Source organism: Homalodisca vitripennis, chromosome 1 (genome assembly GCF_021130785.1).
Source record: "Homalodisca vitripennis isolate AUS2020 chromosome 1, UT_GWSS_2.1, whole genome shotgun sequence".
Lineage (NCBI taxonomy): Eukaryota > Metazoa > Arthropoda > Insecta > Hemiptera > Cicadellidae > Homalodisca > Homalodisca vitripennis.
In genome coordinates, this window is record NC_060207.1 from 211,293,984 (window position 1) to 211,366,072 (window position 72,089).

Genomic DNA, 72,089 nt, shown 5'->3' on the forward strand with positions numbered 1-72,089 from the left:
AGTTTCCAAAAGCTTGTAAAAAGAAAAGTTATCTCGTATGTTAGAGAATCTATATCTTGTTGAATATTTCGGCAGTCAAATTCCTAATAAGTATTTTATAAATTTAAAACATATATGGAGGCAACTTTTCTAATATTAGTTTTACGATATTTTAAAAATTATACTCCTCAACGTAGAGAAAATTTTAACATTAATATAATACGTTGCTAGTATAAGTTTGTTCAAGAATAGTAACCTAATTCTGCTCAATAATGCAACATAAAAATATCGTGATATATGCATATACAGGGTGTCCAGCAACCATTCGAACAAACTTTGCCACATTGTTCAGCAGGCCAAAACTAACAAATAATGCAATATAACAGGTGCCCTATTTCACTTCGTTTAGCGTCTGTCTGTCTGTATGTGTTTTTTGGGAAAAAAATTACTACTCAAAAACCACTTAAGATACAGAATTCAAACTTAACAGTTATGTTAACCTAGTGTTGGTCCTTTTCAGTGAAAAAAAATAAAACAAATATCTCATTGAATTTCAAAATGGCGGCCGTTCAAAATTTTCAAATTGTATTAGCTTTGAAACAGCTACTTTGACAACAAATTCACCAGGATAACTTTCTTTAGCGTATTTTATTACCAATTCAACAATTTTTGTTTCAAAAAGATCGAATAACAAATAAATGAGTTACAGCACCAAACGTAAAAACAGGTTAAATCCATGCATTGCAAATACATACAACAATGTAGTGGATTTTTACGAATAAACTTTTTAAGGTTCTTTATTAAAATACTGAACAATATTATAACTTGAAATTTAATATTTATTTTTTAAATTTGTTTTAAGGTAAATTTAAAAAAAAGTTCTTAACCAATTGTGAATCCTGGTTTTTAAATCTTAAAACAAATGTTAATAGGGCTACGTTATGGTTTGGGTACAGGGTTTTCTTACATGGCAGTTGTGTGAAACAGCGTAATTAATTTAATGTGTTTGAAAAATTTTATTGAACATGATGATATTTTTTTATTAAGAAATCAATGATTACATTACTCTAAAACTTTCATAATCGTTGCTCAAAGTGGCGTCCTTGTAACTCGTTGCAGGTTCTGAAGCGTCGTAAGCACGATTCTCTCACCCCTTCAAAAGGATTACTGTCTTGAATAACTGCAGCAGCCTCAACAACTCTAGCTACTAAATCCATTTCATTCTGTATGGGAGTGGTATACACTAATTGCTTCATGTGTCCCCACAAGTAAAAATCAATGGGTGTGAGGTCAGGTGACCGTGGAGGCCAAGGGACGGGACCTCCACGTCCAATCCAACGATCTCCATACACTTCACTCAAATGTTGTCTAGCAATCAGGGAAAAGTGGGCCGGTGCTCCATCGTGTTGGAACCACATTCTTTGTCTAGTTTCAATAGGAACATGTTCCAACAGCTCAGGTAAGATTTCCCTCAAAAAACTTCATAAGTAGGTCCGTTCAGTCTGTTTGGTATAATGTGTGGCCCAATCAAATATCCGTCTACTATTCCAGCCCAGATATTGATAGAAAATTTGTGCTGAAACTTACGTTGCACAATTTCATTAGGGTTCTCTTCAGCCCATAAATGGCTGTTTCGGCTATTAAATATGCCATCTCGAGTAAATGACGCTTCGTCAGTAAAGAGAACATACCTTAAAAAATCGGGTTCATCAACTAAATTGTGAAGGAACCAACGAGAGCAGTCTACCAGAGAGGAAAATGTGCAGGTTCTAAGGCTTGTACTTTCTGATGTAAGGGCACAAACGTTCTTCATTTAATACTTTCCACACAGAACTTTTGCATACATCCAAATTATGAGCAATAGCGCGAACGCTGGTGGAGGGGTTTTCTTCTACGAATAATAAAACCTCTTCTACAAAATCAACAGTCCGTACGGATTTTATCCGTTCTACAACATTACAGTATTTTTCAAATGTCCAGTTTCCCTAAGACGAATATGAACTGCACTGAAGACGCTATGAACTGGGTGCAGCCTATCTGGAAAGCGCTCTCTGTACAATCTGCTAGCTAATCTGGCATTGCCTCCAGCAAGTCCGTACACAAAGTGAATATCAGCATACTCTTCAAAAGTAAAACGGTTCATATCGTACAAGAAACAAAGTAATAAAAGAAATTTAAATTAACAGGAAAAACTAACAGGAATTACAAAGAAGAACAGAACATTTAAACAGTGACAATCACGTTCAAAACATAGACTTGCTCAACAATGTCTTGATAGTTTGTTTATTAGTTTTTCTTCATTTAAAACACCTGATTTGGTTGCTGATTGTTGGTCAGCTGTTTTCATGTAATATTATGCTATTGTTTTTTAAGAGCATTGTGAATAGTTTGTTTCTTTTTTATTTGTGTGTGTGTAACACATTGATTACTGTAACTGGAACAAAAATGATAGTAATATTTTTTTAGGTTATAATAATTGTTCAGTATTTTAATAAAGAACCTTAAAAAGTGTATTCGTAAAAATCCACTACATTTTTGTATGTACTTGCAATGCATGGATATAACCTGTTTTTATGTTTGGTGCTGTAACTCAGTTATTTGTTATTCAATCTTTTTGAAACATAAATTGTTGAATTGGTAATAAAATATGCTAAAAAAAGTTATCCTGGTGAATTTGTCGCCAAAGTAGCCGTTTCAAAGCTAATACAATTTGAAAATTTTGAACGGCCGCCATTTTGAAATGGAATGAGATATTTGTTTTATTTTTTTTCACTGAAAAGGACCAACACTAGGTTAACATAACTGTTAAGTTTGAATTCTGTATCTTAAGTTGGTTTTTGAGTAGTAATTTTTTTTTCCCAAAAAACACATACAGACAGACAGACGCTAAACGAAGTGAAATAGGGCACCTGCTATATATCACATTATTTGTTAGTTTTGGCCTGCTGAACAATGTGGCAAAGTTTGTTCGAATGGTTGCTGGACACCCTGTATATATATATATATGAATCTGTATGGGTATAACCATTTCGTTATGCATTGAAACAAAAAAGTAACCGATAGAGATTACAAGTGAAGTTTGCTAATCGTACTTTGATCCACTTGACGACTGACTCTCTTTCTCTCTTCGGTAAAGGAAATGTCAATTGTTATAATCGCTCTTTAAAACCCTCTGCATTCATTATGAATTACAAACTCAACCTTTAAAATCTCCATTTTGAGTGATAATATTTTAAAAATTTTCATTGGCTAATAATTTTTATCTATAATTTCATTCGATTTAGATGTTTTTAACAAGGTGACAGTTGTTTAATGGATTACTATATTCCTTTTGCGACCTTAAAGTTAAAAAATTACAGAATCATTAAAATGCATAAAACAATTGAAGTGATACTAAATAAAACTATGAGTCTGAAAATGCAAAACCTACTATACAAATAAGTCTGAAGTCTTACTATTTTATTTAAAATAGCAACTTGTTCTGTTACGCAAAATTTTATTTAAATATTTTAAACTGAATTGAAAATGAAAAGCTGGCATGCAAGCATTAGATTAATTTTTTCATTGGAATTTTCAGTGATATGCTTTAACATTGTTTAGTTTATAATAAAAACCTACACTGTCGTTAAAATGATTAAATATTTGTCATAAACTCATTACTGTATAACGAATGTATGAGTAAATCGCAATTTCCCATAATCTATATATGGTAAAATTAATATGTAAAATGTAAACTATCGGCGTAAAATATTTATTTACTTTATAAATATTTATATTTCATGATATAAATAATCAATATGTTTACTTTCTATGATAAGTTACTAAAAATGTTAGTTATCTATGGTTTAATCAAGGTATAGTAATGACATACAATTATGTGTTACATAGCAGAGAAATGCCTACAAGTACGCGTGTAACAGCGCTAAGTAGGCTATGTGTTTGGGACTCTGCTTAATCACGTTAACACTCCGAGCAGCGAAACACATTGTGTTTATCTAAACTTCTGAGTAGTCCGGAATGTGTCCCTGGGGTTGGTGGTTTTCTCTCAGTAATTATTAGCTTATATAAGCATTACGAGGTATTCCTACCGTCAAATTATTTCTCTCATATTGAAAGAGTGATCTTTAATTCACAATATAACTATAAGAATTCAGTGTTTTTACTATCGCTGTTTTGTCTAACAAGACTTTTTTTGCGTTCATCCCCACCATTTGCAATAAAAAGTGCCTAGTTTTATATTCAGTAATATTTTTAAATGATTTAATTTCATACTCCTAAGATTCACGTCATCTTTAAAGGTGTTTATAATTACCGTTAAAGGTGGTAATATGACAAACACTAAAAATTGCCTTTCATTATGTTTTAAGTGTATTTTTATGCAATAAAAAACAAAAAATAAACCGTATAAATCTATTTTAAATGTATATTTAAGGCTTGAATTAATAACCTGAATTTAAAATTTTTATTAGAGAACCTTTTGTTGGTAAAACATAATAACCTGTATAGAGCTATAGATAGTGTTTGTAATTGTAATTTACAATATATTACACCTTAAAAGATTTACTTAGGCTGCTTGCGACATTTCTAGTCTAAATACTCATGTTTAAATAGCTCATGATTGCACTCAATTTATTTACACATTTGTGAGCACAATACTTTCTCGTCGCCATCACAGCCACCCGTAAAGATTTCGTTAATCTAGTGTATGGGTCAGTTCGCTTGCGAGATTTTGTGCGGCCAGACAAGCAGATAAACATATAAGCTATTTCACCCACACAAGTAACAACACTCGATAACGCTTTGTTAATAACAACTAAATATAAGGATATTAAGTGTAAAGAATGTCTGTTGGTAAAACAGAACTGAATATAATTAAGATTTCCGAGCGTAAATGAGAAAATATTAATTTATATGTTATAAACAAAATATGAATATATAGAAATTATGAGGGTATGTTTGTATGTAGTGGGTACTTGGAGTTTTTCCAACTTGAAAATGTATTGCTTAGAAGAACATTTGTGTGACATTAATTAAGAATAAAAAATTTGAAAAATTAATATTTGGTACGGAAATGTTGAAATATATTCTTTATAAACTCCATTGACATTCCGTTATCTTTTTTAATCGCCATAAGTATTACTTATATACAAATATGAATTAGAAATATTTTTCTGGAATTGAGAAAATCCATAATTAAGAAAAATTTTAAATTATACCTTTTGTAAGTTGATTCAAGAGGCAACAAAACGTCTTAATCGCAACTCTTATATTTTGAATAGGCAATCTGTGATAAATGACACTTTAGCTTTGTAGCTTATGTACAGAACGTTATTTGCACATGTTTTATCTCTTAACTTCAGCCTCGAAACGTTTAACTACATTACTTCTAATACAATATATGCCCACGACACAATCAAGCCTAGTTGTATGTGTCGAGGACAATTAAACCTCACGTTGAAGCCAAAGCCGTATTTGCATCATTGATTATATTTTTATCGTTAATTTTAAAATTTTGAATATTTAACGTAAAACTAACTGTTTTTAGATACGTTTAATGGAAAACATAAAGTGTATAAGTAATTTTTTTTATTGTTTGAGCATATAGCTCCTAATAAATTAAAATATCTTATACTTTTTTTGACAAGATTACTCAATATTTGTCAGACTGCAGGAAAACAAACGCATGCCGATTGAGATTCTTCAACCTAACAGGGAGTAATATTTGGTAATATTTATCCTCGCAACTAATATAATATGTTCTTAATCAAATAATTAACGAATACTTTGAAGGGAAAGAGAGTGTAAATAAATATTTCGATTAAACATAAGACTCAGTGTATTTATCTTTGAAAGTAGAAAAGTTAATATACAGAACAAATTGTAAACTAGAAAAGTTTATAACAGCTCAGAATATCTGTCGCTTTAGGGCAGAGGCATAAAGTAAATATTAAACACAAACTAACTTTCTTCCTTATTTTGTTGATAAAGAAAAATTAAATAACAAATGCTCCATACTTTTCATGCCCAACAATAAGGATTAATTAAAAAAATACGTTTCCCTTATAACTATACAATTTATAAAAATATTAGCTTATAACATATTTTAGTGCCAAACGCAGACTTTCTGTTGGTAGTCCTGGACCCAAGTAAGCTCCGAAGTCCTTACTTTAACAATATTTTAACTAATACGCTCTTTGATCCATATTACTCATACAACATACTTTTTTTAACTGAATGACTGATTCTGACTCAACTGACACTTTCTTGTAGGAATCAAGTCTAAATCAAAAACATTACTCAAAGAAACTGATACAACAGAGTTTAAGAGCCGACAAAACGTACCAAAAGACGGACTGCAAGACTAGCAGACTACCCTTCAATCTTTTAACCTCAAAAAATAGTATTAATTATATGACTGTGAGAAACATATATTTCGAAATTAATGCTTCTAAGAAATTTCTATAAAGAGTTATCACATAAGCAGACCTACGGTCAACGACACGATTATAATAAGTATGTGTCAGGTGATTCACTACAATGTGCTGTCAACAAAGTTACTACAGCATAAAAATAAATATTTTCCTAAAATATTTAATCTAAAAAATGTATAAAAAGGTATATTTTTTAAATTTAATTGGATATTTCAATGCTTGACTAGTATTCTGTATTAAAACTAAGACTATTCTCTCTTTTCTTAGTTATACCACATATTTAAATTAACTCATATTCAGCACAATTGAATGATTAAATGTTTCCAATTTAGTAGTGCTTATCCATGTTTTCAAAATCTCATCCTAGAATACAGTACAAACATACAGGTTTTGCGAAGGGTTGCACTGTACCAATGTAATGTGTTTGATTATTTGTAACGTTTTCTACATATTTTTAAAGATTCATTTAATAAATTTCCTATGTTATTATTTCAAGGAGCACCTTTTCTAATAATTAAAATATTATAAATAGCCTCGTACCACTTTTAAAATACGTCAGCTAATTTAAGAATTTTAAAGTTTAATTTTTGCTTACATTAATGTTAACAGAAAATCATAATTTATTGGAACTGGTAAATAAAGTGATTTAGTGGTATGCTTTTTCATTTAGAAGTGTTCAACAAATTGACAGTAATTTAGGTAACAAATAAAGATACTGCATTCCTTTATATGTTATTAAATTATTATATATAGGTATTATATAACTGAAAAAATTGCCCAGTGTCTAAGTCATACATAGTTACATTTTGAATATTATATACATAATTTTACATTATGCATTTTAATTATGAAGAAAACATTAGAATGTTTATAATTATATATCAATTTCATTAAATAATCCATTCAACTAAGTAATTGCATTTTGAATTCATGTGAAATATTGGAAAACTGTTCATCAAAATAATTAAAGAAAGGTAAAACGTTTTTGCTATTACGTTATTCTTACAAACTTAAATACTGGTTAGTACAGATTATACGCTTTAAATATCGGAAAACAAAAACTAGAATATAAAAGGTATATTTACTATTATTTACGATTACATTTAAAATGTTACATTATATACCTAATGTTCAAATTGAAAATAATAAAATACAGAATTATGCTTTACGATAAATATACTATGCTTTAGAGAAATTGTTTCAATACAAACATTAAAATATTATTTTATCTATACTTATACTGGCAAAGTTGTGTGCGAAGGCTACATTTAATGAAAAATGTCACTAGAAGCAGACTCAGCAATTGCGCTAAAAGCTCACCCAAAGCTGTCATTTTCATTTATTAGCAATCACACACCAGGGAGTAATTCCAGAGATTTTATAATTATTCTTTGTGAGACTCCCTATGGATAAAATTGTACTCTTTTTTGTGTGTGGGTTTTTTTGTATTCACACATATGCATTTAGCTATGCAAATAAATAGGAATTTCAAATTATGTTTGTAAGAACCAGTTAAAAGTGAAGATGAACTATATTATAAAATGGTATATTTTTTACAATTTTGGAAGAGACGTTTATTTTGAATTATTGTATAAAAATTTTATTACAATGATAAACAAATAGTATTAAAATCCAGCAACTCCTATGTATTTGAAGTATATTTAGTAATTTTTTATCTAAAATGAGTATATAGAAAAGATACTTAGAGCACACATTCAGTACAGTATTTTGTGGAATGTTACAAAAACTACATTTTGTTCCCTTGCTATTGTTTTTATCAATTGCAAAACATTTCTCTGACTGTGACCTACAATTTGATGTTAATGATACATACAAGTAATCTATAGATAGCTGACGTAGCTTAGCTCAGTAGAAAGAAATCGGTGATGCACAGAGGGGGGTTAAATATAACACATCCTTAAACCTCAGCAAGATGTACTTCCTTATACTATTCAAACTAATAGGTACTTTATATAGTATGGGAATAGTAACGCTAAAATAAAGAGAGGACATTCGGCAGAATCTTGACATCTTTCAGTTTCAAACCTGATGTTATTTGATCAATTAAGCAACATTGCAAAAGTGTAGTTTTGGGTCTTGTGGTGTGGTTCAAGCAATTTTCAAAGATGAACATTTTTACGATATGCTTTAAATATTCTGATTGTTTTATCATCTTAATAACATTACCGTTGTGTTATATCGTAACCCGAAGCTATTCAGATATGTTTTTAGATTAAATTCATATAACATTACTTTGTTGCATGGTCTGAAAATTCCATAACGGGTTGGAGTTAATGTCGAAAAAACAAAAACTTCCTGCACTCAGCCTGATTTATATTACTCTTGGTTTTTGTAGTGTTCTTTATTGTAACAATCAATGAGAAGTCATTAAACACTGTACAGACCCAGATTTATCTTGTAATACTTATGAGATAGTTATTACCATGTTATAGTAATTTCAATTAGATTTTCTTGAACTGCTGTAATCCTTAATGTTTCCGAGAGTTTCCATTAATGATTTAATTTGTCACTTCTAAGAAGCGTGAATAAAATCAGATTAACTGTGAAATCTTAGACAGCCAAATTGTTTTAATTTATGGTAATTTTTCGAATTGTCATCTTTTTGGGCCACAGGGCTGTTTTTATGCACTTGATTTTTCATTAATTTCACGAATAAATTTTTATTAGGAATTGAAAGGACCGATGAAATATTATTATAATAATATAATACTATGATATTATTATCAATATTTGCAGTTTGTAATTCCGTATGTTAAATGATGATTTTCCACTCATAAATAAGCTAGCTAAAACAAATTTTAAGTAATAGTATTGAAACTCTTAAGAACAGAAATAGGTATTCGCATATTCAAGATTAGCAGAATAACATTTGCTCCATAAATAAGTGATATTGCTCATACCTAACAAGTTGTGTCGATGGTCTGCGGAGCTATAGATGTCCGTGAACATTTATTATGACATCTTCGAATGTGTATTTTGTCATTTATACAAATATGATTCTAAGCTTTACTAAGTCATAGTTGAAAGAGACAAAAATAATGTACTGTACACCTAAAAATGTTTAGTTTCTCAATCCAATCAGGGTCGAAACTTCACTTATACAAATATATACTTTATACATTTCCGTTTTACAATGGAGACTACTATCTTTATTCAACATATAACAAACAAAAACTACCACAAAAACACATTTGCATATAATACATGTTTTGAAGAGATCAGAGATGGAACATTTGTTTATTGTTGTATATAGCTTAAGCATTAAACAACCAATTGTAAAAATCATTGATCAGTATTTTTTCTTTATCACAGATATTCATTTTGATAATTTCACGCCATATTCTTTGTTAAAGTTACTAAATTGTTAATTGTCTCTTATTATTCTAGTATAATATTACAGAAATGGTGCAAGTGCTTTTAATTCAGCATATTATATTCAACACGTTTGTAAATGTGGTCAGTAACAGTGTAAATAGTAGGGCACAGCCTACATTTACAATATAATATAATACATAATATTATATTTGTACCCAAGTGTAATGTGTAATACCTCATTACTGTTACAGACTAATGAAAGTTTTCTTGTACTCTAGTTTACTGGATGAGCTATTTTCATGTTTCGTAAGCTACGAAAGTACTTACTCCAACTGTTTAATAAAGTGTCCAATATTAATTTATAATCACAGATATTCATTTTGATAAAGTCACGCTTATAATTCTTCTTTTTAAACACCTATGAAACAATACATATAAAATTGTATAATAAAAAGAGAATAATGTATACAAAATAAAACTAAGTTCATAACTCTGAGTTTTTTTAGAATTGAAGCTCTAGGCTTTTTGATTTGAAGCCATTAGTAGAACTTAACTGAACGTTATAGCAGCTAGCTAAAACTATTTATTCAAAGTTGATGAAATATTTTGCAATTCACGACGAAGTCTCTTTCTCTTGAAGATTTCTGATATAATTATATTTGATTAAAGATAGCTAATTTCTCTTATAAACAACTTTTGCCTTAAGTAAGCTATCATATTCCACAAGCAGAGAAGTATGACGCCAGACGTATAAGTCCCTAACATTGTACAGACACAGGGCTGAATAATTTTATATTGTAATCTTTCATTTGTAAAATCTAAAGTATATTTGCAAAGGATTTAATCAAGTATTACTCGAATTCATCGTGAGTACATTTGAGCCTGGGCGTAATGTATGTGGTTAATCATCATCATGTCACCTCAGCCCGTGATTTGTTTCGCTTTTTGAGGCGCGGTTCCTCTCATATAAGACAAAGTAAGAGTACACAGCATCGAGAAATGGAAGATATGTTTACATCCTGATATTAGTTCTACACACATCTCGCCTTTAAGAATGCTTAAAATCAGGAAATTCTGCTTTAGTAACTAAATAATTATGATATTGTTATGAACTAATTATCTTTTTCATACTATTATAAACATGTATATTGTAAACTTCCTTAAAAACTTCATGTAAACTTTAAAATTATAATGCATTGTTTTCATAGATGAAGCATATAAATAACTATACTAATTTTTAATTATTAGAAAAAGGAATGTTGCATATACCATGCTTAATATACTGTATTGCATCATTTGAATATGGCTAAAATAATGAGAAATACTTTACTTATTTATTGATTATTATTTTAGAAACTTCATTTTAAAATGGCTTTGATACTTAGGCTATGATCCACTGTTTTTTTTTTCTCGATAAAATACTTACGATAAAAACTTTAAAAATAAACACATTTGTTTTACAGTTACAAGAAAGTTTTAAGTATTTTAAAAACTACCAGACTAAAGTTGAACTACAGAATTACAATGAAGAAAACTTTTAAACTAATTTCTGTACAATACAATTAATATATGTTATGAAGTGAAATACTGTAATTTATTTAAATTAACGAGATTTCTGAATTATTGTACTATCTGTAAATTAATTATTTAATTTATAATGTAAACATACCAAGTTATAACATTTTCCTAATCTAGGAATAAATATGTGTTATGTAATTCAAGATGACCCTAGAACTAACTGTTTTCGATTATAAAGATTTTGAAAATAAATATAAAATAATTTAAACAGTCGCTGTAAACGTTCCATGAAACACACGCATCATATAAAGAAGTTTATTCTTGTTTGCTTGATATTTAATCAAGCAAGATATTTTATTTTATTTATTTTAATTTAATTTTTTTTTATTTTGATATTTAATTTAAAGAATCTTTGATAAGCGTACTCGATACTGCATCCAAGGATTCTTTCGTATATCTATTGGTTACATAAAATAGTTTAGAAAATGTCTAAAATTTGTAAATTAAAAAAATGTGGATTGAAGATTTTTATACTTGTAGCATTTTTATAAGAAAGATATTAAAAAAACATTAATGTTGTGTAACACACCGAATTATAAACCTACATGATTTCATACCAAATACAATTCAACACTCGCTTGAGTTGTTTCTATCATATACTGTTACAGCTTACTTATGAAGAGTGTCATTTTCCAACCACGACATCCCGCGTCAGTGGACAGACTTCGAATTTTAAGTCGAAAAATAATAACGTTGTTGTTGATAACATACACTTGTATTGCTTCACACGTGGTCAAATATAAGTTTTTAATTCAAGCGAACGAGATAATTCCTGGAATTACAACGAAACTGACATCCATATTGGATTTACTTCATAAAGGATTATGTGCTCACAGCTATCGAACACAATCTGTCGTTTACCTTATCAATGTTATCGCACAATGTTTTAATATCGAAAAAATACAAATTTCCTATCAAGATCTAATCTTATTTATCAAAATATGGTTTTTAATATATATTAATGACATACTTCTAGGTTTAAATAAGTGAATTTTCACTTATTTTAATAAAAATTACAATATAAATATGTTAACTCCAAGAACACCTAAGTAAACATAGGTTTGGAGAAGCCCATAACTCAGTGGATTTAAAATAGATCGTTATTTTATTGCTGTCTGTGTGTCTGTTTGTCTATATGAGTTACCACACGATATCTCAAGATTTATGATTCATTTAATTTCTATCCAATTATGGTGCATGATACTACATAATACTCTAAAAGCTCCTTGCTCAGTAACAATAAAGTATATTTTTTATGGACTTTTAACCGCTTCTCGAGAGACCGTCCCAACCACCCGTCACAGCCAGAGGAGTTCAAAATAATGGGCGGAAGACAGATCAAGCCCTTGAGTTCTCCAACTGCAACCACTATCGACTGCCTTGCAGCCACCAGCCGCATCTGAGCCCCGCACACTTCCTGTATGAATCCTTTGCGGAAGCAGTAAAATGCCGCTCACCGGTGCGACAAGTCGGCCCATCAAGCACTATCACAGACACAACGGAGCAAAAAAAACTGCTTTCCTCTAAAGTGTCAAAAAACAAAATAAAAATAACAGAATTGGGGTACAATAAGTTCAGAAAACCAGACAAAAAACGACAAGCAAAACAAAATCAAATTCACAAAATTCCAAATTTAACTCGTGCAGTTTCCGTCGTGTATCAAAATGCGCAGTCTCTGCCACCAATAAAGTTGATGAGCTAATGCTCATGGCAGAAGAGCTGCACCCCGACATATTTGTTGTTTCTTCTGAACATTGGCTTTCACGGCTGAGACCGTTTCTATGTTCAGAATTGACAATTATGAAATTGGCTACAATTTTTCACCGAACAAAATTTTAAAGGAGGTTGGTGTGGCAATTTTTGTCAAATCACGATTGAAATTTCAACCCTTCAGGATGGATTACTGCTGTGATCTAGACTTTGAGGTGGGGGGAATTAAAATTGATACAAATTCCGCGGACAAAATTATAGTGATTGGCTTATATAAATCCCCAAATGGATGTAACGAAAACTTTTTTGAAAAGTTTGAAACTTTACTAAATTTTCTCAATTCAAAATCGTTGAAGTTTCATCATTACCGGTGACTTCAACATCGATGTGTTAGACCACACCAACCCTCTGACCCAGCGATTACGGGATATTTATCAGTTCTTTCGGCTTAATTTGGTCCGTGAACTCGCCAACTCGAGTGACCGCTTCGTCGAGTACAGCCATCGACAACGTCATTACCTAACGTAATAGACTGTTCTGTTTCTGTCATAGATGCGGCCATCTCAGACCACTACGCACAGGAAGCCGTAATATTACACCATAACCCAAAATTTGAAACTCTGTCAATAAAAAGAAAACGGGATCTAAAGCCGGCAAACATAGAGCTTTTTAAGAAGTTTCTAATGAAAACATCATGGGAATTTCTGGATCGCTTTGAGCGGGTGGAGGATTGCCTTTAACGCGTTTTTCGACTGTTTAACTCACTGCCTAAATTTGACTTGTCCATTCAAAAATTTTAAAGAACGTAATAAGAAAAAGAGTAACACCTGGATTACTCAGGTTATACTCGATTCAAGAGAAAGACTAAAATTTTTATCATTCAATATATGTTAAATCTGAAAATGAGGAATTTCAAACGCTTCTTTTTCGAAATTTCAAAAAGGATTACCGCAAAGCCATAAGAAAACGCCAAGGCACGAGACGTTGAAAAACCAACTAAAACAATCCGATAATCTTTCAAAAAAGCGCCTGGAATATAATTAACCTAAACACAAAACAACAAAACACTTCAAAATTTTCAATTCCGAAACTTAAAATTAATAATAAAATTATTGATGATCCATTTTAAAAGTGGCAATTGCGTTTAATGATTTCTTTTCAACTGTTGCTGGAACAGACAGTTCTTTGAATCAGAATGTACCCTGCGGAGGGTTATTGACTAGATCGGCCTCGTCCATGTTCCTTCGTCCTGTGAGTGAGGTGGAGGTGGCCCGTATCATGCAGGATCTCAAACCTAAGAGAGTCTGTGACAATTAATGGAATGTCTGTGTGGTTTTAATCAAGAAAGTGCTTTAAGCATATTTTGACACCACTCACAAAATTAATCAATCTCTCGTTTGCACAGGGTGTCTTTCCGTCCGTACTGAAGATATCCCACTGTGATTCCAGTTTACCAAAAAAGATGATCCTTGCTCCTCTAGCAACTATCGTCCAATTTCTATCCTCCTCAGTTCTTATCAAAGTTTTTGAGAAAGCTTTCCTTCATTCAGCTTGAAAAATTCCATGACCGCTTCGAAATTCTCTGTCCTGAACAGTTCGGGTTTAGGAAAGACAAATCGACCATCGATGCCGTAACTGAACTTATTCATAATGTTGTCGATGGCCTGGAGAAAAGAGAACGTGTTATGAGCATATTTCTCGACCTCTCCAAAGCCTTTGACTGTGTGCATCATGCGACATAACTGCTGCACCCAGTTATGGACTAGTGGTATTAGGGGTTTGCCGTACGATTGGCCTCTCGTCGTATCTTAAAGATATGAGAAACAATGCGTACGGATTGTGAATGCTCTGTCTAATAGGATCAAAATGCCCTATGGTGTCCCTCAGGGATCAATATTAGGGCCAGTTCTCTTCCTTATTTATGTCAACAAGTTGAATACATCAATCCAGAATGGAAAGGTGATTCAATATGCTGATGACACGACTCTCTGTATTAAATCGAAATATAAAACTGATCTTGAAGTGAAATCATTTATTTCGATTTAAATTCATGCATCGAACATTTCTCAAGACTCAATCTGAAAACAAACAGCTCAAAATCAAACTCAATAAATTTTTGCCTTCGGCATCGACAAGAACAGGAGTATCGTCCCGCAGTAATGATGGACGATGTTCTCTTGGAAGAGGCCGAATCCGTTAAGTTCCTTGGAATGTACCTTGATCGAGGACTGACATGGGACTTTCACATTGACAGCATCTGCTCCAAGGTTGCTTCTGGCATTTATGTTTTGCGTAACCTTGCAAAATTCTGTTCTATTGATGTATTGAAAACTGCCTACTTTGGCCTGATACATCCATATTGTCTTACGGCTTTAAGAATTGTGGGGCAGCTGTTCTAAATACAAATTCGAAAGAGTATTAGAGCTCAAAAGAAAGCTATCAGAAATTATTTACAAATTGAATTTCAGAGAGTCGTGCAAAGATGCCTTCAGAGAGCTTGGATTGTTAACTTTACCACTGTCTCTATATTCTCGACGTCGTTCTAATACTGTCGACTTAAATGCGAGTATGATCCAAGGCAGTGACGTCCACCAATACGAGACAAGAGGCAGGGACAACTTTCGGATTGTTTCAACATAGAACGAGTGCATTTGAACACTTGCCGTCCCAAGTTGGTGTGTGAAAATGATAAACAAGCTGCCTGAGGGAATAAAACATCTCATTGATTCTAAACTATTCAAATCTCGATTAAAACACCTCCTGGTGTTCAAAGGCGTTTTACTCCGTTGAAGAGTTCATGTTGAGTTGCTGGGATTAAAATTATTGAAAACTATTGAAAACACGAATAAAAATAAACCCACAGTTTCTGTTATACAATTAAAATAGCAATAACTGCAATGGAACTGTAATATTATTATGAATGTACTTGACGCATGCATGCAATGTAATAATTGTTTGACGCAATAAAGGTTATTATTATTATTATTATTATGTTTCAAATCTTCGGAAACGCAATGATAAAGGATCTAGTCTATTATAACTTTGATAAATATATGGCATAATTAAGTACCTATAACAATAACTCAAATTCAATGCTCAGTGCATAGTACACTATTATTTAAAGGAGAGTAGTTTATCAGTTTTTCGATTGCATCTTATTTTCCCAATACTGGTTAATATAACAATTTTTCATAGTGTAATTTTGTTCAATAGAATATATAATAACCCGGAATCTGGTGGTATAATTAAGGTCGTAATAATACAATAATAGAAATCAGTACAAATGTGTGTAACACAGTATGTATTTGATCTTGTTTGGATAGTTTTATAATTTTAGCTTTAAAAAGTTAAAGCTAACTAATCCAATTTGCAGGGGTTTCCGCCAATTCTGATAACATTACTCATGCAAATTTGTGCAGAACTTGAAAATTTTTGGAAGATTCAAACACGTGTGTGGACGTCATCAAAAGTTTCAAATCCATCAAGAATTTCAACGGTGCACTGGTGATAATGATTTATTTATTCTTGTTTGGTTAGTCTAACTTTGCCCCTTAATACTATCCACTTTCACACATGGTTTAATGTCCGTAAGTAGTAGTTTAATAAATAATGACGTTAACATACATCGAATACCCCTAACCTAAGTTACGAATATAAATCTATTTTCCTGAGGGTTAGCAAAGCCTATAATTCAAGGGGTCATGAAAATTCATCTCGGAAGGGTCGTGAAAATTTGTACGAAGCTCCATTTGTATATGAGCAACACTGAGTTTGATGATGGTACATGTTACTGAACATGTTTGGATGATCTTATAACTAACGTTTTTACATTGTTCCTATTGTTAACCATGACATCATTGATAGAAGCAGGATAAGTAAATTAGTAAAAAAGCTGATTGTAATAAAATTAGACATATTATAACCGGTATGTGACTTATTAAAACAATACAAGAATTAACTTGCCACTATATCATTTTTTACAGAGTTAGTAAGTCACATGTCAATATTAATATGCTGCATTTGATTGCACTCAGCTTGCTTACTAATTTATGTTCCCTCGACCATGTTCTATCACAAAATTACCTTAATCTTTGGCAATACCAAAAGAAATTACAAATAAAAACCTCAGGTACTGCGTTGATATCTTATTTAGTATTTTTAGAGGCTCACTCATGAAGCAAATAATATATTCTGTATTGATGTTATTAATTATATTTAATAACGTTACACCTTCCAATAGCACTAATAAAAGTTATAGCTTATGAAAATTACTTTTGGTATAAAATACCCAGCGTTCTGCAAGAGTAACCTGTTACAGGTTAAAAGGCCTTTCGTGTATCGGTTTAATGACAAATTGTACAGTTCTCATGTGCAAATTACTTCTATTTTTTACATAGTTTAGAGATACATTCCTAATGTTACAAAGGAATATGTTAATTTGTTTATATTTTACATGTAGAAGTTACTTTATATATATCTTCAAAACACGCACTACAAGCTAGGTCAACTTTTAAAAAAATTAATGAAAATTTAATAGAGGAATACAGTTCTAGAAATGGCACATACATCAAAACGTAGTAAGTGATATTGATAAACAAGCCTGCCTTCTCAATGCAATGGGAGTACAGACCGAAATTATATTAAATTTTCCTTGTGCGATTGTTTTTTGACCAATCCCACGTAATCCAAACGCTTTTATATTCACAGTATTATTTTACAATAATTTATTAACAGGAAATATTATCTTTTATTTTTTTTATTTGAAGTTATAAATTTACAGTTTCTTGTGCCTATGTATTTGGTAGTAACACTCCCGGAGCATAAAATATCGTTGTGGTGGTCTTATTTTCTGTGTTTCTTTCATAATTTCTTTGTGTTTGTTACACAAGTTCTATTGTGCCGTAGTTCTCTAAAGTAGTAGTACGCAAACCCACCTGCCATCGGTTTCAGTGAAGTTACGTGAAAAATTTGAAATTGGTATTCTACTCTATACATAGAAAACATGTGTTAAAAATGCATACGATTGTATAAGTTTTTTGAAAAATAAATTAATTCTGTAACTTTTACTTTGCCATCATAAGTTACCCATACAGCATATGTAAAAATACTCGCTAACGTTCGGCTAAATCATGGAGAGATATAGATCATCATCGAAGACGACGTTGCTTCTATTAAAAATATCTTCGTTCTCGATATATCGTGTAGAAAGTGAGACAGATAAAACGTATATATATACATGCAGGCCTACATAAATTATTACTTTTTAAACACTTATATGTTAGGCTTCGATGAATCTCAACCAATTACTTTGTAATATTCTTAAGTTTTCCTGTAAAATATATGTTTTAACATTTTTTAGAAATGCGAATATTTCAAATTGACTTAAAAATTATACAACGAATATATTTTCAACAAAATACTTTGATAACTAAGATTGGAGCAATATTTAATTGGCATTGTTTTGTAAATTGTGAATTCAATATTAAAACTATTGTGCGAGACAAATGAATATGTAAACGTCAGATTGTGTTCGATAACTGTAATACACATAATCCGTTGTCAAATAAAGCCAATGCAGGTGTCTGTTTAGTCATGATTCCAGGAATTATCTGGTTAGCTTATATTTTTTAATACCAAAATATTCCTATTCAACAATATCTTTTGTGTATTATTGTGAGCCAGTGCTAGTAGTGTGTTAATCAACAAATTGTAAATCTTCAATTACGCAGCCTATTGTGGTCGTAGATTAGCATTTCTCAAGTTTTTGCCCTCTATATTTGAATATATGTAACAAAAACTGAATCTCCAAAAGTGGCTTCAAATTTATATTCAAGGCTTCCACGTAGGCCTTTTTTGCGTACTCCGGGATGGGAGTTGTTGGCGTAGAGTAACTTCCTTAAGACCAAGAGTCGCGGCAATTTTGAAGCACGCACATACCAACAATGCATACTGTTACAGAGAAGAAATTTCGTAGCATGAAAGTTCTATTAACAGCAACCGGACACGTTTGGCAAAAGTAGATCGATCAAGATAATAGCAGTGCAGCGATATCAGGTACTGGTGGTGGGGAGGGAACTGAATTTATCTTGACTCCACGTGGATGGATGAGACGCGAAGATAAAATTCACTCTTCAGTTTTAGTAACCTGGGGCTTGTGTTTGCGCTATTACTTCCGTTCTTGATTATGAATTTAAAGAATTGATAATCATGGATTCAACATAGATCTACAGTAGGAACATAACATTTTCCATTACAGGTTTTTTTTGGCGTACTCCGGGTTGGGAGCCGTTGTAGCCCTTCATAAGTAAGCAGTAATAAGATATGATAGACACAACTGATCCGAGTGTTGCATGGTGTATGTTACTAAATCATTTAGGTTTTTATAATTACTTATGTTAATAAAATTTATATTTTTAATACTTTCCCTATAATAAGATCACTTGTGAACAAATACATTTCCAAAAAGATAAACCTCCACACCTCACTTTTTAAATATTCAAATGTTAGACAATCTATGACCCGTACTATGAAGAATCCTAGAATGAAATATCGAGTAAGATTATCCGTTAACAAAATATTCGATAAATAAGGTTAAAGGTTGATATGGAATTGGCGTTGTGGCGATTGTTTTGATTTTAATATTAAAACCATTGTGAGATAACATTAATAAGGTAAACGTCAGATTGTGTTCGATAGCCTTAATCTTTGGCAATACCAAAAGAAATTACAAATAAAAACCTCAGGTACTGCGTTGATATCTTATTTAGTATTTTTTAGAGGCTCACTCATGAAGCAAATAATATATTCTGTATTGATGTTATTAATTATATTTAATAACGTTACACCTTCCAATAGCACTAATAAAAGTTATAGCTTATGAAAATTACTTTTGGTATAAAATACCCAGCGTTCTGCAAGAGTAACCTGTTACAGGTTAAAGGCCTTTCGTGTATCGGTTTAATGACAAATTGTACAGTTCTCATGTGCAAATTACTTCTATTTTTTACATAGTTTAGAGATACATTCCTAATGTTACAAAGGAATATGTTAATTTGTTTATATTTTACATGTAGAAGTTACTTTATATATATCTTCAAAACACGCACTACAAGCTAGGTCAACTTTTAAAAAAATTAATGAAAATTTAATAGAGGAATACAGTTCTAGAAATGGCACATACATCAAAACGTAGTAAGTGATATTGATAAACAAGCCTGCCTTCTCAATGCAATGGGAGTACAGACCGAAATTATATTAAATTTTCCTTGTGCGATTGTTTTTTGACCAATCCCACGTAATCCAAACGCTTTTATATTCACAGTATTATTTTACAATAATTTATTAACAGGAAATATTATCTTTTATTTTTTTTATTTGAAGTTATAAATTTACAGTTTCTTGTGCCTATGTATTTGGTAGTAACACTCCCGGAGCATAAAATATCGTTGTGGTGGTCTTATTTTCTGTGTTTCTTTCATAATTTCTTTGTGTTTGTTACACAAGTTCTATTGTGCCGTAGTTCTCTAAAGTAGTAGTACGCAAACCCACCTGCCATCGGTTTCAGTGAAGTTACGTGAAAAATTTGAAATTGGTATTCTACTCTATACATAGAAAACATGTGTTAAAAATGCATACGATTGTATAAGTTTTTTGAAAAATAAATTAATTCTGTAACTTTTACTTTGCCATCATAAGTTACCCATACAGCATATGTAAAAAATACTCGCTAACGTTCGGCTAAATCATGGAGAGATATAGATCATCATCGAAGACGACGTTGCTTCTATTAAAAATATCTTCGTTCTCGATATATCGTGTAGAAAGTGAGACAGATAAAACGTATATATATACATGCAGGCCTACATAAATTATTACTTTTTAAACACTTATATGTTAGGCTTCGATGAATCTCAACCAATTACTTTGTAATATTCTTAAGTTTTCCTGTAAAATATATGTTTTAACATTTTTTTTAGAAATGCGAATATTTCAAATTGACTTAAAAATTATACAACGAATATATTTTCAACAAAATACTTTGATAACTAAGATTGGAGCAATATTTAATTGGCATTGTTTTGTAAATTGTGAATTCAATATTAAAACTATTGTGCGAGACAAATGAATATGTAAACGTCAGATTGTGTTCGATAACTGTAATACACATAATCCGTTGTCAAATAAAGCCAATGCAGGTGTCTGTTTAGTCATGATTTCCAGGAATTATCTGGTTAGCTTATATTTTTTAATACCAAAATATTCCTATTCAACAATATCTTTTGTGTATTATTGTGAGCCAGTGCTAGTAGTGTGTTAATCAACAAATTGTAAATCTTCAATTACGCAGCCTATTGTGGTCGTAGATTAGCATTTCTCAAGTTTTGCCCTCTATATTTGAATATATGTAACAAAAACTGAATCTCCAAAAGTGGCTTCAAATTTATATTCAAGGCTTCCACGTAGGCCTTTTTTGCGTACTCCGGGATGGGAGTTGTTGGCGTAGAGTAACTTCCTTAAGACCAAGAGTCGCGGCAATTTTGAAGCACGCACATACCAACAATGCATACTGTTACAGAGAAGAAATTTCGTAGCATGAAAGTTCTATTAACAGCAACCGGACACGTTTGGCAAAAGTAGATCGATCAAGATAATAGCAGTGCAGCGATATCAGGTACTGGTGGTGGGGAGGGAACTGAATTTATCTTGACTCCACGTGGATGGATGAGACGCGAAGATAAAATTCACTCTTCAGTTTTAGTAACCTGGGGCTTGTGTTTGCGCTATTACTTCCGTTCTTGATTATGAAATTTAAAGAATTGATAATCATGGATTCAACATAGATCTACAGTAGGAACATAACATTTTCCATTACAGGTTTTTTTGGCGTACTCCGGGTTGGGAGCCGTTGTAGCCCTTCATAAGTAAGCAGTAATAAGATATGATAGACACAACTGATCCGAGTGTTGCATGGTGTATGTTACTAAATCATTTAGGTTTTTATAATTACTTATGTTAATAAAATTTATATTTTTAATACTTTCCCTATAATAAGATCACTTGTGAACAAATACATTTCCAAAAAGATAAACCTCCACACCTCACTTTTTAAATATTCAAATGTTAGACAATCTATGACCCGTACTATGAAGAATCCTAGAATGAAATATCGAGTAAGATTATCCGTTAACAAAATATTCGATAAATAAGGTTAAAGGTTGATATGGAATTGGCGTTGTGGCGATTGTTTTTGATTTTAATATTAAAACCATTGTGAGATAACATTAATAAGGTAAACGTCAGATTGTGTTCGATAGCTTTGAGCACATAATCTGTTGTGAAATAAAGCCAATACTGGTGTCAGTTTAGTTGTATTTCCAGGAATTATGTCGTTCGTTTACATTGTTTACTACCACATTCAATTTTGGCTCATTTGTTTCAGCAATTTATTTTTTATGAACCTTGTGATGTACTATGAGTTTAGGTTTTCGATAAGAACAGTAAAAATGTATCATTTTTCGACTTATGAGAAATATTATAATTCCATTATGAGAATATTATCTATAACTTTTATTAATTTATAAATATTGATATTAATCAGCATTCTTTTTACTTAAAAACCATTTATTTTATTTTAATTATGACATATAGTAAAATTAAATAATAATAACATATATTTAATTTATAAGTACAGTAATGAGGTTTATAATCTTATATTACTTAAACAAGTTTTCTTCATTATTTTTATCTTGACACTTTATTATGTTATTTAAAACACATAGTACTTTCTTATAACCATATGTATATCAAAGATATGGATTTTAAAAGTTTTTAAGTATTTTTATTTTGAAAAGTTGTTGGCAAGAAATAATTATTGAAGTTATGTTTGAGATGCATGAGTTTCGTTAAATGATAATAAACGAATAAGTAAACTATTTATGGATTAACCACATTCAAAAGTAACATTTTACTGTGTAATTAATTAAACATTAGCCAGTGAGTTACGTTCTTTATCTATAAAAATATTGCAATGTAATATAAAAGTCAAACCGTACGTAGTAAACCTTCATATAAACTACCTACAAACTTCTGCTGTATGAAAATGATAATAATATCATAGTATTATTGGTCGTATAAAACGTAATTAGCACTTAATTCCTAGTTTTTAATTAATTTTTACAACTATTTCTTAATTCCATGTAAGGCTTATTTAAGAATTTTATTATCAATGATACTCTACTATTCCATATACTTCACCAATACTTTTCTTACCCCATATACAGTTAATTTTATTCCTTCCTGGCTGATGGATTGGAAGTTTTGTTTCTTTCCACATTTACTTCAACCCGATATGTAAACTTCCAGACTACTCACCATAGTAATTTTATATGCGTGTAATCGTGTCAGATATTTATATTATTTGGGGTACAATGTTACAAAACGGTAATATACTAAAAATTACTTAGCAATAAGGATATTGAAAGATTCTGGTAGAAAGTTTCATTGTTCAAAGTTTGTGTCAGCCACACTTAAATATTCAATGTTGAAGTAATATTTATTTTTGTTTTAAATAACATCAGCCTGAAAACGTATAAAACGTCCAGATGCTCCACGATATGCTTTATATTGTGTCTATTGTGACTAATCCTGTTCTAAACAAAGTATTATTTACAACTAGCTGACCCGACAGACTTCGTCGTGTCAAAAAGATTTGTAATGTGGCAGTTTTTTGCCTACGTATTTAAAAAAATTCTCCTGAACAGAACCGTCACCCTGGTGATAGGGCGTTGTGAATAAAAAAATAATTAAATAAAACATATATAAGGATTTAAAAGTAAGTAATCGCTTTATTGTTAATCATGTGAATCATAATTATTATTATTATCATTGTAGTGCTTTGTGGTATACGATGTTTTTTGTTTGATTACCTGGCGCATAGATAAACAAATCTGATGGTTTTCCAACACGGGAACAGGCAACATACAATTGACCATGTGAGAAAACATGGGTTTTCTAAATTAATACCACAAACACTTAATGATTGCCCCTGGGACTTGTTTATAGTCATAGCAAAAGCAAGCCGCACTGGAAACTGTAGTCGTTTAAACTCAAATGGCACATCAGTCGGAATCATTGGGATGCGCGGTATGAGAACATCCTCTCCTTTATACTTTCCTTTGAGTATAGTTGCTTCTATCACATTGTTTAGTAATTTTTTTACCGCTAACCGTGTACCATTGCAAAGACGCGGTTGGTTGATATTTTCGCAACATTATAACCACCGATGCAACCTTTAATTGAAGATTGTGAGGTGGCAATCCTGGCAAATCCAGCGAGTTTAAAAATTCCGGTGGATAGTTGACTACATCATCTTGATTAGTAGCCGAATCAACTGATTTATATATCCTCAATTCGCCTGTAATTTGTTCTTGAATTTTGAAATTTAATTCATTTACATCTATGTTTTTTGCAGCCAGTATAGCTCGTTCGCTCAACCAATCATGGTTTCTGTAATTTTGAGAAACATCTGGAAACACCTTCTGAATAAGTTCATCTTTTGATCGAGTTAACTGACAAAAACTTTGAGGAAAGTTAATGCAGCCAGTCAACATGTCTATAGGAAATTTGCCATTACCAATGTCAATGAGTTGTTTAGAGAATATGTTTCCAGATTGGTCATTTTGCAACTCGACACGCATATTCTTGCTTAAATGAAGTACTTTGACATGTTTTCCACAAATTTGAGGACTTTAGACATGCATTGAGTTCATCAGCTGGCGTTGATCGTGGAATCACTGGCAATGTTTGACGAAAATCTCCTGCTAATAAAATCATTGCACCACCAAATCGGTTATTATTGCTCCGTAGATCTTTTAAGGTTCTGTCTAAAGCCTCCAAAGATTTTTTTATGTGCCATCGTGCATTCATCCCAAACAATCAATTTACATTGCTGCAAAACCTTTGCCATTGCAGAGTTCTTCGAAACGTTGCAGGTTGGAGTTTCATTGCTTTGCATATTTAATGGCAATTTTAGTGCTGAATGGGCTGTTCGACCACCTTCAAGCAAAGTTGCTGCGATTCCCGACGAAGCAAGTGCAAGTGCAATTTTATTTTGTGAGCGAATTGTTGCTAATATTAATGAAATCAAAAAAGTTTTTCCTGTACCACCAGGTGCATCTAAGAAGTAAATCCCTCCAGTTTCATCATTTGTTACTTTCATAAGAGTTTCAAATACATACTTCTGTTGTTCATTTAACAGTGGAAGATTTGTTTGAATTAATTCTTTCAAAGCGTTGAAATCATACAGTTTTTCTCGATGCAACTCTTTGGTTAAAAGCGTCATGCATTGGACGATTGGGCGCGGTCAGGCCTAATTGAATTAATAGTTTGTTTGACATTATCAAGCACATGTTCTCAATTGAAATCAATGCTTCATTGTAAATTTCTTCACTGATTTGTATATTTGGATTTCCCATTCTATTCCGTATTTGATACAAAATATCATCACACATATAATCTTTGTACTTGATCCACAAATCAATTGGGTTTGATGGGAAGCATGCAGATATGATTATAGAAAACAATGTTCGTATTTGATGAACGTGTGATGATATTACAGCATCATTGAGAGTTTGATCCCAATGAGCGTCATTTTCAAGCAATTGCAAACGTTGACAGGCTTCTCTGTAGGATCCACACAATTCACCATCAACAGTTCGTAACTGTTGGAATGATGTTGGGCCAACGTACATTGACTAATAGCAGTCGTAAATAAAAACATTCATCATTGCTTGGATGTACTGAATAAATCCGGCCAATCGCATCGGTGGAATATACATCTGTATATCCTGGAACTGGTTTTCCTTGTTTCCGTCGTATAAATCTCCTTGAGGATTGATTCCAGGTATAATATTTTGGCATCTCAGAATATAGCAATGTTTGTGCGAAATCATCGTTTTGGCATGTCTCAAAAAAAACTGGTTAATGTAGTAGATGGTGGCTGAGCAGCTCTTTGTACTGCGTTCTGTGCTGTAAAAATACACTCTTTGTCCATTTTCTAAATGCACAGCTAAGTGAACAACAGAAGGGTGTCTCTCATGAATAGGAAAAGAAAATATTCGCCAAACTGCTTCATTACTACTGACATAGCGGCCCATTTGGTATTGGGTAACTTCATCATTGGAATTCTCTGAACCAATTCCAATCACAGCCATATCACTCCCTTTGGTTACATATTTGTAAATGTATTTAATAGATTTCACTGAATGGCAAGATTCAACGTTGATGTGTGCTTTGAATGTCTTTGATAAAATGGGTGAATAAGGAACAATCCAACGATTATCTATTTCAATATCTTGTTGACTTAATTTGACAATTGTTGATTTTCCATTGTCTGCTGTCGATCTGCGACGATACAATGGATAACCGTCATTACCAGTAATTGTTTCCGATATTAATGTCCGTGGATATCGTTTTGAACATTTACCATCCATCATACACGGTGAATTTTGATTAAGAGTTCCACAGGGACCATGTATCATCTTTTTGATAACTACCTCATGCAATCCAGGATCTACTTGTACATTAGGGATTTCAGCTGATATCACTGCATCAACTTCATTTGGCCTTATCTTTTCAACCAACCAAATCAAAATGTGTGCATGTGGCAATCCTCGTTTCTGCCACTCCACAGAATACATCCAGCAGCGTGTCTCAACCAAACACATTATGTTTTACGATGAAATCCATTAAAGATTTCAATTTTTGTCTAAAGACCTCTGGCTGTAATATCATGACGATCAATGGGTGATTGCCCAGGGAATAACTCCTGCTTGATTTTCTATCCATTGCGGATTGCATGTAAATGTGATGAACAAATCTGCTGTACCATAACGACGAACATACGACATGGCATCTTGAGCATATTCGTGCATATGCCGAGGGCTTCCGATGTATGTTTGCTGGAAGAATAGTCATCCGACCGACATTCTGTGCATTTCCATCAGTATTAATCGCATCTCGAAGGTGAATATACTCTTCAGATCGGAGTTTGGTTTGATTCAACCTGATGAACGTTAAACTCTCCGTTTCAATTTTAACATACATGTCCAACAACATATTTGTGATATAATCGCCGATATTTCAATATGTAATTTTCTTCATTTTCCCGAATCATTAGGCGGTATGAATAATAGTTAATTGAACTGACCTTTTTGTTGGTTTCAGAACCTGTAAATATATTTTGTTTTAATAACATTCAAATATAAAATTAAAATATACATAAATAATGACTGAGATATTATCGCCATAGCTAAACTAATATTTTAGTTACCTGTAATGGGATTTATCATTTTTATTGAGAAATCGTAGCCATCTTCACCTTGCCAAAATATAATGGGATATTGCCAGTGCATCATATGAGCGGTGTGTTTCCTTTATACGTTGTAATTGATCATTCCGACGATGTAAAACAATATCACGGGATTCCAAGTTTTCTCCAACTACAACGATAGCAACTTCATCAATAGTTGGTGCATTAAAACGTCTTGTATGTTGACCTGCAGGTGTTTTATCAGCTCTGATTACAATTTTGTGATTATCGGATGGCATCAGATCCAGGGCAGTTTTAAACAATATAATCAATTTGATTGTGTTGATGAAATAAAGTTTGTAATTGTTCTACAATAGACCTCTTTACTAAATTGTTATGTGCACAACGCAGATCAATTTCTTGTGGTGAATTGCCCATAAAATAAATTTGCAGGAATTTGTTGTCGCTATCTGACACTGGTAACAGTGAACCTGCTCTGTGATATATTTGCCCTTGTATCTGTAAATAAAAAACAAAAATTATGTTGTGGTATAAATTAATGGATTTTCAGTGATCAAACTTAAATAATATTTTATCTTAAAAAGTATATATTTAGTTTTAACTAATATCTATCAAATATAATAAAAGTGTCACTGAAACTGAATCACCATATAATATGATGACTAAGTGATATATAAGTGATTAAGAAATTAAAGATTAGTGACACATCTTAACTTTGGTGACAGAAAATTTTGTTCGCTAAAATAATTATGAGTAACTGCTATAATACATACCTTGAAAGTTGGCAATAAAATTTTCCCGAACTACATTTGTTGTCCCCAAATGAAGTCATTTGAAAGCAATTGTTATATTGTTGGATATGTGTCAAAAAGTGTATAGAATCTGTTCCTATTCCTGAAACCAATGAGTACAATGGTTCTGGTGGTGGATCCAATGGTATCAATTTTACTTTACCATTTGCGCAAACACAATCCATTGGCTTCGTTTTTTGCATTTTAAATGGCTTACAGTGTGAGCAAACCGAGTTCATAGAACCAATAACAACACATTGGTAGTTACTGTAGTCAATTGACACATCGTAACTGAAAGCAGCTCGATTCAAACTTGCGCGATTATTAGTTGAATGTCGCGCTCGCGATTCACGCGTTTGTAATATCCGAATTCTTTCACGTTCATTTCCTTCGTCACGTTCTTGTGCAGTACGATTAGATCGGTAATTAGCTTGGTTTGTAGCATTTCTGGTTCTTCTACCTAAATTGCTTCGTCTTATAGGAGGCATATCAAATATAAATTATTTTTTCACTAATCACGAACTAAACAAACACTAACTAAGTAAACACTCTGCACAAAACACGATATACGAATTTGTTTCGTGTATCAGTTGACAAAAGCAAACTCAATAGATTAGGTCACAGATATATTAATGTTTTATTTACTATCTGCATTACACGATCACGCACTGTTTATTTATTATTGGTAACATTTAAATGTAAGCAGATGTTTCAGAAAGTTTGTCGAACTATAGCTGTCAACAGCTGTTTAGTGCCAGTTTAATTTTAATTATGAAACGTACAAACTACAATTTTTCCTGAATTCCAAAATATTCCAGATATATTTTCTTAACTTTTTCTTCATAAAAACCTTCCTCGGATTTCAATGAACATTTTACAAAAAGAATTAACCGAATCCGTCCACCCGTTATCGAGTTTAGCGCTTACCAACACATTTCGACATTCATTTTTATTTATAAGATATTGGAAGTAAGTACGTGTATATCTTACTGAGGATTAAGGACATCACTCCACCCTTAATCATCATCGATTGATATCTCCTTAGTTAAATTGTTAGTTACTACGACTATACATATTCTTTCATTTATCATTAACATCACGCTAGACATATCAGTCAAAGAATGTATTTATATCGATAAACTAAAAAATATGGCGTCCAAATAAAGAGCCTTGGAGCACTCCAAAATATACTCTTCTAAAAGCGTCATCCTTAATATAATTTCTATATATTCATTTTAGTTACAAATTTATCTAGAATATCCTTTTATTACATAAATTTTAAAATTTTATTTATGAATTTGTTTACCTTTGTATTATAACTGTTTATAAAATAGTCTAAATAAACCTCACATCTAATATATTTCTATATTACATATATTAAAAAAATGTAAAATATATATCCATTTAAGGATAATTATTTTGTATCATAACCTTTAAAATGTTTCATCCTAGAAAGAAATTTAAATGCATGTTAACCTGCATTGCTAAATATACAGGCGTAAATACAGACACGTAAATAAAAGCACAAAGAAGAGTAATATTTTATGCATAATAGTTTTCACAAAGAACAATTATGAAAGATCTCGAATTACTCCCGGGTGTGTACCTGCTAATAAATGAGAATGGCAGTTTTGGGTGAGCTTTTAGCGCTAAAAATGAATCCTTGTTGGTTGTGACATTTTACATCAAAATTTACACACATAATACTGCCAATATGAATAGATATAAAACAATTTTGGCAGATAGCACTAAAACGAAAGATGGGGAAAAACCTAATAGTTTTTACTATTTTTAAATAATGCTTTTTATTGCTGCAATTTGAGTTGTGGTATAAAAATATTATTAGTCTTTTAAATCTGACGATACAGGAATGTGTTTTATGATCAAACATTATACTAATTAGTTTTGACATATTTACAGCATGTAATGTGGATATATATATGTGTGTGTGTGTGTGTGTTTGTTTGTGTGTTCATGAATTAATTTTTTTCACATATAATTTAATGAGAATGAGAATGACATAGTAGCACATGACTTCCTCCTTTATTTCAATTTAGGTTTTGATCGATAATTTGCAAACCTTGAGTTGAACTATACCTATCTATAAATATAAAGTTCTAAAAATTTGGGGAAATATTTTATTTTTCAAACTGTATTATTACCATAATATAAAGGTTTTTGATATGTTTGTTAGCTAATGAAAATATATAAGAAAATATAACTTGGACTGGTTCTAGACATGGGCTAACTTAATTTTTCCAGTAGCACTGGCATTCATCATATATTTGTAACGTGTATATATATTAGAATTGTATGTACTTTTAAATACCATACAAGTGAACACTTTATTCCATCAAAGATAAAAATCTAATCTTAAAATGTGAAATTTATTAAAAATCATAACGGTTAAAAGTGGAGGAAGAATTCAAGTATGGGATGAGATAATGTATAAAGTGAATATTGTTTGGGGATTTCAATGTTATGGGTTATTAGTAAAGCCAATTGTATTTTATGCTTAAATATAGTGTGGGTTAGGAAATTGTTTTGAATAATTTTGTTTTTTTTTTATTATTTTCGATGTTAATGTTATGTGCCTTTTATCAGTGGAAGTGAATGATATTGATATTAGTACAAAATGTTTCTATCTGTATATCATACGAAAATCTAAATAAATATAAGAATTTTTTTATATTTTGAAGTTATATTTAAAAATTATCATGGACCTTTTGTAACTATTTACTATTTTGTACGAATATTGTTGATAGTTTTAACCTTAAATTACATCAGTCACTATCTGTTTAATATCTACAAGTAAAAATAACAGAATATAATTTTCTTAATTATATTATTCTTAATTTTCAAATTATTCATCTGTTTTTATTAGATATAATTTTGTTTAGAATCAATAAATAATCCTAATGTAATTTTGAAAAATACATTTTTATCCTTATACAATCTAATGGTAATGTTGTAAAATTTCATTTTGAATTCAATAAATATATTTTTATCATTATAATGCGGTTGTATGTATTAATTCTGTTTAAAATTGTTTGAAACTTTGTTTTTAATAAATTAAACTTTTTAGAAATGTAATTAAAATTCAGTTTTAAATGAATTAAAATTTATGTTTTTAATAATGAAAATTATGTTAAAAGTGGATAAAAAATCCGTCTGTAATTAATTGAAATTTTTTTTCTAATATTTATAATTCTGCTAAAGTATATAAAAATTATATCTCTAAATAAGTATAATTACGACTCGAAATTTTAATTTAAATTAAAATATAGAAAATTATGTTTAGAATTGATTACTAAAAATGATGATTATTTATTATTTAAATTAATAACCCGTATTTGCAGTACTTCAAGCTTATAATTTTTTTTCTAAGATATTGCATACATTTTGTCTTAAATCCATTAGGTTTAATGCTGCATTTTTTATTAAATTTAATATATTATTATTTAATTATTTTTCTACCTTTTATATTTCGTTTCGTAATACACTTTCATTTTACTTAGGAACAAATGTATCCATTACAATTTTTGGAGTTTATTAAAAATATTAAAATAAAATAAACTTAAACATTAATATTTATTACGTTTTTTTGTCTCTTTTTTATCTTCATGTTCTCGTTGTGTTCATGTAAATTTTTCCACATTACTATTAAATTTTACATTGGCTCGAATTACATTTAAATACAATCCTATTAGATTCTTCACTCATTAGAAACATATTTGACAACATTCTTGATAGATATTTCATGAATTCGAAACAGACACAATTTCCGTTAGATTGTAGATCAGTTCTAAACGGATTTTACAACATTCCGATCAGAATTGTATTTGATTCAAACAGTTTTGAGTATATTCCCATTGGATTTGTCATTTATCTAAAATGGATTTAGATTTAAAAGATTTTCAATAATTTAAAATAAATAGTTGTTTATATAAATATATTTCGTAATAATTTTCCTTAGAAAACGTTTAACAGAGTGGAGGATAAAAAATATAAGAAAAAAGAAGAGTATCACTTGGAGAAAAAGTAAGAATTATAGACATATGAAATTTGAGAAAATGAAAGATAAACATGGTTTAATGTTAAAACTTTTAAGTTCATTTACTCAATAGATTTTCAAATGTTTTTAGACGATACAAGATTAAATAAATTAAACATAACTGAAAATTTATTATTTTTGCTAAAAATAATAAAAATTTGATACAATTTATTTTGTGAAATTTTTAATTAGTTTTAACAGAATTAGTATTCGATCCAAACATGATTTTTACTATTCAAAAGAGACTTTTTGGTATATTTAGACATAATTTTCATTCATTCTTGAGAAAACTCGTTATATAAAATTTCAATAGTTTGTTCGTGCGATTAAAATATTTTCGTTTATTTTAAATAATGTTTTATTAATCGAATTTGTGATTTCTCATTAAAATTCTTGAAATAGAGAGAAAACTTTCGTTCATTTTACGTTGCCTCCAAAAGTAGTCTACCAACCCCGTATTATTATCTACTCATATATACTCTCATTCATTTATAATTTCGAGCACATTCCAAGTTCTTTTATGGGATATACTTAAAAATTAAAGGTGCACCCTACACATTATCTGAAATCTTAGAACAACATGTAATATGTTCCAAATCTGATACATGTTACACACATTATAGAAGATATCAAAATATTAGCTCGTGAAGAAGAGAAAATAATGTTACAAATATATGTTACTGTAATACACGCCGACTGAGCGTTCTTCACGGTTTCCGTTTTGATCACTAGCTTAGGAGGATCACAAGACTAACGTAAAGCACTAAACTATTACGCCTTCCTTATTTTAATTATCAAGTCAAATGTTCCCGTTTCTCTGCCTCTAATCACAAACAATAAAATAGACCTATCGGTATTGAAGAACAATTCAAAAGCTGTTTACATTCAGATAATATTTCATATGATTCTCAGATGTCATTCATACAGATAGATAAAAATTACAAAAATAAATATTTACTCTTAGCGAATATTCAGAAATGAGTATTCATGTAAAAATAAAAATGTGCAGGTTTAGTATATTTATACATGTAAAGAGTAACTAGGCTACGTTTGATATTTTGTAATGTATTACAATACCGTACAATTGAACTCTCTTTGTTTAAAACTTATTTATTCCATGGTTTTTTTAGTTTGCTATCATGCTTGCCCCTAAGATATATGTGAAAATATTCTCTAACTCTCAGCTAAATCCAAGAGAGTAATATGCTCTACAATCGAAATGAGTGTTGCCTATCTATAAATCAAGCTACTGGCATAATCTAAATTCTATAGGTAGTTTAACTCTCGAGATACCGAGTGGAAAGTCATACATACAGGCAGTCAGAAATGATCAGTCAGCTAGGGAGAACATAATATCGGTGCAAATAAGGAAAATACTAGTATCACCATCAGTGCTATAGAAATACTTCTCTAGCTCCAAATTTTGAACTTTATCCACTCTAGAGAACTTTTGTGCATTTTGCCTCAAATATCTTTCAAAATTCTGTTGCTCTCGTCTATTTGCAGTTTTATCTGACAGTTATTGCAAATAAAACATTCAATAGTGGTTTTAAAAATACTGAAAATTTCCCTAGAATATGTTTTACAGAAATTTAGGAATATGACAACACTATTAACAAAAATATATAATCTTTTTAAGAATGTAACTAAAATGTGTTAATGATTGTCATAAATGTTCATTTTAACTCAACTTGTTTTCACTGACAACGTTTTATATATGAAAACTTGTTTCATGATTTAATATAATTGTGTTAGCTGGGCTCTGGCAATCAGAGAAATTGATTAAATGAGTAACCCAATTTGGAAGAGCTGGTACTTCACTTGTTAGATGCTGCACCTCAAGATTAACTTAACGGACCTTGTTGATTCCATCGACAATGTGGTCCTTAGTATAAGCTTAATTATAAAATATACAATAAGGCTACGAATCATTTTGATTATTTTATTCCACTAAATAACTAAAAATCCTGCCTAAATTTTTAACAATGTATAATAGTATTATTTCCAAGATTTCCAATTCATTTTTCTTTCATTCGAACAGCAATTAAACTATTTTTTGAATTTTTCTCATAATAATGTTTTATATACAAATTCAAATTAATATTTAAAAAAATATTTTGTGTCATAAAAACAAGGTTGTATTATGTGAAATAATTTATAAAGATGTATTTTACTGAATCAAACACTTCTTTACTAAATTGAAATGTTTATTTAGATATTTAGTAACAATTAATGGTAATTCAAATAGATCATATAACATATTAACCAAAGGACGAATAAAGCGAATAAAATGGAATAAAAGGACGAATAAATGGGTATTAGCAAAAACCTATTTTGAATTATAATTTATTATATAATGTGAAATGCTTTAAAATACTAAATGTTACCACATCAAGGCATAAGTAAATGATAATAAATTTGAGATTTAAAATTAGACATATCTAAAATTATATTCTAAATACCACACACACACACACACACACACACACACACACACACACACACACACACACACACACACACACACACACACACACACACACACACACACACACACACACACACACACCACACACACACACACACCACACACACACACACACACACACACACACACACACACACACACACACACCACACACACACACACACACACACACACACACACACACACACACACACACACACACACACACACACACACACACACACACACACACACACACACACACACACACACACACACACACACACACACACACACACACACACACACACACACACACACACACACACACACACACACACACACACACACACACAACACACACACACACACACACACACACACACACACACACACACACACACACACACACACACACACACACACACACACACACACACACACACACACACACACACACACCACACACACACACACACACACACACACACCACACACACACACACACACACACACACACACACACACACACACACACACACACACACACACACACACACACACACACACACACACACACACACACACACACACACACACACACACACACCACACACACACACACACACACACACACACACACACACACACACACACACACACACACACACACACACACACACACACACCACACACACACACACACACACACACACACACACACACACACACACACACACACACACACACACACACACACACACACACACACACACACACACACACACACACACACACACACACACACACACACACACACACACACACACACACACACACACACACACACACACACACACACACACACACACACACACACACACACACACACACACACACACACACACACACACACACACACACACACACACACACCACACACACACACACACACACACACACACACACACACACACACACACACACACACACACACACGCGCGCGCACGCACACACACACATATATATATATATATATATATGCAACAAAAAAATTTTACTCTATTAAATTATTAATAAAATATGGAGTCAATTTACTAGAATATCACTTAAATTACATACTATATTAAACACATGATGGATACAGTTTTAATAAGAAAAATCAAGACAGTTTTGATTTTATCTAGTGGGAAGGCTTTTGAAGCATTACATGTTAGAAAATTAAGACAAACACTAAATTATAATAACGTTTTACGGTTAAGGTTAAATATATGTTTCGATATGATACACATATAATAGAAACAATTGCTACAAATAAACGCGAATGAGGGAAACTATCACAAAGTTATAACTAAATAGACAAAAACAGTTCTCGAAGCCATTAACGTTGTGTAGTAAACATTAGTGACAAACGGCAAATGCATTTGCTTTAACAAAAGATTATAATTACTGTTTTCATTAGCGTAACATATATTCAACAAAGGTCTTTTTACTACCGAAATAATAGCAGTTGATTATAAATGACATAACATGAATTATAGTAACATTATTGTTTTACCAAAAATAACGTAAACATATAGTATTATATATACAACGTGGAATGAATTATGATGTAATCGAAAGTCGAGGAAAATACTTATCACAAACTGGAGTTTTTACCGGATGCGAGGAGTGTCACCCAAGTTGCTTAAATCGTATATCACTAATCGAACACATTTTGTAGACATTTCAGACGTCAAATTGGGAGAGGAGGGTCTGAGCTAAGGGGTTCCTCAGGGCTCCAAACTTAGCCCATTACTCGTCTTGGTCTACGTCAATTATGTTTGTTCAACGGTGACACGACTCTGAGTTTCAATTTAAAATCACAATGAAAAAATGACTTTTATTAAGCTCCAAAGTGCAGTTCAACATTTCAACGAGTTCAACCTCAAAACAATCCCTTTAAATCCACATTAATTAACTTTTGTTTGCCACAAACAGATTCACATTATAGGTCCCAACAGTCATGTTGGATGAAATTGAAACCACTGCCGTGTACTTAATGAAAACTCCTTGGAATACACCTAGATTGAGGTTTGACTAGGGATAAGGACCATGTTTTTTTAAGGTTATCCTCAGGTATTTATGATTTGAGGAAACTGTCTGAATACTTCTCAGCTTAGTACTGATCGGCAGCATATTAGGTGATGATCCACCAACACCTTTCGTGCAGATTAGCATTGTGGATATGTTGCAAAACAGCAGACACTCCAAGAACTTTGTTTCTCTCCAAAATAAACAGTTCGAAAAATTGTAAAACTGCAATATATAGAGTCGTCCAGGCCAGCACAAATCCAAAGTTGGTGACATTACCTTTATGTTAACATTTTGAAACATGTACTTTTCATCAAAATACGAACACATAAGGTTGTAGTGATTTACACTTGCAACTAGAGGCAAGGACGACTTCTAAACTGGGAGACACAGGATGGTAGCTCCCGAGTGTTTTTGGCTTCTTAGGCAGGACTTCCTATTTGTCGAAAAATTTGCCCTACTCAAAAAAATTACCCACTTGCTCAAGGCATTTAAAAACTCGTTTAAAAAAAACAATGACCACAACATGCTTTTCTACAATATAGACGAGTGTATTTCAAAAAATGTTTGTTAACCTCTCAATTACTTATCTGACGGAGGAAGTGTTGAAAAACATTTTAATAAATGAGAGATAGTGAATATAAAAATTCTCCACTTCAAGGGGCATTTGATGCTGGAATAAATGGAAACGTTTTGTTAGATAAACTTTTGAGCCTGTTACAAAATTTGTTATGGTTTATGCGATAAACTATGTATAACTATTATCATTATGACTATTCTTGACTGAACCAATCAGGCTCGCTTAAATCATATCCTTGGCAATATTTCTTTTAGAAAGAATGCATAAGACTACTTTAATACGAACCAAAAAAATGTATGTCTCTTATTTTTATATTTTGTTTGCGGTAATGTTTCTATTGACTTGGACTTCTGTTTATATCTGTAATATATAATTATAACAGTTTTATATCTGATCAGTATCACAGTCCCTCATGATAGAATTCTGATATACAAACCCTTAAAATTGAACATTATTTTGTACGTCCTTTGAAATTGTTTCTGTTTCAAAACAAATAATGGGTTACAGATGTCTCTGCAATTATAGTACTCATTGGTACAAACCAGAATCAAGTAATAATCCCAAATTAAAATTTAGATTTATACATTACATTTATACAATTAGACTACAGTAAAACTACAGTAATGTTTAAAATCTTTGAAGAACCCATCTTAAGGAGTAGTAGTAGCGCTGCATTGCCATAAACAGCGAACCGTCAAATAAACCTTGTAGATGCATTAGCCTTCCTATGCTCTTACTTAGCTGAAGTACTACTGAATATATTGGCTTTAAGCTAGACATAGACGTGATTACAAGTAAGTAAAATAATGTTATTTACTCATCATTTCATTTCCACCTAGTGTTTTTTATATAGACCCCCCCCCCCCCCCACCCCCCCCCCCCCCCACCCCCCCCCCCCCCCACCCCCCCCCCCCCCCACCCCCCCCCCCCCCCACCCCCCCCCCCCCCCACCCATACCACGCCAGGGAGGATAAAATTTAAATGGCTATGGACACGTTAGTCAAAATGAAATGTTGTAGTAAATTAACTAAATGTTACAACAGATAATTCCAGTCAGGCATTGTAGAGCAGTGATTTGAAGCTGCCTGTATCTGTTGTATCAATAAACGATTTATTTTTTATATACCGAGATAGTTTTAATTTATTTTAACAGGTTTCATTATGGTAGAGTCTTTGTGCTAATTTACAGTTAAAAAAATAGTGGTTGAGCTTAGTTTTCATATATATTATTGGTAGAATCAGACTAAACTCTGATAAGTACCTTTAAGGTGATAAAAGTATTAAGTGGAGCTTGTATTTAAATAGTAACATAAGTAATAATATAACGGTTGGTAGTAAGTCGATAATAATCTCTATTAGAATAGTGGTAAATTAACTGTTTACTGACTCGGCAATAATTTAGATAAGACCTTGTATTCAAAATTGATTTTATAAATAGTACAATTAAATTTACTACCAATAAAAAAATGCCACTAATCGGGGATGCCACTAAAACATCATTATGACTGGAATTAATATAAAGAAGATAAGGTTTTATCCTGAGAAAACAAGACCTGTGATATTATGATATCCAGCGATTAGGATCTATGAACTGTTATACAAGAGTAGCCCAGAATATCCGTTACCTAAAGGATTAATGTAAAAAGAACTTATTGACTAAAAAGGAAGAATTTTAAGCTTTTATTTAATCAAAAATTGAAATCATTTGCAACTAAACCCATCTTTGCAACAATTATTTTTACTCCCTAAAAATATGTCCTGAACAAGATTCACCATAAATCTCCAGTTTTGTGACACAAAAGAATGCATTGTATAGTACATAAGAGTCCAATGTTTGCACAAAATATTAGTACAGTAGAGATCGTATTTATGTCAATGTAGAAGTTATATTTCATGCAAAATCTCAACTATTTGTGAAATATTTATCAGTATAACATTATTCCACATGAAACATCCAAATTTGTTCACTAAATTTAATTTCACATCAGTGTTTAAACGATAAAAGTCTACACAATAGGTACCATAAAATGAGTTTTGGATTTTGTTGGGCTACCTGTGTTAGTTATATTTTGTCTTTTTATTCTATGAATAAAAAATAAACACTGTAATCACTTTTGCGTGTATTGGGTTAGCTTACAAATTTTTTTATTCTGAAATTTTCCGTTGCCTTTGTAGCTACCAATAACACACAATGTAAAACTATTCTCTACCGCTTAGCCAAATCCCATGCAGTGGTATCCACCATGATCTGAACTCATGATATAAATATGAAGCTTTATTCATAATTTCAGTATATCATAGGTCACTTTACTTTCAAATGTATTTACAAATGTCTCTATAAATATATTTTTTTAATAAATCATTTCATACCCACATTTATTACTCCATCCGCTATTCACGTCTTACGCCGACTAACTCGCCGAAATTTCTTCTAAAAATTGAGGTTTCAGTAAGGCTGCAAACCGAGGTTTTCAGTAAGGCTGCACATACCGGGGTTTTCAGACTCAACAACTGAATTAAATACAGAACTAACTTTAAGGAAGGGGAACTTTCAAAGCTTAAGTCAAGAGCCAAGTAACGGAAAACTGATGTGAATTACTTAGAAATTACATTCAAGCCAATGTGAGGTGATAAGCTTTCGTAAAACGTTTTTCAACTAGATTTCCAGCTTCCTAGACAATTGGAAAATGATGACATGTAAAAAAAGCAACAATGAACATATATTATGGTGATAGTTGTTGGCTGTCACAAAATGTAACACACTAAACAAATAGTATTGATTTTATTACATTGATGAATAAGAATATAACCAAGGTCGGTGTTTAAGATTTGGCTATGCTTTCCTTTTACGTTTCCGCCATAGAGGAAAATAAAAATATTAAAGGCCAGTGTGGCGGATGCTTTGCAGGTTCTGAGACAAAAATACTTCCTTACGTGCATGAATTTCATAGATCTTCGATGGATAGGACATCGTTGAGAAAGACAAGAATAATTGAAATATGTAATTCATTATATATATATTGATTAGCCATAAAATTTCATATTATACTCAATCCTATCAAAATATTTCCCCCACATATTAATTTATTTTCGGCTTTGCTTTTTATATTCACCATTATATAGGGAAACCTATTTTTATAAGTTAGTGCAATAGGGTATTTCATAATAACTTGCCTAGGACACAGACTAAAATCCCTAAATCATATTAGTACATTTAAGGTTTAAATTTTAAAAAATTTTAAAACTACGTTTGTTTATATTTTAAATTATTGTAACGAATATTTTACGTTTTTAATAAAATCTTGTCAAAAACCAACGGGCACAAGTAAAATGACATGTTTTAGATATGTTAGCTATTTTTCAGTAGGCTTAAGGACATTACTACAGATAATACATGGTTATATTGGTAGTATTTTTACAAAGTAAATTTGTTATGCATTTTCAGAATTACAAAGAAAAACTGCACTGTATAAAAATTTTAAACGTGTCAAAAGCATGAAGGCATTTTCAGTTATGATAATGTGGATTTTTCTACTATTGCTGCGTTTCGCAGAACATACTACAATACTAAAAGATACAAAAATGATTGAAAGGCACTTCTAGTGAGAGTGCTAGTTTTCTCGTTTTGTTTATGTAAATAATGTAAATAATTATTTACTTTTTAAAATTTATACTTACTATATAAAACTGGTTATTTTTTAATATTAGTATCACACAGTTTACTAAAATGAATAGCTTTTACTGAATAGCTTATTAAAAACCTAAATAAATTTAGATGTGTATTAACTACATAGTTAAATTTAAGTTGATAAATAGGTTTCTTATGGGGTAAAATTTAATGTGATGGCCAGCTGTTAGTAATGCAAGATTTCATCTAAGAATTGTATTAACAATTTCATTCGTATTTTGAAAAGGAAAAAAATAAACTAGATAGATGTGAAAATGGGATCTTTTTCAATGGTTTTTGTTTTAGAAATCTGTACATTTTGACATGATATAAAGTCAATATTATTACCATATGGCATACAATACGCATGCCAATATGCATACTAATAAGTTGAAACCACTAATTACTATTGACATTTCGAGGAACAGTTTTTATTGGTCATTAGATTGTAAATTGTTTTGATGAGTGAAAAAATGGTAGCTGAGTTTAAATGGCATGTTTTAGTTAATAACGCTTGTAAATTGATGCCATGAGTGACAGTCAATAAGCCTTCATGGAATATTGACCTTCATTTGTGTCCAAACAAACCTTCCACCTGACAAACTCTTCAAAAAGTATGACAGGGTGTCTTGTATTATGTATTGGTCCTAATGGAAAGTGTTCAGTTTTTCAGTTATAAAACACGGTAAATTTTTAATTATTCGCGTGTACTAATATAGCTCTGTAGTAAGTACGATGATAAATGGTTTTTGTTACATACATAAAGGAACACGAAACCTATGTGTTATCTATAAAACGTTTTTATTGGCTCACAATTAAAAGTCTAAAAGTTGCTAAAAGCATTAAATTTTTCTTGATTTTTTTGGTTTACATGATATCTTGGAAATAAAAATAACCTCTAAAATTTTTCATAACAATAAAGCTTTGTTTTAATGCAAATCCGAGATCGATGATAGTACGGGTTACTCTATGGTGTTTTTTATTAGAGGTAGATTCATAATTTTAAATGTGTTTATATTGATTGACATGTTTACATGTATGATGAAAAGGAGTAAAATCGCAGACTGGGTTCGCGCGGAGCATGAGAGAAGTGGAGGTTGCAACCGGGCTTGAAAATGAGCAGGAATGGTTATTACAGTCGCCTTCCTCCAGAGTGGCGTCAGACCTTCTCTCACTAAATAGATGAATGCCTTCTCGGGTTATTGGTCTTATCACGGGACATGGTCACCTGAGAAGCATCTTCAAAGAGTCGGCATCCTTCAGGAGGATCCGCTCTGTAGAAAGTGTGATGAACATGATGAAAACTGCTGAGCACCTGCTCTTTGATTTTCCTTCAATAACAAGGGAGCGGTATGTTTGGTAGTTAGGACAAGGGTAGTGAATTTCCCCAGAAGGACCTGATAGGTTGTTTTTCGGCGGTTTGTGGAACTGCTGAAATCATAGACTGGTAGGCCTCATGGTATGTTTCCGGGGTGCGTAAAAAGCCCTTGAGGCTTAAGTGCATGGCAGTAAACCGCCCCAAGAGGGAAAAAAAATCGCAGACAGCAAATTTATAGCCAATTGGGTACAGTGATACGACAATTTAACATGTGATTTACTAACACACGTAGCCTAAATCAAGGGCAGCAATGACATTACACATTTTATACAAAATGATCGATTGTCTGTTACGAGACGTGGTTTGAAAAACTCCTAACCAGTATTAAAAAGACTGCCATTTAAATATCAAATTCATGCCGTGTGACAAAAAAATGTAATGCAACACTCACAACAATGCATAATATTCGGTAGCTATGAATTGCAAATATTATACAAAACAGACTTTAAGACATTTCTATTAGTGTTTTTAAGTTTTAAGGTGGGATTATTTTGTTTGGTATATCAATCCCGAAATTAACAGAAAACCCCCTAACATTTTAAACACTGTTATATGTTTTTAGTATTATTTATTATTACTCTTACTATGATTTATCCCACTTTTTTTGAAATTTGGAATGATATAGGAGTTAAAAATAATAGATGACATCATAACATGGAAACTGTATTATTGTAATAGAAAGTATCCTTTATCTTTATGTACTCTAACAATAGGGGTTCTCCTGAATAATTTGATTTGTTTTCAATGAAGATTAACTCAATATTGGTGTCAAAAATATAATTTACTCGTAGCAGAAGTTCTCGTACTTCCGCGATAAACTACTAGTGTGTTTTTGTTGTTATATTGGTTTGTATACATGCATGGCTAACCATGAAGAAAAGAAGAAAACCACAGAGTAAGTAAATTTGCAAACCAACTAGTGAACCGTGGTAAAATAATACATTTAGCCTGAATAAAAGCAGCTATGACATGACACATTTAATACAAACTTATCGAAGTCTGTTACGAGACGAGTGGTTTGGTTAACTCTTACCTTGTATTTAGAGGACTAGCATTTTAAATATATAATTTAAACACTTACAGCAATACATAATGCTCAGACGCCATGAATTCAAAATTATACAAAACAACGGTTTAAAGCGGCGTTTTTAATCCTTATCCTACCAGTGTATATAAGTTTTAAGATTTGTTGCAGATTTTTTAATGTTTTACTATCAATCGCAAAATTCATATAAAGTTTATACGTAGTTAAAAAATTCAACTTAGTTATATTTTGTAATAATATTATCTATACTCTTTTTGTCAATTTTATAATATAATAATTTACCTCCCCTTAAATCTAATGGAAATTCCAATATACTAAAAACTATTTATAGTAAGGAAATAAACTCTGGACATTAGGTAATAAGCTAAAGTACTTAAATCGGCAAGACAAGTCGCTACTCTACAGTCTCGTCACGTTGTGGAGATGCAGGCCTCGACCTCATTAGCCTAATGGACTCGCATCATAGAAGCAAGTTCCAGTTAATGATGCATAAGAACAGTTTTAGTATTTTAATAAATAAATAAATAAATAAAATAAAAATGCCTTTATTTCAAGCGTCTCTCAGTGTACAACTGGTTTTACAGAGTAAACTCAAGTCAAACTTAAAATTAAAAAACTACACATTATTTTCATGGTGCACATAAATGGTAACAAAAAATATAATTAAGACGTATTCATAAAATGAGATTTTACTCTAGACTCAAATGCTAGGATGCCCATTTGTTTTGAGGTCCCAAGGGAGGTCATTATAAAGAGTAGGGCCAAAATAAGAAAACCCTCTTCTACCCACCTCTAGTCTGACCTTTGGAAAATGGAGTAGCGCATCCTGCCGGGTGCTTCGCAGAGCCACCCCCCCACGAGCAACGAGTCTTTCCACCAGGTACTGAGGCTCCTGCTGTACCAAGACCCGGTGGATGAGGTTGCAAGTCTGCATCCTACACACGGCATCAGTTGGCAAAAGACCGGCAGCCTCACGATAGGCAGATACACGCTCCCGTCTACGAATGTTGTAAACGAAGCGCACTGCGGTTGTTCTGCAGCCTCTGCAATCGGGACATTTCCTCCCTGGTAATGCTGTTGCCGTATGCAGGAAAACAGTAATAGAGCACTGACAAAACTAATGACTGGAACCAGCTGCAGCTTAGCAGATTCTGGCAGTATTTGATCGGTACCTGTACAGACCTCGCAGCCTTCCTAAAGCCAACTGGGAAACATGAGTGATGTGATCTGAGAATGTGAGGGCCCCCTGTCAAGCACCACTCCCAAAGTCTTGACAGTATCACTCACCATCAACATTTTGTCACCAAGTTTAACGTGCATATCTCCAAGCAGGATTTTTTGACAGACAGTTGGCGGGGCAATATGAAGAATCATGCATTTTTCAGCGTTCAACTTGAGACCATGCTTCCGTGGACCAATCATCTATTCTCTCCAGATCAGAGTTTACCCCTGCGAAAACTTGGTTAATGGAATCTGACTCATAAGAAAAATGCAATTGACAGTCATCAGCATAGGCATGCACCTTGCAGTGATTTACACAGTTGGACAGATCTGCAGTGTAAAGGGTGAACAAAATGGGCCCCAGACAGCTCCCCTGCGGCACTCCCCTTAATTTCTCAAGGGGAGGTGAGATATCGGTACCCAGCTTCGTCACCTGCAGTCTTTTTTCCAAGTAAGACTTGAAACCAGACAATTGCACTCTCATGGAAGCCGAAGTGCTTCAATTTCGCAAGGAGCAAACTATGGCTTATGGAATCAAATGCCTGCGAATAATCAAGCATGATTATAGAGCTACACCTGCCGGCGTCCCTCGACCCAAAAACATCTGCAAACATATTCAGAAATGCGAGTGCAAGTGCTGTGGTTCTTTCTGAACCCTGATTGCAATTTTGGAAGCAAATTTTCATAATTAAGGTATTCAACAATCTGGCGAATTGCTAATTTTTTCGAGTACCTTGGACATTGCTGGCAAGACTGAAATTGGTCTTAGTTCACTGACATTTGAGGGATTATGTTTTTTAGACAATGGATGAACTATACTTTTTTTCCATGACTGTGGGAACTCACCTTTTTTCAATGACGTATTCATTAAGTGAGTTTATAGCTTCGATGGCATATGGACTGACGGCTTTTATCATTGCAATGCTTAACTTGTCCACTCCAACGGCTCTAGAGGTTATTTCATTTATTACCGATCTTACTTCATACTCTGATACTTCTTTGAATTCAAAACTCTTTTTTTCGCCATTGTATATCTCTTGGTTGTATGAACTTATCAGATCTTCGTTCACTTGGATAGAATGATCCCATATTTTACAAAGTACTCATTCATTTCACTGACCTTAAATGCTTTTGGGGGGAGATTATTATTCTTTATTTTACCAACAATATCGCTTTGCTTCAAGACACCTCCAAAAAGCTCTTGGATCCTTAACAGTCTGCCAGTTTATCTGCGAAGAAGTTCTTTTTTTGCGTTTTCTTATAGCCCCATTCAATCTATTTCTCGCTTTTTTATACTCCGTCCACTCAAACTCCTGCCTACTCTTTGCAAATTTGCTCCTTAGTTTATTCTTCAATTTTGTTAACATGATCACTTCCTCATTTCTCCAGGGGGCTTTTTTCTTTGTCACTCTTTTTGTAACAAGAGGTGCCTGTGCATCATAAATATCTATGATCTTGGAGGTTACAAAAGCGTTTATGTCCTCCGTATTATTCATATCTTTGGCTGCTTCCCATTTAACATTCTGTAGCATTGCAATTGCGTCAGCTATATTAAAACTTTGAAAAATCTCTGTATGTCACAAATCTGGCGATACATTTCTCTCTCTTCAGTTTCAATGTACAGTAAATGAGTTTATGATCAGTGATGTTCATTTTTCTGTAATCCGTTATAGTTGTAGCATCAATAACGTCACACCTCTCTAACTGCATTGCTTTATTAGTTATTATGTGATCAATCAACGTAGCAGATCTGGCAGTTACTCGTGTCGGTTCTGTTATGTGTTGCACGCTGTTATAGAGTTTTTAGGAGGCGACGGAGATATTTGGTTTCATGGCAATAGAGATAACATAGAGATAATAAATTTTCAGACTGTACAATTTTTTAAATATATTTTTTTCCTTTATTTATTCCCCTGATTAAAAAAATTCCAAATCAAACAACATTTAAACGAAACATTTAAATGGACATTTTAAAGAAAATATTATCTCACTAAATTAAAAATATAATTTGTATTGCAGACTAAAAGTAATCAATGTTTAACAATCGAAGCATACAAATATACTAAGTGCAACACGAAGGATATAACTTCCCTATATTAATACAATAAAAGGAGACTAGTACGAAAAACAATACATATATATGTAATCAACATTTACGTGATTAACATCTAATAAATACGAAATAGAATGTAAAAACTAGATATATAATTAGATAAATGTTAAAGAAAATTGAGAACAAAATGGAAAAGATAGTAAATATACGTAATCCACCCACAGTCATGTATGTAATAAATACCAGGAAAGGTTTCCTTTGAGAAATCATAAGTTTTATCCAACACGCAAACATTAAAAATATATTTTTAAATAAGTTTTTAAACGAAAATAATAATATATAGTAAAGTTATAAAGCAGTCATAAAACTCTTTACGTCCAAATTTAACCGCAAGTAATTTTTTGAGGTTACATAATAATGCCTAACGGAATATTTAATTGACGCAGAGAAACAACATATTTGAATATTTTTACTATAAATCTTTCTGTCTTATTCGATTTGAGAAACTTTATATTATACTTTCTGTATAAATGTTTAAAATTCATTACCAAATGTTTTATTGCGCATAGTTATTAGTCACGGTCACTGTTTAGATGGTCCATTCTAATAACTTTGACCACGGATTCGAGCGTTTATGGCTTTTTTACTACCACATATCGAGGGCAATAACAGTGAAGGTTAATTATTCATACCCAACTTGATTTCGTATTCATTTGTGTCGGGAATCAAAATTTTATATCTGTTTGCAGTGAGTTGTTTTCTATTTGTTGTAAAATCATATTACTACATAGAGGCAGAATTTAAATATGTATTCAAAAATTTAGTCTGGTTTACTTCGCAATTTATATCGACGGGCTTTCATTTTAAAACAATTGGTTGGACATTTTGATGAAACCTCTATATTATCTTAGTACTACTACAATCTCGAGTTTTATAGTTTTTCACCCTAGCAAATAATATTTTTAGTGAGCACCAGAAGAAGAGGCGTGTTACGTATAAAATAATTCTAGTAGAATGTATCAAGTTACAACTGATGCAGTCCCGTTAGACAAATATAGATAAGCACGATAATTAATAAGATTTGTACAATAAGCATTTACACCAGTAAAACTAGAGTAGTAGTATACTAGAGTACATAGTAAAACTGTTCTGTATCAAGTATCGCACTTAATATCAATACGCTAGGTATACCAATGCTTAACTACTTCTGTTAGTATCATAATGGCTGAAGAAAATAAAACAAAGATAATTCTAGGCACATTTTATATTTAGGTTGCATGCGACATACATGACATAAAGTTAGAGTGTACCTTAAATTATAACAGCTGAAGAGAATAAATTTAAGATTTAAGGAAAAATCATAAAGAGTAGCTTTTTTAAATAAACATTCCAAGAAGTTAACAAAAATGCTAAAATGTTGTTTTACCATCCATATCCTGTCATATACAAAAAAAAACTTTACAATTCCCAAAATCTCAGAACTGTCACATATTTTGATCTAAGTAACACAGGACTTCAATTACCTTTTGACGATCCGTAACTTCATGACGACTTGATGGCCTTTTGTGGTATACGTAACATAATTAACAAGAATGATATAATACATTTTGAACATGTATTACTGCTCTACAACAATAATTATTATATTTAGCCAGAATGTGTGGTATGAGAACTACACAAAATACTACTCATTATCGTTATTCCATTTTATGGGCTATTATAGTTTATAGTAAAATTAGTACCCGTCGCTTTGCCCCCAGTTACTCTGAAATTCAGTAGAAATTTGAGTGTATAGTTCAATCGATTTCAGTAACACCTAAACTATTTTAGAAGGAGCCTAAAGTCGAAATCTACTTTAACAACTCAAAGTAACAACTTTAAAACACCTTTGGGTTAATAAGGGTATGAAACAGTATTCTTGCCCAGTTGAGTAACACAACGAATAAATACAACTTGACTTAATTGAATCATGACTCTTTGAAACAATACATTTATCTCCAAGTTTTATCATATTATCTGATGTGAAATAGTATTTAAGTATTATACATTTGCCTCTGCAATAGTTTAACCAAGTTCATTCAATATTTATAAAATACAGATTTATTTTATATGTAATCTCATTCTTTAAATGAAGTGTTATAGGTTCAATCAGTAGTTCATACATTAAAATAAGAATCTTACTCGTTACTCTTTGTTATTAAAATTTAAAAAAAACTAGAGGATCTATAAATATACAAGAGTAGATTATTGAATAAAAGTGATGCACAATGAATCAACAAAAATAACATTGCTTTAATACTGTCTAATGAAACAAATTTATAGAAGCTCTTATAGCAAAGAATAAAAGACTCAGCTTTCTTCTGAGTGAAAAAAATCCTTGAAAGTTTCAAAAATAGATCCTGAAGATCATTTTTTAAATGCAGAACACATTAATTCAAGTATATTAGAATCTCAACAATTACATATACAGTACGTGTATTATTAACTCATTTTGGGAATCAGCCAGAAATCCCATTACTTCAGGACAAAATATATTTTCAAATCTTGAGATATTTGAATGCTATTTGTTTAATAACTTCGACTATGTATAAAAAAGCCCTTTATTATTAGATGTGGATAAGGACATTTAAGTTTTGTATTTATAAGCCCAGCTAGCCTGTAAAGAATCTGTAAGTTAAGGAATAAAGTTAATGGAGATACATGTGAAATGAATTACTGTTGAAAGTAATATATAACATTCACCAACAAAAGCGAGGTAAAGTGACATGTTCCATTTTAAATTCATAACTCATTTAATTCCCAAAGTCTTCTCCGGCGGTCATACAGACGGACAAATATACATAAAATAAATTACACGAGTATGACGCTCAGCTAAATTCCATGGCAGCACATGCTCAGGATTCTTTTACATTGTTGGACATCACATAATTTAAAATTATTTTAATGCATGTATTTAATTTAATGAAAATCTTTCTCGTGATACCCTTCCCCACTATACATTCTCATTTTTGTTCATTAGGTAAGGTTAAATGTCAGTTTTCGATAAATATGAGTTAGGGATGTTACTACAACGTAAGACATTTCCTAATGCTCAGTCCCAATTTCATGAAGTAACATGCACTATCATCAAATTTATAGTAGCTCATGTAGAAATGGAGCGTTATGTAAAATTTAAAGTCTATAGACCATTTTGTTTAGTGGTAACTTTCGAACCAATAGAGAGAGAGAAAGAGAGAGAGAGAGGAGAGAGAGAGAGAGAGAGAGAGAGAGAGAGAGAGAGAGAGATTCTGTCCCTGGTAGCTCTGTGAAATCCTTACTTTACCTTATTACAGCTTAATAAAGAAAGAAAGATGGATTCAATCAGTACACTCAGCAGATTGAAGCATTTACCTCAGTATTGCTCCGTCACTTACCTTAATTTATTCATAAAATTTGTTCCATTCTCCAGTTTTACATCATCATGGAACAGAGTTCTAGGATTAAATTATCCATTTATTCGACCCATAAGTACAGGAGTGTTATATTAATAGTAAACGAGTTTATATTAAGTTTTCTTAATTGATAATACTCTTTTTACTACCGAAAATACCTGTATTAGTTTTATATCGTCTACAGTAGCCAGCCTGGTCACATCAATGAACTTAGGTTTAAAAATTATGATTTCTTGTTACTAGTTTTTAAATTATATCCAAAAATGAACGGGTCATGACCCAAAATATTTTGATTAAAATTTTCCTCCTATTACACCCTCAAATGGTTTATGTTATTTAAATGTTATTGGAAAACGGTAGTTTATTGTAAGATAGTGTCGATTTATATTGTACGGTTATTACCGCACTGCCTCACCACAATGAACGAGAATCAATAGATTGACATATCTTTTATTAAAATAAAAAAAAAAAATAGGATAAATTTTCATCAAAATATATTCAAATTTAAATGGGGATGAATCATTATGTGAAATTTAAGGTACTGTTCTTTTGCTTTTTCACTTTGGGAGGCTACCAATCTGGAGCTACACAGAAGACATAGTTAGCCAAGGTGTCGCCAGTAGTGTTAAAAAACGTAATTTAGGCATAATTTTTTACCCTACGATCAACATTAGGTATCTGCAAATCTTCATCATATATTTGAAGTACCTTAATACTATACTTAATTATTTTACTTGACATCTTATATAAATGGCTCATGTTTAAAAATGTTAACTTAAAAAATAAACTCAAAGAGATAAACATTTATACTTTTACTTTATGTAAAACAGATTAGTTTCTGCATATTAAGATACTCGTATCAGCTAAGGTAGTACAGTACTTATTGTTGTGGGCTCAAGTCGCTATTCGAGAGTCTCGTCACGTTGTGGAGATGCAGGCCTCGACCTCATTAGCTTAATGATACGCATTTCAGACACAAGTTCCAATTAATGATGCATCAAAAAACAGTTTAAGTGGTTGAAATGTCATTATATCATTTTTTCCTTTATTTATTCCGCTAATCCCAAAATTCCAAATTAATCATACAGCTTAAAAATATTTTGAAGAGACACTATCTCGCCAAAAGAATGAAAAACTATGAGTCGCCTCTATGCACATCGAAAGTGAATGTAAAAGGTTAATTGCAATTATACTAGCTTTACAGTAACAAATACTACATAGTAGATATATAATATAGACTTTAATTTCTTTATATTATTCTCCCTTTATTTATTTCGCTAATCACAAACTTCCAAATCTATCATACGTCTTAGAGTATATTAAAGAAACAATACTTAAACAAATAAAAGATCCATATTCCCTTACAGAACTAAAAATAACAAACATTTAACAATTAAAGGATACGAATATAGCAATTGAGAGACGATGGAGATAACTGCCTTACTGTAGATACAATTGAGACTTGTACGAAAAACATTAGAAATATATGAAATACACTGGCACCTATGTTGCATATAGGTATGTGTATACATATACATCTATATATACCATATATATATATATATATATATATATATATATATATATATATATATATATACCTCTAACCGATCGAACATAATAATATTTTGTAATGTTATAAAGCATTAAGAAATAAACTAAATGTTTTACTTGAAATTTAACCTTAGATAATTATCCAAATATATTAAGTCCTGTTTAACAGAATATTTTGTGTTAATTAAAAATGATAACGAAGTCTGTTTTTAGTTTTACCCCAATAGTAGAGCATATTAAATTTTTAAATGGATAAAATCGAATGTAGATAAGGTGGAATTTATGTTTACATACTTAAACAATACAAAGTATATTCAGTACTTTTTCTTTTTGATGTCATAATGATACTAAAATTAATTGTGTATGTGGTATTTGATAAGCATTAAATATCTGCAATGTTTAATATAAAATTAAGCAACAATTATCTCTTAGTGATATATCCCTACTTGAGTAGAAGTAGGCTACGCACCATTAAAGGATCACACAGAAAGTCAATGAGCTGTGCTTTTGTGGTCCTGTTTCTATACACATGCCGTAACACGAGTGTGGTTATGGCTGCAACTGTGGGTTACCATATAATGTAGCACTTACCTCTCTCTTTTCAACCAACAATACCACTAATATTGAAAATGGAATCCATATTTTAAGGCTAAATGATAACTTTAGTTGTTTAAAAACATTTTAGTAACTTCTATATGTACCACATTACGTGATAGATATAGTCTATTTGATCTTAGTTAAGAATATTCATACTATTTTAAAATGAGTTATCATTTCGGAAAACAATTTTTGTGTTTATGAACCATCTTCATTACAACGTAATATGAACCCTTTTATGACTGTTTATTTAGTTTTAGGGAGTCGGAAGACGGCATTTTAAGATAAAATTAAAATTAACATCCAAACACTCTTAGTTTTTTTCACTATTTTTGAGGGTTATTTAAAAAAAAATTACTAAAAACATATTGAACTTCATCTGTTTATTATAAAATATACACTTTAGAACAAACTTTAAAACGTATGGATGCATATCGAACATATTATTCCATAATGTCACGAAGAAAAATAAACTTATGAAATAAGGTTTAACATATTTCTTATTAAGGACAACCCATTGTTGTTTCCCTAGATCCGGCTCCTAAGTACTAAACATAGAACCACATATATAATTATCTGTAATGGTAGGAAAGAACACTTTTTGCACGAAATTAATTATTAAAACCATTTTAAATTTATCAAGGACACTGTAGTTAGTTGCATGTTATTTTGTGACCTTTAATTCTATTAGGATTCAATGTAGTGTTACAAAATTGAGCTACATTAATTTCTAAGTCTATATTTATGTGCAAAAAGTTCTTAACAAAAACACAGTTTTTACTTTACATGCCGTTAGAATACGTAAAACAAACTTTGGTGATAATATTTTAATTTGTCTGCCACAAGAGTAAGCAAGAATTACATATGAGGCTAACTTGACCACGTAACTTCAAGGTGAACAGGACACATTGTTTACAACTTAACACTAAATATGAAACAATACAACATAACAGATTACAAGTATTTTATGTGCGGTGATCGTTAGGAGTACCTATTTCTCGAAAGTCTGGTGGTTTTTTCGTATGTCTTCTGGAATACTTCATAGCAATGTCAGTTTTTCAGTTTAATGAATAGCAATTTTTGTGAAATACATGGGTACTATTTTATATAATGGACGGATACACATACTTTTTTCGTAACGGAAATACCCTAGAACCTATTTTGTATTTATATCACAATTAAATTTATAAAACATTTATATTTATTTTAAATATATTTTACGTTTATTTGGTGCCTTTTCCTCAGTTTAGTAAATAAAAATCTTCCTAACAGTTACACATGGTTAATAATTTGTCAAAATTATCATGGCACCAAAACGATCCTTATTTTATTTCGGACGTTAATATAAAAATAATAGTTTTAATTTTTACAGCTGCATTTATTACGTGGAAATACCCATTTAAAGTTATGTAAAGTGTAATGTGTATTTAGAATAGAAATAATTAAAAATCCAGTATTATGAACACAAATACTGCTTCACTCAGTAACATAAAGATCAAGGATAATTAAACTTGTTTTAATAATGTTTTTGTGAAGTGACCGCGTATTTGAATATTTTACGATAGATCATTCTTCCTTATTGGATTTGAGAAATTTTATAACATACGTTCTGTATAAATATTTAATTTTCATTACCAAACGTTTTAGTACGCAAAGTAAAAGGTCACGGTGACTTTTTGGATTGCTGCTTCTAATAACTTTGACCACCGATTCGAATGTTTATAGCTGTTTTACTATCACATATCGAGTGCAATAACAGCGAAGGCTAAATATTCATAACCGACTTTATTTCCAATTCACTTTTGTCTGTAATCAAACTTTTCTATCAATTTGCAGTCAGTTGTTTTCTATTTGTTGTGAAATGATTTTAAAATATAGAGGTAGAATTTGAATACGTACAACTATTTTTTGTATTTCTTTTACACGAATAGGGACGAGAAACACCCTTTAAACTTTATAATCAAAGAGTATCAAAGGTTTACAGGTTATGAACATTTGAAATTCCACAGGTATTAAGTTTCTCTCACTTGATGTCAGAGTTGACAGTCTGCGGTTTCTTTGTTCGCGTAAAGTGTCAAAACTTTATAGAGAAATTACTAAGTTCAGTATTCAAGAACATTTCCCTTGTGGCATATGAGTGTTCTCGTTAGTATAGCACTGTACTTATATTAGGAAACGAATAATTGTATTTGCTATATTAAGGATTAATATTTTTTAAACTTCATCTTATAGCTTAATTGCAAATGTAATTTATAAATCGCGTAAACCGTGTCATGGTGGTAAAAATACAACAGTTATTTCAAAGTTTAGGGGCTAAGAAGAGTTTAACATTGAAAGACACCTAAAAAATAAAAAATGTCATGGGAATTATATTAAATATATTTATTTAGTGCAGTGAATGATTTACTTTAATTGCAGTTTTACAACTTCCAAATTTTATATGTTGTATGCGTCAAGTTTTTCTACCTAAACTATTTAAAGATAAAACGAAGATATGCTAAATAATTTTCAATCCTCAATAATATTAAATTTTTTACGACTTCGAAACAAATAATATTATTAATAACTAATAATTAATATTATTATAATATTAATAACTTTACATATGAAAAAATTAAACGTCAAATAGAAAATTAACTCAGTATATGCGAATCTTACTGCATACTGTTTCTACGGTAAAAAAATAACTTTCTTAGCTTTACTTTACCTTATATATTTTGAACAGATATTAATTTTTCAACAATAAATTTTATAAACTGTATTTCCATTTCACATGTTACTAAACAGAGCAATTCATACGAAATATCAATTACATAATATAAAAAATAAAAATAATGTATTTACAATTATGTACATGCTATTTAAGGGAAATGTATTCTACGCGATATTACACATCATATTAATTTTAAATTATAATACATTTGTATTTGTATGTGTTTAAATGCATAATATATGACATTCACTAATCAAAGCATTGAAACCAGGGATCGGCAGTTGTTTTAAGGAAAGAAAGTAAATAAGTTATATATTCAAATATTTAAATTTACTTAAATTTACCAGGTTCCCCACGCATTTCTGTAAGGAACGGGCACGAAACCGGAAGGCTGGGAACCAATATCTGAGATATTGATGATGAACAGAATTATCGACGTCATTCCCAAGCAAACTTAATAAGCTTTTTTTCAGTTTTAAGTATTTCACACCTCCCTCCCCCGTCATTGTAATGATCTACTTATACAGGGTGTCCAGCAACCATTCGAACAAACTTTGCCACATTGTTCAGCAGGCCAAACCTAACAAATAATGCAATATAACAGGTGCCCTATTTCGCTTCGTTTAGCTTCTGTCTGTCTGTATGTGTTTTTTGGGAGGAAAACATTACTACTCAAAAACCACTTAAGATACAAAATTCAAACTTAACAGTTATGTTAACCTAGTTTTGGTCCTTTTCAGTGAAAAAATAAAACAAATATCTCATTGCATTTCAAAATGGCGGCCGTTCAAAATTTTCAAATTGTATGAGCTTTAAAACGGCTACTTTGAAAAGAAATTCACCAGGATAACTTTTTTTAGCATATTTTATTACCAATTCAACAATTTTTGTTTCAAAAAGATTGAATAACAAATAACTGAGTTACAGCACCAAACGTAAAAAACAGGTTAAATCCATGCATTGCAAGTACATACAACAATGTAGTGGATTTTTACGAATAAACTTTTTAAGGTTCTTTATTAAAATAGTGAACAATATTATAACCTGAAATTTATTATTTATTTTTATTAATTTGTTTTAAGGTAAATTTAAAAAAAAGTTCTTAACCAATTGTGAATCCTGGTTTTTAAAACTTAAAAAAAAAAAATGTTAATAGGGCTACGTTATGGATAGGTATAGGGGTTTCTTACATGGCAATTGTGTGAAACAGCGTAATTAATTCAATGTGTTTGAAAAATTTTATTGAACATGATACTTTTTATTAAGAAATCAATGATTACATTACTGTAAAACTTTCATAATCGTTGCTCAAAGTGGCGTCCTTGTAACTAGTTGCAAATTCTGAAGCGTCGTAAGCACGATTCTCTCACCCCTTGAAAAGGATTACTGTCTTGAATAACTGCAGCAGCCTCAACAACCCTAGCTACTAGATCCATTTCATTCTGTATGGGAGTGGTATACACTAATTGCTTCATGTGTCCCTACAAGTAAAAAATCAAAGGGTGTGAGGTCATGTGACCGTGGAGGCCAAGGGACGGAACCTCCACGTCCAATCCAACGATCTCCATACACTTCATTCAAATGTTGTCTAGCAATCAGGGAAAAGTGGGCCGGTGCTCCATTTTTTTGGAACCACATTCTTTGTCTAGTTTCAATAGGAACATGTTCCAACAGCTCAGGTAAGATTTCCCTCAAAAAAAACTTCATAAGTAGGTCCGTTCAGTCTGTTTGGTATAATGTGTGGCCCAATCAAATATCCGTCTACTATTCCAGCCCAGATATTGACAGAAAAATTTTTGCTGAAACTTACGTTGCACAATTTCATGAGGGTTCTCTTCAGCCCATAAATGGCTGTTTCGGCTATTAAATATGCCATCTCGAGTAAATGACGCTTCGTCAGTAAAGAGAACATACCTTAAAAAAATCGGGTTCATCAACTAATTTGTGAAGGAAACAACGAGAGCAGTCTACCCTGAGGGGAAAATCTGCAGGTTCTAAGGCTTGTACTTTCTGATGTCTGTAAGGGCACAAACGTTCTTCATTTAACACTTTTCACACAGAACTTTTGCATACATCAAAATTATGAGCAATAGCGCGAACGCTGGTGGAGGGGTTTTCTTCTACGAATAATAAAACCTTTTCTTCAAAATCAACAGTCCGTACGGATTTTACCCGTTCTACAACATTATTTTTCAAGTGTCCAGTTTCCCTAAGACGAATATGAACGGCACTGAAGACGCTATGAACTGGGTGCAGCCTATCTGGAAAGCGCTCTCTGTACAATCTGCAAGCTAATCTGGCATTGCCTTCAGCAAGTCCGTACACAAATGAATATCAGCATACTCTTCAAAAGTAAAACGGTTCATATCGTACAAGAAACAAAGTAAAAAAAGAAATTTAAATTAACAGTAAAAACTAACAGGAATTACAAAGAAGAACAGAACATTCAAACAGTGACAATCACGTTCAAAACATAGACTTGCTCAACAATGTATTGATAGTTTGTTTATTAGTTTTTCTTCATTTAAAACACCTGATTTGGTTGCTGATTGATGGTTAGCTGTTTTTATGTAATATTATGCTATTGTTTTTTTAAGAGCATTGTGAATAGTTTGTTTTTTTTTATTTGTGTGTGTGTAACACATTAATTACTGTAAATGGAACAAAAATGCTAGTAATAATTTTTTAGGTTATAATAATTGTTCAGTATTTTAATACAGAACCTTAGAAAGTTTATTCGTAAAAATCCACTACATTGTTGTATGTACTTGCAATGCATGGATTTAACCTGTTTTTTACGTTTGGTGCTGTAACCAGTTATTTGTTATTCAATCTTTTTGAAACAAAAAATTGTTGAATTGGTAATAAAATATGCTAAAAAAAGTTATCCTGGTGAATTTCTTGTCAAAGTAGCCGTTTTAAAAGCTCATACAATTTTAAAATTTTGAACGGCCGCCATTTTGAAATGCAATGAGATATTTGTTTTATTTTTTTTCACTGAAAAGGACCAACACTAGTTTAACATAAATGTTAAGTTTGAATTCTGTCTCTTAAGTGAATTTTGAGTAGTAATTTTTTTCCAAAAAAAACACATATAGACAGACGCTAAACGAAGTGAAATAGGTCACCTGTTAAATTGCATTATTTGATAGTTTTTGGCCTGCTGAACAATGTGGCAAAGTTTGTTCGAATGGTTGCTGGGACACCCTGTACATTACTGAAACGTTTCTAAAATACTCTGATTTTTTATAAATATTTTCACAAAATGTTATGTTTAACCCATTCAAGATTTCAATAATAAATTCATTAAGCTCATACATACGTACAAGTTAATTATATATCAGTAATATCTTATTTGACGTATTGTGTTGTGAATTCGGTTGGTCCACCGTGCTTTGAGATCGTGTCTCAAACATCGTAGTGCACTCAATTGTGCGCCAGATAAGATAATGGGAACACCTCATCATCTAGACTACTAATCTAGACTATTATAGTTTTGTAGACTTGTTGACTGTAATGTCAAAACAATACAGAGTTAGTTTTGATTTTCGTCGTCGCCAAATTTTTTCGTATCCCTTCAGATGGACATGACTTAGATTCTAGAAGGTTTGAAACAGCGTCAGAATTCATTCGCTGCGCTAAACGAAAGAAGAACTGGACCAAAACTCATAATTCACATGAAATAACCGATGCCATCATTAAGGTTAGGAAATCAACCTGGTTATCAAAATGTCTTTATGAAAGTAACTACTGTAAATATTTCATAATATGTTATGTTTGTTATAAACTTTATGCCACCATTTTGATAATTGAAATGATATTTTCTAAAAACAATTTTAACGGGTATTAGCTGGATTAAAAATGTTTCAAAATTTAAAATTTACACCTTTATTAAGTATAAAGTTATAACTTTTTTCAAAAATTACAAACATAGAGGGGTAAGGTATATTAAGAAAGAGAGGGCGGTACAAATTATAACATTTTTCACTTTAACGGGGCAAAATTAAATGGTGAAGTATGATATAAAAATAGTAAAGGTAAATATTAATATTATATTTAAAATATCCTATTTGGAACACATTTCACCGTTCAAAATGTATTACATTTATACACGTTATAGTTAATAATATATGTCATCGTATTATAGTGATACTATTACACTATATTTATAGTTTTTTTTTATGAAAAATGTTTAAAATTGGAAATGGAAGGCTCGATAATAAAATCGTGACGTAAGTTTACTCTATTAGTTTATCATAACTATCTTTGATGTGATTAGTTATTTTATAGGCAACCTCAAACAAATTTGAACATGTTGTCAGTACTACTTTTTTAGCTTTTATTTAGACATTCCATACTAGAATATTTTTTCAAACCTCCATTTTAGAGGTCGAAAATTTGCTGTCTAATTTAAAGTGTTCAAGATGCCAGTTTAATCAATATATTGGTGATTGTCCACTAGCCAATTGTATTTAAGGGATTATAACTGTTAAATTAGTCACATGTGCAATTCTTCAGGTGCATGCAATAGGCAATCATAATCAAACTGTCTCTTGCTTCAACTATGTTGTTTTCGAAGGTTATACTGATCATATTATAGTACTTATAACATTTTAATCGAGTCAGAAGCAGAGTGGAAAGTATATCAGATACATACTGAATGTCCAAATGTCCGAAAGAGTTCTGGAAGGGTAAAAAAATTGAAATTCAGGCATTAAATTCATTAGTTGCAAATGATTTAAAAACCGAATTTACAACGTCATTTGTTTAGATCTTAATGCAAAGACAACATAAGTGTTGTCGGGTAGGTTCTGGTTTAGGGTAAAATTTGAAGATCCGTTGATGATTTTTTTTTTTCTTCGGTTTCCCATTGATCCATTCATAATATGAACTAAGTCTTTTACAAATTTAACATCACCTCCTTGGCATTTAGGAACCCTATTAACAACTATGAATTTTAAATGTAATATAAGTTTTTACCCTGGGACATTTCAAAGTGAGTAGGCTGTCATTCCTTAGATATTTATATTCATATCTATAGCACCTATTAATATATAACCATTTTTAAATTGATCATTGATTAAAAGCATAAAAATAACTATATATAATAGACGGAATTTATGCTCCTGCGTTACATCTGATTGTATATTGAGTATTGAAAAAGACATTTTTTGATTTGATTTTTGTATTATTTCAACGGAGAAACGCTTTATGTGCTGACCTATTATAGTAACCATCGTGAGCTATGGATTGAATTTAAACAGTAACGATTGGACTCTTTCTCAAATTTAGAAAATAATACTTTAGTGGAGAGAGTATAGTTACACTATGTTTAGCTACGAATCTCAAACTCAGGTCATATTTACTGAGTGGGATTACGGTTGCCTGTACACAATGAAGTAATAAAATATAGTACTGAAATAAAACTAAGGTTTGTTGTTTTCAGAATAGAGGAGACTATTTCAAATCTCATAGTAGCAATCGAAATCACAGAATGTTAATTATGGTAATATTTTTCGTTAATCTGACCTGTAAACACGTGATGAATGTTGAGTGAGAACAGCTCTTTAAAGTAATTCATCTGGCGCTGTTTGGCAGCGCTAAGCTGTTTTCACTGCATGTTTAAGTTTTCTGATTTCATTATTTCTGTTAAATATTTTTCCTCCAAATAATAAAAATTTATTAGAAAAAACTCTTAAAACTGGAATTGGTTCTGGACACACCTAAAGCTGTATTTCTGTTCGCATGTATAGACAGCTAATTCAAAGAGGATTACACTGTATAGTTCTTATTTGTATAATTGTGTTAACAAAAGTAGTTTAAATGAAGCAGAGTATTTACTAAATTGCAACAATCGATATTTTTTATAAACTTTATAGTAAAATATTGCTTAAAATAAAATTACTCATACTCTTATATATAACTACAATATACAGTATATCATTCAACTGGAATATCTGGAACTTAATTTTCGAACAACGACTAGTATTATTGTTAAAAGTTATTATTTTTTAGCAATAAAACAATGATTTATTAGATATAAATTACAAACGTTATTCATTAATTCTTGGTCTAATGCCAATAAATTATGCAGTAGCATTTGAATCTGCGTATGGTAAGAAAAATTAAACAGTTAACCATTGCAATCGAATTTAATTTAATGACATTTTAATAATTATAAATAAGCATGAAATATTGCTTAGAATTACAACTACAGGAAAACTAAAAAGATTTAAATGAACTAAGCCTGAAGGCGCGGACTGGAACTACTGATTAATTCAGATACAAAGCTCTTTCAGCAATAGTCAATAAAATTCATTCTAAAAAGAATCAGGCTCAGGCTATGTGATTTTATATTACGACACTTTGGTTTTTATCAAGACAATTCCTGAAAGTATAAATATTTTTGTCAAATTAAGGACAACAGTTCAATTCCCACATGCAAAATTGCATTTCTTAATTCCACATGAAATGAAGAGATTAGAGATTAATGATGTCAAGCTCACAATACCAGACCTAATCCTTCCGTAATGAACCAGAGTTACACTAGGGACATTTGCTTTATCAATTAATCATTCAAATTACCTTTAATGAATAATTAAGTGTTTTAATGAGTTATGAAATGCCATCAACATGATTACCTAAGATACCTGTATAGTATAGAGGTTGATTTAATGCACTTATAAGTACTCAATCCATGAATTGTTTACCTTCAGCAATCAAAAGTATGGCATAATTATGTTTCCTTTACCCACTACACATGAGCTTGTATAAAATAGAATGCATTTTAGTTCTTAAGCTTATGTACCTGGTGTCACGATGATCATTGCCTTACTTTTACCGCACATGTGAGATGAAGGGGCGGAGCTATACTGTGATTGGCTGGATTTTAAATATCAAACACCGAAGAAGACTAAGAAGCTTTTTTCAAGCTACATTCTGTTTGATTATTTATAAGGTTTCTCTTATTATCCTTAGAATATAGTATAGAGTAATTGTTCAAGTAACTTTGTTTAGTTGAATTCTATTACATGTCCGGTTAACTGGTTGAATTATGTTTCATTAAAACACTCACGCACACGCACGCACGCACCCACACGCACCCACACGCACGCAAACACACACACACACACACACACGAACACTTTTGTTTTTAGTTGACTGTACTATCATCTAACCTTGTAGTTTTACCTACTGTTTTTCTCTTTACTGCTATTATTTGTACTTTTTATCGATTAATCATTGTTGTTACTGACTTTATGTAATTATTTTACAGGGTGTTCACAAAATAATGTCACAAACGTCTGCGGTTGTTACAACTTTGTAAAGTTGTATTTAAAGTAATGAGTTCCTAATTCTAATAAGTACAATTTAAATATTTTATTTATTATTAAGTCATATCCTGCCTGTTTACCAAACTTTTAGATTCTAGTATTTGCTATTAAGAACATTGAAAAATAAAACAACGTTAGTTTTTTTTTTAAAAGCCCAATACAAAAAAGCAATTTAGATATACCTTTAAGAAAACAGATTAATAATTTGCCTATTTGCCTTTATAGTTGTATCCTATACATGGATAAAGTACGATGCATTTATTAACAACTTTGTTTGTATATGACTGTTGTGTATATTGATGTGATATTCAGGTAACGATGTATTACAACCTGTTCTCTTTATACCTGTAACGAGGAAGAACCAAAAGTGGATTGAAATAACTTTGAAACCTCTCTGGGTCTTTATGTAAGGTAAATACCTACTTCCAACTACGCTTTTAAATGCAGCAAACACTTAACTTTTAAAATTAAAGTTTTGTTTTATAAATATAATTTTAGTAAAAAAATTACAAAGGTTCTTTCATTCTTATATCTTTATTACTATTAAATAGATTTAAAATTGTTAAAAATTTTAGAACTTAATTGATAATATTACAATTTTAGAGCAATGGAAGCTTATTTAAAAGGGTATTTCCTCAATTTTCAACTCCATAAGTAGTCTCAACAAATTGAGTACTCACATCTCAAATATTAGTGGAAATGAAAACAATTACTTTTAAAAGATCGAGAAATTCTGTTTATATTGGCATAATAATAAGAAAATAATAATAATACAGAATGTTCTATAAGATAAAAAAGTTATATGAGCCAATTAGTTATCCTCTTACTTTCCCTGAAGTAACGTTTGAGATTTCATATAAGCACGCAGATCGGTTGCCAAGTGGGTATTTTACAAACACCACAACATTGGAGGAGATCATACAAGCAAGGGAGTTGCTCAATGTACAATGAAAAAAACATTGCAGGAGATGCTCTTAGAAATAACTAAAAGGAGATTCTTAAGGTGAATTGCTTTATTACAGGTCATCGGATATTTTGAAGCCACTCACTAACAGAAAATGTTTACCGGTTCAAGAAATTATGTCCAGAAAATTTGGCGAGGCTGATGAAAGAGCTGAGCATGTCATATTTGAATGTCCCACATTACAGAGCACCGCTCAAGTGCCCTAGGTTTTCTTTCTCATACTGAATAGGGATTGGTAAAGGAAAATTGTTCAAAAGATCTCATGGTTTTGCAAAGGCCTGAGATTTGACAAAGGTTAAACCTGGAAGAGGGTGCACAATAAGCCGGATAGCTAAGAGGCAATTACAAGACCCAGTACATATGCCCTATGTTATATAAAGATATCTATATTGTTATTTTGCGCATTCTCAAATTTAAAAAATAGTGTCAAATTTTGAAATAAAGATAATTTTAGCACAAACCATAGTTACTCAAAATTGATAATAATATGTTAATTAATTTTTCTAATTATATTATATTTTTTATCCAATCTTGATTAATTAATTTTATTTAAACAATAATCTGTTTTAAATAATAATATTTTGTTTTCATAATTTGTTGTACGAAACGCATCAATATTATTATTATCTAATTACCGCAAAGTTAAAAATTTTATGAGTCGGTTTTTTTTTGCAATATATACACATCTGTATAGCCTATGCTTTTACGTGCCAATGCTTTTAACCCAAATGTTAAAATCTTAATCATTAAATCACTTGTAAAGCAGTTACATGTTCTCAAACTATTCCAGACATGAAGAGTTGGTGGTTTCTGTATAGAAGTGTGTTGAATGGTCTCACTGAAATTCATTAGAAGCATTCAACCTTAGTAGCCAATGAATTTTGACCAATTTATGTCCATTGCTCGTACAGAAAATTAATCACTTCAAACTCGCACTCAATCAGTATTGTAAGATTACTTATGAAAAAATCTTCAGTGTTTTAATAAATACAAAAACTATATTTTAAATAAGTAAACGTCATAATGCCGTTTATATGGGTTAGCCAAATAGTACATTCCACATCAAAATGCGGAGTTTATCCAATACATCAGTCGCACGGGATTTAGACACCTAGAAGACATTAAAGAATCATTTTTATACCAGATTCTCTAGTAGTGCTAAAATTAAACAGGTGGTTTCCGTAAAACCTGAAGCGTGACTTAATGTTGATTACCTATCATTCTCTCATGGTATATGAAATCATATTGTGAAAAGTCTTGCACTTTATTTTGTTATGAATTGTATGTATGTTGTAAAGGTTTATATAAACATGATGCATAAGTTTACACTAATACACTTACAATTTATCAAAGAGTTTATATATATACAACATATATTGGTAGCAAGTTTTAACCGAATATTACGTTTAAATGTTATAAAATACAATCCGTAATTTCTTTTATTTAGGTTGAGGTTTAGCATTTTCCGTACCGATATTTTTTAAGAGACGTTATAGTAATCCATGAACCAAATGATGGTCTAGAGTCAAAAAGTACACTTCTTGTTTTAAAATACTAAATTAAAACATAAAAGATAGTTAGAATCTACATTTTTCTCAATGGAATCTAATAAGAAGAACAACGATGCCTTATACTTTATAAAGACATATTGTGATAATACCATATACGCTATATTCACATATTCAAAAGAGAAATTGATTTCCCAGAAGTAGAAAAATATTAAAGTAGGAGTCGTTTTGCGTAAGATTACAAGGGTAGACACAATTTGTCATGTAAGCACTTTCTTATTTTTACTGAATATCACGATGGGCAATAAGGTCAGTAATATTAAACAAGTATGCTAAATTTTCATTTTATTACATGTGAAAACTAAATGAGTTTTAAAAACTAGTTAGTTAGTTTAACGGTAATAATTAACGGACAGAGATAGCCTACGAATGTGTCCTTTTCTTTACTCGAGTTTTATGCCGTTGAATATTTGTTGCAAATTTGTTCTATAGTGCCAATATGGGGGCAGTAACGAACTCCAGAAAATTGTCGTGTCTTGCTCGATCCCTTCACACCTCTCTTGGCCAAAATTTCCTTTGTTCCATACGGCACATTTTAATCATCATTAAAAACTACATTTGTAGATTGATGATTTGATTTTGGAATTCAATTTTATTTAAACTTTCTGACGAAAAAATGACAATAAACAAACGGTTAATAATATATCTATAAACCGGATCTTGTTAAAAACTACTTCTGCAGTATTTCATATGTATTATTATTCTTAAAATTCCTGAGGAAATTAGAAATATTACACTACCATTTCTTCCTATTGTATTATGGGGAAGTAGTAATTACCTTTTTGTGATTGTGCAACTAAATGAATTTTACTTCACCAAGGTTCATCCATAGCTGTCAGTAATAAACATCTTGCAAAATTAAAAAAAATTACAAAATAATGAAATAGCGGATTAAAAAAAGATAAATAATGGTTATAGGTTGTTCTTGTAAATCGTGATCGTCAAGTCTTAGGATAGCGCCGACTTTGATTAAGCTTTTACACTTCTCTTTATAATATCGTTTTCATTGACAAGCAGTTTACATCCGAATGTACAATAATAAGCAACAAATTATAACTATGGGGTTTTCATAATAGGAGTAAAATTTAAGGTTTTATATGAATTTGTAAATAAATTATGCATTTTGCACCTGTGTGTCTAGTTTTGAATCCTTTACAGTGTCTAGGGTCAATAAATATTTATTCTTAAATCATTCAGTGTCTTTATTGATTAATTACAAAGGTATCAGTTCGCCACACCACGTGTTGCGTAACAGATTTGTTGAGTTTGTGTACAAAATTTAAAGTATATAGCTGCAAGTGTTGTTATGTCACATGTTCAAATTTCATATGATTTTTCTCAGTATTTTTGAATACCTACTATACAACTGCATTCTGTTGACATCGTGGTTAGTCAAAACATCAATTAAAAAAAATGTTTACTGGCGCTCACTCCAATACCATGGAGTTAGTTGGTAATACACCATCTACTCCAGTAAATGCATTAAATTATAAAATCTAATGAATATGTTCATTAGGAGATATTTAAGTGTGATTGCCAGCTTGAAATAATGTTTATGTAATGTTACTAAGAGTACTTCCTAGTGAATAAAAGTAATGGTCAGATAAGGTATACAACCTGTAAAACTTACCACAAAATACTGCAGCGTTTTAAAATTATTTCACTGATGAGTCCGAAAAAAAGAACTGCTGAGGCGTGATGCAGCTGCTGAATACTCTGTCACGGTCGAAATCGCAGGGAAATATAAAAATAAAATCTTTATATTATTGGAGAGTTTGTTTAAATTAATAGATAATTTCCAATAAGACAAGAGCTTCAAGAATGTATAACCTTTCTTGTCTTTACTTAATTTGTAACGGACAAGTTCCTTTTGTGATTGGCCTGATAATATGGTTAGTACGGTTAGAAGTGAATTAATAATGACAAAATATTGAGGATTTTAAACAGCTGTAATAAAGGCAGCTCATAAATTAAAAACTGTTTGTGGCCAGTGAAATTCACGATTACAGTGTATGTTCTGGGTAATTTACACAACAGATTTAATTGTTTCCAATCAGTTAAGTAGAGATGAACAACCACTAGGTGTGGCTGTCATTTTAAGAAACTGTAGTATATATATATATAAATTTTTTATGATGAGGACTGTGAAAAGATTTCTTTTTGTGAAGTGACGTAAGATATCGTACAAGACTAATCCATGGAGCGACTATAGCTCTAAACTACATCCGTTCTCCTGGTAGCTTCGTAATACACGTTTCCGCTCCGTGTTCGCCCTAGTCCGCATCTGATGGTGATCGTCGGGCCGGCTGCCTTATCAGCAAAACGATACGCCCGGTCCAAACTGTTAATCCGGTTCCCTGATATTTGTGGTGGTCACGAGTGAGAATACGATAATTCGGTAATAGTAAAGCTCTAATTGACAATTAGAGTATCTCATTAAGATGAAGCCAACACGTTCCAGTCATATATCTTTCAATTCACCTCTGCAAGCAGGTGTTTTATATTCGGGGCTCAACGTAATACCTATTTAATAAAGATACCTCTACGTTGCCAGACTGAAAAAAATAATTATGTGGGCAAAGTTTAGATGCGGTGAGAATCGATATACTTAGGTGACAGGCATTGTTCTTATGTCTAAAATATCTTAAAAACTCTTTATTCGACGGTTAGTGAATTCAGTAACTCAAATAATTATACTATTCACAAATTTATATTCCATCCTGTCTGTGTATAAAATGGAAAAGAATTTTGGAAAGTTAAATTTAAAACTAATAAATACCATCAGGAATAAATATTTCGTAAATTGAGCTAAACAACAGTATAACTAGGCCCGTTAATGCATAAATGTAAGGGCTGTTTTCTCATTCTAACGTTTTATCAATATTTATATTCTGTTATTTCTATAAACGTATAAATATATTTGTTCTAATCCGCATTAATTAAAAATCAGTCTTTGGTTTCAATTCTTCTCAATTTTGTTAGTTTATACTCGATTGTTTTAATTCATCTAAATCTATTGATTTATCCCTACTCGTTTTTACTGAGAAAAACTTCTATATAGAACAAAATAGTGTGTGATGTTGGCACTCAAGGTTTATACAGCAATAGACAACTAACTAATACAGAGATAATCAAATATTCATATTCAGTTTTTATAAGTTTAATATTAGTAATTTCCTCTAAGGAAAAAATATAATAATCTTTTTCTTTTAGGAGGAAATTATTTAGAACTCGCTTCCCTTTGTGTCATTTTCATTAAGCTGCAAAATGTATACTTTAGTAAAAGTATAGTCTTAGTAACGTGTAACAAAGAGAAAGCACTATCATGTGATGTGGTGTTCTCTATAGAGTACTCAATTTCTGCCTGTTAACAAAGAAATACAAACCAGAGCATTCCTTAATGTGTGGTAATTTCCTTTATATACATTCTCTGTTAATAATTAACTTCTAAATATTCTTTACAGTCGGAAGGATTGTTTTTATAATGTCATTAAATGTTATTTATTGTAATGTCTGCTGAGAAACATTAGACACAAAGTCGTAGCCTGGTTTCAACAGAGGGGCCTAGCCATGGGCCAATTGTCGTTAGATAGTTTACTGTATGGTACAACTGTATCAATAACTAATTTATACAAACCAATTAATTGTGGCAAGCGGTCTGTCAATTATTAATTCCACCTTTCTCATTACATGTCCTCGGCCATACATTTTTCTTAATGGAATTTGAATTTTCATATCCATTTATAACAATTTTTGTTTTTATTTTACTTTTAACCATTTTAACACTCAACAACGAGAGACATATGGATCGTAGATAAGGGTTTGTATAGCATCCAAATGATAATGTACAAGGTTTCAGCACGCAGGTATAACGTTATCAGCAACGTCACCAGACATGTGAGAGAGAACTAAAAAATCATGAAAATACCATGGAAATTAAGGAATTAAAGAAAAATACATATTCAATACCACCCTAGCAAAATTTATTCAACTCAGATTCCAGACTAGAAGAAAGGTGACCTGCTGCTCAAGTCGACACTGACAATAAATCATCAATTCTTCCCACTATAGCTACATTATTTATAAAAATACATACATACTACTATAGAAAACGCAAATACAACTTAAAATAAATTATTATCTAACTATAATTTATTTACCTATCCTTTCGTAAGGAAATAAAACAGAAACTTGTCTCCAATAAAATAATTTTTCGATCATATTTAACAATTTAAAAGGTAGTATCTCAGTGATTAAAGGAAGTATCACAAATCTTATTTAATACCTTTCACTTTCAGACTTTGATAAAGCAAATTAGTATTTGATCATTAACAACCATTTGTGGAGGCAGAAAGCTTTCAAATTAATGCGATTAGTTGCGACAGAGGACATTTTAAACCATTTTCCTCGAGCCTTGCGTTACTTCTCATTTTTAAAGCCAGAAATATTCCAGCTGAATGTCAACAGCATATTTAGAAGACAACTATATAATATAACTGTGTCGTCTATATAAATATACACGACACACTATTAAGCTAAAAAAATCAAAACAATCAACTTCTATATATTATAGCTTAACGTAAAAGAATAAATAATTCTTATTGTGGAAAGATAATAACAATTTACATTTACATTTCTTCGCTATGTCTTCAGTAACAACACTGATAAATATATAATATAACTCATTTATGTAATTACTAGTTTGTTCAAACATCTCTGATCGTATTAAGTAATGAATTCATTTTTAGATTATCATATTACAAAACTATAGTTTAAGCATCAACACCACCCAGAACTTTAGACTGGATTAAATAATATAGAAAATATTTTTTTAATACTGAGATCAATTATAATTTTTATGTAAATTATTCCGTTAATCCTTAAATGTTATAAACCAATTACAGAAGCTTTGTAAGTATTTATAAAAGTCCATCACTTAAACTTTATATAATGGATAAAAATGTTTTTGAATGTGTCCTTTGACAATTTACTATGACACTATTTTATATCGAACCCAATCCCATTATTATCTTATTGTACTATTTCTGTTTTAAAATTTTCGACCGTACTCCAACAAACACATAGTGAAAGAATATAATTGTGTAATAATCTTTACTTCTATGGAAACTCTACAACTGTTTTCACTACATATTGTTTAATCACATGTGAAATTCTTCCGGTTTCTCACCAGGATTCCTAACATAACTGAGATCAGTTACAAACTAAAGGAATGTTTATAATAATAATAATATATATATATATATATATATATATATATATATATGTGTGTGTGTGGTGTGTGTGTGTGTGTGTGTGTGTGTGTGTGTGTGTGTGTGTGTGTGTACACGATTTAAAAAGGGTAAAATCTACTTTAAAATGTTTATTGTAATCTGCCTGCTCACAAATTAATTGTTAATAAACAAACTCTTACGATAGAGTATTGTAGGCTAATTTAAAGTAAAGTGCAATATATTTGTAATTTTTGTACTAAAGTACGTAATGGATCACTTAACACATTTAAATGCATACTCATTATATGTACATTATGCTAATATAATTCTTCACAACAATTTTTATTCAAATATATTCAGAATTGCAATAAGGGTGAAATACATGGAAGAAAAGGCAGTAAGATGAAAAGACTGGTGAAATGTTGTGCAATGACAAAAAAATAAAAATACTAAATGACACAAACAGAAAGAGCCGTTGTTTGCAATCTGTTGTGATCCTACAGATGGCAATCCCACATGGCCCCCAAAATGGTGCTGAATTTTGATGCACGAGCTTTGATAATAATACTGTAGCCTGCAGATTCTGATAGTGCCGAGTACTGATTTTAACTTAAAACCTGTCGTGAATTTGATTTATAGTACTTAAATATGTATGTAAGTAAAGCATACTATTGTATTAGTGCTTTTTGTATTGACTGTATTTATTAACCATATTAAAAGAATAAAGCATGATTATCTATCCAACTATAGGTTGACACTAGAACAAAACAGTTTATTCAAAACTTATCATTTTAAACATCTAAAAAGAAACAAGTATATACACGAATCACCCAAATTTTGGTTTTTCTACTTGTGAATATATATAGTTCTATACGAGTGTTTAAATCAAAGTGATACGTAATAGTAAACTTCTTTCGATCGTGATTAATTTTATATAATAACTCTTTATACACACTAATAACTCTATAACTTTACAATATAGAGTAACTTTATATAGACTCTTATATCTTTAGTAGCACCTAAAAGTTAAACATAACATTAACAATATTTTTAAATCAAACCTAATTTTAGAGCCGTCTCCTTAAGTTTTACTTTTTTTAGTTGTGTTGCATGTCATGTAGAGGTATGAAGGTGTAGAGCAAATCATCTGAAAAAATTACTGGGAAATCAGAATTGTTTCAAAACAAATTTTTACTCTGCTAAGAAAAAATTAACAGAAACAAATTAATACCATATCTTGATTTACTCTTAAGGCATTTAGAAATATTTTAAAAGGAATTATATAACTCAGTTAAATTATATTTAAATTTTAATATAAAAAAGTAGATAAATATAAAAATATTGTAAATGCCAATTTTTACCGAATTATGTTACGTAAAACATTAATCGAGAATAACTTTTACTGCTAAGAAATAATGTAGATACTGAAATTTTAATTTGGGTCAAAAGATATCAGGTACGAAGTAGTGTAAAACAGTTTTTAAGTTTTACTGAAGTGGATTGTGAATTTAAACTCACCCTAACTTTAGTAATTATCCAACTTCTGTTGAATCCAGAAAATGCAATTATGTTACCTTTAACGTCAAGTCCAGATTCCCTACGTTTCACGTTAAATCTTTCTGCCACACAAAATTTACTTAAGTGATATAAGATTTGTAGCACTGATTATATCACGCGATTTATTTATTACTACTTTAAAATAGTTGTACATAAGATAATTATTTGTAATAGTTTTATTCGTGTTATTATAATATTATATCAAGTTATTGTATATTTTTTATTCAGGAATCAATAATTAGGTTTTTTCCCGAATGGCTAAAATGAATTCATTTGAGAAACTGAAAAAATATCATTTCTCTCTGTTGTCTGTTTTTTCTTGCGATGTTTCAAGCCCACACTGATCTTACACTTGACATTTTGCGTGAAGTTTAATTCTTATATAGTTAATACAATCATAACCGATTTCGAAGTTGGTGCATGTCACTACATAGGAATGAATTAGCTG